The sequence below is a fragment of the Lycium barbarum genome, chromosome 9 (genome assembly GCF_019175385.1).
Source record: "Lycium barbarum isolate Lr01 chromosome 9, ASM1917538v2, whole genome shotgun sequence".
NCBI classification, from domain to species: Eukaryota; Viridiplantae; Streptophyta; class Magnoliopsida; order Solanales; family Solanaceae; genus Lycium; species Lycium barbarum.
Genome location: NC_083345.1, coordinates 38024889 through 38096977, shown reverse-complemented (window position 1 = coordinate 38096977; position 72089 = coordinate 38024889). Strand labels below are relative to the sequence as shown.

The 72089-nt window shown below is 39.4% G+C and overlaps 2 protein-coding genes across 3 annotated transcripts; one reads left to right on the top strand and one right to left on the bottom strand.

Moving 5' to 3' along the window:
- The first annotated feature begins 32512 nt into the window (after positions 1-32512).
- Positions 32513-44134, top strand: LOC132611342 (serine/threonine-protein kinase BSK2-like). Its single transcript, XM_060325775.1, has 10 exons — positions 32513-32808; positions 33795-34015; positions 34559-34694; positions 35968-36101; positions 37013-37118; positions 38852-38937; positions 39555-39743; positions 39827-39985; positions 40284-40397; positions 43411-44134. The coding sequence occupies exons 1-10, from the start codon at positions 32721-32723 to the stop codon at positions 43660-43662; spliced, it is 1485 nt and encodes a 494-aa protein (XP_060181758.1). The 5' UTR covers positions 32513-32720; the 3' UTR covers positions 43663-44134.
- Positions 44135-44725: 591 nt separating this feature from the next.
- On the bottom strand, positions 44726-49186 carry LOC132611341 (uncharacterized). Of its 2 annotated transcripts, XM_060325774.1 has the most exons (5): positions 48926-49184; positions 46020-46116; positions 45381-45435; positions 45175-45290; positions 44726-45047 (listed from the first exon to the last, which is right to left on the bottom strand). In XM_060325774.1, exons 1-5 carry the CDS (start codon positions 49061-49063, stop codon positions 45043-45045), a joined length of 411 nt encoding a protein of 136 aa, XP_060181757.1. In that variant the 5' UTR covers positions 49064-49184; the 3' UTR covers positions 44726-45042. The 2 variants fall into 2 exon arrangements, with proteins under 2 accessions (XP_060181757.1, XP_060181755.1); XM_060325772.1 differs by having other exon boundaries at positions 44726-45290; positions 48926-49186.
- Positions 49187-72089: the final 22903 nt, after the last annotated feature.

Below are 72089 nucleotides of genomic sequence, written 5' to 3'. Positions count from 1 at the left end.
GGATCGAGCCGTTCGTTCCGCAACAACATATGTAATGATGGTATGATATATGGATCGGGTTGCACATTCCGCAGCAATATAAAATACTTATGGATTGGCCTGCACGTTCCGCAGCACTATTATTTATATATGTATGAATTTTTTATTTTATTTTTAAAAGAAAGCTAAGCATGCATGATATCCGCCTTAAGAGGCAATCAGATGTACAGGTTGTTCTTATCTCATGTTATGTTCTGTATCTCTGGTTATGTTGTTATTTATGCCATACATACTCAGTACGTTATTCGTACTGACGTCCTTTCTTTTAGACGATGCGTTCATGCCCGCAAGTAGACAGGTAGATGGGCCAGACCCTTAGGAGCTTCATCAATGAAGTTTCAAAAGCGTCAAAAGCGCTCCAGTTGCTTCAGAGCTGTAGTTTATTGGTACTACTCTTGTGTATATGTATACTTCGGCATTGCGGAGTCCTACCCATCTTCATGGATTCCTGTATTCTATATAGAGGTTCGTAGATAAATGTATGTAGCTAGAAGTCCCATATCGTTATCAATTCATATTGTTGTATTATATTTTGGCAGCCATGTTGGCCTATGTTTATGGACATAGTTATTGATGATTATATAGCGATGTGTCATTATCTTGTGATATATGCCCTTACAGATTATGAAACCCATGAGCTGTCTTTGTGGTCCACCTAGAAATGATTATGAGATGTATGTTCAGAGGTGCTCGGTGGGTTAGCTCCGGCTGCCCGTCATAGCCCTCTAGTTGGGTCGTGACACTCCGCCACTCCTAGAATTTATTTTACACTTTGTTCCAAAGGCGATTTCGCGGAGCACACGGTGTTTCCTTCACTATAAAACCAAAACTTTCTCTTGGAATCGTTATGAGGCGGGTTGGTACACAGTCGTCCAACACCCCTAACAGTTCAGCCCCGGTTGTCCGCTCGGGTTCCCCATCATTCGTAAAAAATCACTCTAGAAAAACTAGGATAGAGCTAAGCCAAATCCCTACTGAACTAGAGCATTTATACCTAGATGGGCCTTGGGTATCTCAAACCTAGCTAAGACTCATTAAGAGTGACTACCCCATGTTCGGACGGTCTATGACTCAAAAAACACCGCATCTCATTTATGTGATATGTGGAAACATGTTTGTGCCTATGTGATGAACCATTGATCCTATTGGGGCGGGGGGAATCTTAACCGTGTTTTGTTTTGTAGATGGAGCGAAGAATCCATTTTGGCATCGTCACTGAGGCTCCCGAATTGCTGAGGGCCTGGTATGAATGGTTGGGGGATACTCACCAGAGAATAATCAACTGTACTTTGGGCCACTTGCCCTCCATTATGACAATGAAAGGTCACCCGGAGCTGATAGAAGTGTTGGCGAGGTTTTGGGATGATAAAGAAATATTGTTCCATTTCGGGGATATCGAAATGACTCCTACCCTAGAAGCGATTAAGGACGCTATAGATAGGAATGGAACCTGTCTGAGGAGGCGACACAAGTTGGACTATAATATTTTGTTTCCACACATGACCACTGTCGGCCAGATTATGGGATTTCTCTCTCTGGCCAAAGCGTCCTGGGCACAAGGGCCCACTGTAGCCTTCAGCGATCTATACCGCAAGTCGGAGATGTCACTGGATACACCCTATATTAAAGAAAATTCAGGAGCCGAGAAGAGTGGGAAGCTGCTTGACCTTTAGCCTTTGCCATAGCTTTGTTAGGCATTATGGTTTTTCCACGGGACGAGTCGTTGGCCATAGACACCAATGTGATATACCTGGCCCATACAATCTTCCACGGGAAAACCAAAGATCAAGAGACGAGGTATTTTTACCTAACACCCATCATATTGGCTGACACCTTCCGAGCTCTCGACAAATGCCAAAATCGCTTCCGGTACTTCCAAGGGTGCAATATATTGCTATAATGGTGGATTGTCAAACACCTTAACATGGCCAAAGAGGTTTAGGCTTGGAGCCAACAGAACTGGATAGACTGCCTCATGAATTACTGTCCAAATCTCGGGTATATTCCAAAAATTCTGGGGCTGAATTCTTCACTGACTTGACTGAAGATCGGATCTGTTGGATGTTCCATGATTTCAAATTTGAGACGTGGTAGTCCGAGGTAAGAACTGCCCATTTGTGCCGCTAGTCAGGGTTCAAAGAATTCGTCCTTACTATCCGTCTAAGGTTTTAAGACAATTCGACAGGAGGCAAGTGATACCTCCGGTACGAAACTCCGAGCAATTCATCATCGAACACACCGAACAGAGAATCAGGCACGCTGGGGTGATCCTCAGAGAATGGAATGGCCGTGTGAGCTGGGGCTGAGAAACTCTGGCTCCTGACAGGTTCGAGGTGGGGTGTGACCCCGGGTATCATGCATAGCTGTAGGGACACTTGGCTTTCACACCTGCGCCAGAGCCCGCACCTCCTCAGGAAGCCCAAGAAAAGGAACACATGAAAGAATGTTTGGAAGGTACAGATGAACATTTAGCTAGAATCCTGGAAGAAACAGACTCGGTGATTGTTAGAATGGAGCTTTATCAAGCACGCCTCCATATCCAGACTACCCTCCGAAGGGTCAAGAAAGCCAGAACGAACCAAGCCTCAACATCAGCCACAGGAGGACCTCCTTAATTGCTAATTTTCTTTTCTTTTTAAATTTGTAAGCCCTGTGTCGGACTTTTGTCATCACTTTTGTAATCCTTATGGGAAAAGATATTATTATTATAAATTATGATGGCTTTTTTGGGGCAATGGTTCATCTGCACAAATGGCACCTACATGTTTCAAACGACTAGGAAAGCCTTGACTCAAGAACGCGAGCAGTAAAAATGACTGTAAATTACGTGCTTAACTGCTACGTGCTTCATATGCTTACCTGCTATATGTATGAACATGTATTAAGCTTGGGTACCATTGATCCGATAATCTAAACTACATACCCGAAAGAAAAACCATGAGGTTTGAAACTTAATTGAACTTATCTTCAAAAGAGGTTGACTTGCGATGGCAAACCAAGGTGGACAAGAAGCACAGGCTCTGGGAGAGACGGCTGAAATGCTATGAGGCAAAGTGCTGCAGATAGAGAAACACCTCTAGGAAATAAGAAAAAATATTGAGGAAGTAGACGGACTACTGGACATGGTCGGAAACCCGCCGGAGATCATACTTCAAGAACATTATTATGAAAATGTCCCCGAAGAAGTGAGGGAGATGGTACTGAACTACATACCACTAGAAAGAAGACTTGTAACACCCAGGAAAAGAACCCCGGAGGGAACCAATGGAGAACGAGGGGCAGGTTCAGACCCATGGGTGTTCTCACCAGACCCACAGGAGGGAGCAGAGCCCTGGGAAGAGGACCCTGCACTCGTTGAGGAAGAACAGCCGGATGAGGAAGAAGAGGAGGAACCGGAAAAACAGGAGAAAGAGCCTCAGAACATAGAAGAGCCCGTCGACGTAGGAGTCGAAGGAGGGGAGAACCCGTTTGATATATTCCCTGAGTTCCAAGGAAATGACGCGGATAACGAGTCTGGTTATTATGCTGCCACTGAGTAAGGGACGGATTTCTATGTACCTTCGCCCATGCTGATGCCCGCCACCTCTACTGTGGCTTCAGAGAGCTTCGGAAGGACAAATCTCCCTGCGCTGGCTCCGTAGAGAATAGCCTTCAAAGCTCGATCTTTTCCGTTTAGAGTAGCTCTACTTCCTGTCACTTGTAAGGAGATATTCAAGAGGATGATGGCCGCCAGGATAGATTGCACCACTAGGGCTAGGTTGTCGGTCCCTGACTTGGTATACGCCTACAAAAGGTGCCCATTTTATCTCAACCAGGTAGGGCACACCTTGAATGAGTGCATAGCATTGAAAAGGAGGATTGTTAGTCTCATAGATGACAAAATCATCGGGACTTTATGGGGGCCGCATACTTTGCTGGTCCATGACCCCATCACCCCCGGAGAGGGAGTCACCCTCGAAACCTAAATATAGCGGTATGGTTTCACTGTCTTTTAGGATTCGTATGCTTGCCTCTTCTCAAATTTGGCTTCGTTGAACAAGATCAGTCCTGTGGAACTTGTTTTCGAGCCGGCACCATTAGGGCCCTACAGAAACAAGTTCTGCCTGTACCATACTGAGGCTAGAGGACATGATATCGAAGGATGCCATGCTTTCAAACTCGAGCTTGAAAATATGATCAGGACTGGATAGATTTTGGTCTACTCCCACCATGATTCTGAGTGAAGGAAGATTCGACAGAGAAAGCAAGTTTGTAAGGACAACGGCTTGCAAGAACTATACTTTTGGGTAGGTACTAGGTGTCCCGTCTTTTGCAAAAATATTACCCCCGCCCTCATAAAAATGTAAAGGAATCGCGCTGACCTGATGTCCCAATGGAGGGATAAGCGGGAAGCCCTAGTCGGGTCTGGTCTAGGGATGTCTGTAGCTAGGATTAGCCAAAGGATATTTAGGAAGAAATGTATATCCTTCTTTGTAATTGAACTACGTAGGGCCTGATTTCCCATGGTGGGATACGTATGCAGTCTATGTAAGACTCGGTTCCTTCCTGCTTCAAATCTTAAATTCCCCGCTCGCCTAAATAACAAGACCAAAGGTTCGTCGTTCTAAGTCAACCGCGAGGCCACCAAACCAAGACCTACCCGAACATAAAAGCCCACGATATCCAAGACTTTAGAACATCGGATCAAGAGTACTCAAGCTTCAATATGTGATCTTATGTGCTACTTGTGTGTTAAATATCCATATTTGATATTTTTCCTTTATAATTGATGTGCGGAAACTAACTCTCTTTACCGTTAAGTTATTCTTATCTTACAGAAAGGGGCCGATTAGTGTGATATTGAAAGCTGGCATATTTCAAAAGATCCAAAGTCGCGTTAGCATCCCTCTCTGACAAAGAAAGGGACAAAATGATTGGTACTCCCGAGGAAATAAGAAATGAGCTCGCTCTCCGCAACGGGGACACCCAGGACTCGCAAGAGGCCGCATCCCAAGAGGATGTGATAGCGACATTGTTAACTACCATCGCTACTCTCCAGGAGAAGGTAGCCAGGAGGGAGGCAACTTACACAGAAAAGAACACCTCTGAAGAAAAAAAAGGGCCCTCCTCCTTTTCCCTTGTTAAGTTCCACAGTGCCCGGTCATTTTCCTGTCTACCTGTCGGGAACCATTCCCCACCACTAAATATCGCCAACCCAAACAATGCTGGCCCCTCTTACTGTACTCCACCACCGGCTAAGAATGATCAAGTCCCAGGGACCACCCACTCAGTCCCCGCGTACCAAGCCCCTCAGCCGGTATTCTTCAATCATACAAGCCAAACACACGCACTAGGCGGGGCAAAACACCACTATCCCGTTCAACATTATCATCCCCCAGGTATCCTTCTTTACCTCCAGCATGCCAAATGAATCCTCCCCAGGACACAAGGAACTGGATCACTATGAGGAGATGGAAAGGATTTGGAGGGCTGAACAGGACAAGTGAGAAAAAAACATGGAGAAAAAGATGAAGGAGTTGTTAGAGAAGTCCAACGGGTCCACAAGGAAGGCAACAGGCCTAACATATGACGACCTGTGCATGCACCCGAATTTAGACCTGTCGAAAGGTTTAAAATCCCGAAGTTTGACATGTTCAACGGGACAGGGAACTCCAAAGCACACCTCTGCTCATACTGCGACCAGTTAGTCAGGGTAAAAAGGAAAGAACCCTTGATTATGCAATTGTTTAATTGTAGCCTAACAAGTGAGGCCGCAGAATGGTTCGCCATGCCGGACATGCGCTAGTGGCTCCGCTGGGAAGACATGGCAGAATCCTTCATGGAAAGGTTTCGGTTCAATATCGAGACCGTACCAGACCGCTAGTACCTTGAAAAGGTCAAACAAAAATCAACAGAAAATTATAGATAATTCACGAGTAGATAAAGAGCCGAAGCTTCCCGCGTGCAGCCACCCATGAATGAGGGAGAGCTCATTTCCATATTAATCAGGTCACAGGAGCAAGATTTCTATGATAGGATGATGTCAATGGCTCGAAGGCCGTTCTTTCAATTGGTAAAAATGGGAGAGGCCATAGAAGATGGCCTCAATTTGGGAAGATTGTCAGCATCTTCAACAAAGCGTCTGGACAGGCTGTCGCAGGGATATTTCGCAAAAAGAAAGAGGACGTGGCAAGCATATCCCACATTTCCAACCAAAACCCAAAAGGACCCCCGCCTTCACACCAAGCCCCACCCCTTCTCAATTACTCTACCCCTTCGTACAGCTCAGCACCTGTGTATTACACACAACCAGCGTTTACCACTACTGTGCCAGTATACACGGCTCTGCCGAGCATCCGTGTATCCGCCCCTGCTTACCAACCATCACCACAACAAACATACCAGCCGCCACCCAAGCAAAAATATCGCCCACCACAAAATAACCCCCCGCAAGCCTATCAAACCCAGAACTACCAAAATCAGCCACCACCCCCTACATAAAATGCGCCATGTCCAGCCTTCGAAAAGAGGCCTGTTGCTACATCTCGGAAATTTCGGATTGGTTGCCTTGTGAGTAGGCTGACGTGAGCTTAAGGTGAATATGAAATCCTTACGAGATTAAGGGAAGTATTAGATAGATTAAAGTACGCACCATAAGATTTCAAAGTTATATGAATATATGAGCCTAAGTTCGTTGAAGGAAGTAAAATGCAAGATGTGTTTAGAGGGGTTTTCGTGATATTTGATTTGATACGTATTTAGTAATGTATTGAGGGATACTATAGGGCCTATTGTATGGTTAATGAAGTGTTACATAAGTGCCAAGAAGGTTCCACGAGGATTGGAAGCCAAACGAATCACCGAGAGCAACTTTGAAAATTATGGGTTATACGACCACGTATACGGTTCGTATAACTTTATATGGTCCGTATAACATAACCCTGACAGAGAGGGGTATTTTCATGGTGGTATTATACGGTCCACTTATACAGACCGTATAAGTGGTCCGTATAACTCCATCGGGCAGCTTTTTATTTTTTTGTATAAATAGATGACCCTTGTTCTTTTATTTCATTTCCAAAAGTCTTGAGAGATCCAAACCCTTATCCAAGCATATTCCACTCTAACCCAAGAGAAAATAACATCAAATAGCAAGAATTGAAGTGTTCATGTGTTGAAAGGCTCACTAGGGTTAATAGACGTCAAGAACAACTTGAGTATTGAAGCTAGGGTTTTCACTCAAGGTGATATCTTGCTCCAAATCCCATTCTTATGAGATAAAAGTTTAGTTTTCATGCTTATTTCATGTTATAAAGAATGCTTGATTGTTGAAGAAAGTAGAAAATGAGATCTAAATGTACCTTTTATGATGTTTTTGAGTAGTAAGCTAACTTAAGTTATGATTCTTAGTATAATATGGATATAATCTTGTTATGGAAGGTAATAATGGTGATATGGAAGCGTTGTATGAAATTGTGAAATGGGTTGGTGTGAAGTTGTTAGTATAAGTTGAATATGAGAATGAATTTTGAAGACTTAATGGAATGTGAGTACTTGATTATGATATTATGGATGTTATTCTGGTTATTTGGGAGTTGTTTTGTAATATGGTCGAAGTTGCCGAAATAGGGGAAACGCTGCCCAATTTTCGTTAGATCATGAATTATTTTAGTTTGAAATTAAGAGTATCATTAAGGCTTAACCATGGTATGAATCCTTCTATATAAGTAAACATTAGAAATGGAAGTTCCCTATTAGAAAAAGGGTAAGAAAACATGATGACTGCCACAAGAGGTACAAATGGCTCTATTATCTCATGTCTCTTCTATCTTATGTTATTTCTTATGCTTCTATTATGATGTTGATTATGCTTTACATACTCAGTACATTATTCATACTAACGTCATTTTGTTTGTGGACGCTACGTCATGCCCGCAGGTGGACAGAGAGATAGACTTGATCCATAGATTACTTGTTCAGAGACTGCATAAAGGAGCTCTATTTGATCCGGAGCTACAGTTGTTGGTATTATTCTTTTGTGTAAATATACATGGGCATGGCGGGGTTCTGTCCCGTCTATATGATGTTACACACTCTCTTTAGAGGCTCGTAGACAGTTGTGTATAGTTAGATGTTTTTTAGCCTTGTCGGCTCATATTTGGTATATTATTTTGTTAGCCTCGTCGACTTGTATATGGATATGAGCATAGTTGTTGATGTGATATAAATGTGCCATTGCCTAATGAGATTAGTACTATTGATGCCTAATCAAACTTGTGCCTACCACTCGGGAAGGGTCCGGCACAGCACGGAGGATTGTATAAATCTAAAACATAAAATCCAGGATCTGATCGACAAAAGAGAAATCTTTTTGGAAACTGCCGCCCCTAATGTGAACACGAACCCATTGTTAAGTCATGGAAACGGCGGGGTCCACATGATAAAGAGGGATGAAGACTGGGAGGCTTGTGGAACGTTGTCTCCCAGAATCACCCAGCCTCTGGAACACATAGTGGATTCCCTCACACTCAAAGAACGTCCCAAATTCAAAGTCTTAATCCCCAGCCCAAGGGTTCCCGAGGCCATACCCATGTTCAAAATTTTGATCCCAGCACCTGTGATAGCCCAGGTAGCACAGCAGATTGTGCCTGACCTCAAAAAGCCGATCACTGTGCTGGCATCAATGACCCAAGGCATGAATCGCTCAGGAAGGTGCTATACTCTAGAAGAGCTAGCCCAGAATTCCACAAGGATGGAGAATGCTCAGAAAAGGGTGATAACCGAAGGAGAGGCTCAAAGATTTCTAGCGACGTATGCAGCCCAAAGACTATTCCATCGTTGCGAATTTGGAGAAAACGCCGGCACAAATCTCGGTGTTGTCGTTGTTGGCCAGCTCACCGTCTCATAGGCATGCCCTCATGAAGGTATTGGATGATGCACACGTGCCAGCGGGAACAAGTAGTAAAGATTTGGCCGGGCTGGTGGTCCATATCATTGGGGAGCATAAGATCTTCTTTTCTAAGGAAGAACTGCCCGTCGAAGGGACATCCTACAACAAAGCCCTATATATTACCTTGGAATGCTGTGACAAGTTCGTAGGAAGGGTATTGGTGGATAATGGTTCAAGACTCAACATCTGCCCTACAACCACCCTGACACAGCTTGGCTATAACATCGAAAAGATCCGCCAGAGTATGACGAATGTTAGGGGATTCGACGGATCCTGAAGTGACTCTTTGAGAGAAGTCGATCTACAGATCCGGGTTGGGCCCGCCTCCTTCACAGCAGAGTTTCAGGTCATGGCCATCACGGCCAATTACAACATGCTTTTGGGAAGACCCTAGATTCACTTTGCTGGCGCGGTGCCATTAAGCCTTCACTAGGCCATAAAATTCTAATGGCAAGGGCAAGAGATCGTAGTAGCAGCTGAGAAGGATACTCAGAAGTATCCTTACAATACCGTCCCCGTAATTGAAGAGAGTTCTCATTTCTCCAACTTTCATATAGTGGAATACGTGAGGGTCGCACATGTTGAAGAAGAGGTCGGCAGACCTATGCCGGCGGTCTACAAAATGATCACCTCTACCATGCTGAGGAATGGTTTTGAAACGGGAAAGGGCTTAGGAAGAACCCTCGGAAGGATAACGGAGCCTGTGCCAATCCCAAAAGAAAACTATCATTTTGGTCTAAGGTATGCCCCTAACGAAGACGAGCTCACAAGGGCAATCAGGAGAGATCCCAAAATAGGGAAGCTACCTCGTCCAATCCCGGGTTTGTACTAGTCGTTCCCCAGAAAGATACCGATACTGAATGAAGAGGAAGCTGATGAAAACCTCGAATCACTATTTTGAGAAAAGGGATGCTACGTGGTCACTGAAGAAAGTCAGGAGACGCCCAGCATACGCAGTTTGAGGCTAGAGGAAAACCTGAGCAATTGGATGTCCGCCCTTTTCTTGGCTCCTCGATAGAGAGATGGATTTTTCTTGAAATAAAATCTTTTTCCAAAAAAGGGCGACATTGGCCAAGGCCCAAATGGTCGCCCCTTTTCCTAAAAAGTTATTTTTGCGGTGTTTTAAAATGGGGCTGGTCCGACTTTGTTTCGGATCAGGACCACAGTTGTAATCAGTTGTCTTTTGAATTAATGAAAGCCTCGTAAATCACTATTTTTTTTACCGACTAACAATAACTGCTTTTCTTGCTAACTAAGTAATAACAACTGATAATAAGCCTAATTTACTTCGCCTCGCTTTTATAGTAATAATCATAGTAAAACAAAAAAAATGTCATGACATGTCACGAAACAAGCGAAGAGGGTGACCAACCGAAGTACGAAGAGTACGACGAGTCGACAATGATGCCAGAAGGGCTGGTAGAAGAGTTGGAAGAATTGGAAGAAAAGAAGAAGCCAAATATGGACGAAACTGAGGTGATCGACCTTGGTGACGGAGAAGACATCAAGGAAACACGAATCAGCGCTCATTTAGGAGCCCTGCAAAGGGAAAAGCTCATAGCTTTGCTAAAAGAATATGTGGACGTCTTCGCTTGGTCGTACGCAGATATGCCAGGGCTGAGCACTGAGATAGTGGCCTACATACTGCCCATCAAGGAGGGATTTTCCCCAGTCAAACAAAGAACACGAACGTTCAAACCAGATATGAGTATCAGGATAAAAGACGAGGTCGAAAAGAAGATCGAGTCAGGAATAGTGGAAGTAACATCCTACCCCACTTGGGTTGGCAACATAGTGCCAGTGCCTGAGAAGGATGAAAAAAATCGAATCTGTATGGACTATCGAGATTTCAACTGGGCCAGTCCGAAGGATAACTTCCCTCTCCCAAACATCCACATCCTGATAGATAACTGCGCTAAGCACGAGCTACGGTCGTTTACAGATTGTTACGCCGGGTACCACCAAACACTCATGAGCAAGGAAGACGCTGAAAAGACAACCTTCATCACCCCTTGGGGAGTCTATCATTATAGGGTCATTCCATTTGGCCTCAAAAACGCTGACACCACATACATGAGGGCTATGACTACCCTATTCCATGATATGATTCATCGACAGATCGAAGTCTATGTGGACGATGTCTTCATAAAGTCAAAGGTAAGATCGGCGCACGCCACACATTTGCAACCGGAAGTTAAACCTTGCTAAATGCGCATTTGGAGTGTCCACCGGAAAATTGTTGGGATTCATAGTCAGCCGTAGGAGCATTGAATTAGATCCTACCAAAATCAAAACGATTTAGGAACTGCCGCCGCCCAAAACCAAGAAGGAGGTCATGAGTTTCTTGGAGAGGTTACATTGGGCGGTTCATAGCCCAGTCCACCGTGATCATGGGGCCAATCTTTAAATAACTCAAGAAAGACGCTCCCACGAACTGGACGGAGGAATGCCAAGAGGCATTTGACAAAATTAAGAGATATCTCTCCAATCCCCCCGTTCTGGTGCCGCCTAGGCAAGGGAGTCCTCTCTTACTATATCTGTCAGTATCAGAGAACGCTTTCGGTTGTATGCTGGCCCAGCATGACGAGGGAGGGAAAAAAAAGCATGCCATTTACTATCTGAGCAAAAAGTTTACATCCTGCGAAGCGCGGTACACGCTCATGGAAAAGACCTGTTGCACCCTAAATTGGATCGCTCAGAAGCTGAGGCACTAATTATTGGTGTTTACCACCCACCTCATATCCCGAATAGATCCTTTGAGATATATTTTCAGGCAACCAATGCCCGTGGGGAAGTTTTCTAAATGGCAAATGCTGCTAAGTGAATTCGACATCATATACATAGCACAAAAGGCAATCAAAGGACAAGCTATGGCCTTCCTGCTGGCAGAAAAACCTGTCGACGACGAGCTTGAGCCTATACGGACTTTCTTCCCAGATGAAGAGGTACTGGTTATGGAAGAAGAGTTTGTGGAACCATCTAAGGGATAGAGGCTATTCTTTGACGGGGCAATCAATTATAAAGGATCAGGCATCGGAGCGGTGTTGATATCAGAAACAGGACAACATTATCCGATGGCCGCGAAGCTCAACTTTAGGTGTACTAATAACATAGCAGAGTGCGAGTCATATGTCCTCAGCCTTAGGATGGCGTTGGACATGAACATACCAGAGTTGTTGGAAATCTGGGACTCCGATTTACTCATAAATAAGGTAAAAGGGAGTTGGGTGACCAAAAATGACAAGATACTCCCGTACGTGAATCTGGTGCAAAGACTGTGTGGGAGATTTAAGAACATCAACTTCAGGCATACCTCCAGAGCCCAAAATGAGTTTGCGAACGCGTTAGCTACGATAGCCTCCATGATCCAGCCCTGAAAGCACTCACATCGACCCTTTGGAGATCACAATAAAGAAAGAACAGGCTCACTGCGCCCACATCGAGGCCTAGCCAGATGGCCAACTGTGGTACACCGACATCAAGGCATACTGGCAGAAGAGAGAATACCCCCCAGAGAGTTCAGCAAATCAGAAGAAGGCTGTCAGAAGACTAGCCAACGGTTTCTTCCTCAACAAAGAAGTATTATACAAAAGGACGCCCGACCTCGATTTACTCAGGTGTATGGACGCCGAAGAGGCCATAAAACTACTGAAATAGGTGCACGAGGGGACATGCGGTCCTCACATGAACGGATTCATCCTTGCGAAGAAAATCCTAAGGACAGGATACTACTAGATGACCATGGAGCAGGACTCGTGCACATTCGTACAGAGATGCCATTAATGCTAGATACACGGGGATTTAATCAAGGTTCCTCCTACCGAGTTACATGCAATGAGCTTACCATGGCCCGTCGTAGTGTGGGGGATGGACGTCATAGGAACCATCGAGCCCCCGGCCTCCAACGGACACCGTTTCATTTTAGTCGCCATTGACTACTTTACCAAATGGGTGGAAGCCACTTCCCACAAGTCAGTGACTAAGAAAGTCGTGGCTGACTTTGTCAAGAGCAATCTGATATGCCGCTTCGATGTACCGAAATCCGTCATCACGGATAATAGTGCCAATTTAAACAACCATTTGATGAAGGACATCTGCACACAATTCAAGATAACCCACAGGAACTCTACCGCCTACCGACCACAGATGAATGGAGCCGTAAAGGCTGCCAACAAAAACATCAAGAGAATCCTGAGAAAGATGATCAACAACTACCGGGATTGGCACGAATAACTGCCTTATGCCTTGTTGGGGTACCGAACGATGACTCTCACTTCCACCGGGGCAACCCCATAACTCCTTGTCTATGTCACAGAAGCGGTCATACTCGCGAAAGTGGAAATCCCTTCACTCCGGATCATCCAGGAGGCAGAACTGCAAAATGCCGAATGGGTCAAAAATCGTTATGAACAGTTGGCTATGAAAGAGGAGAAGAGGATGGTAGCAGTTTTTCACAGACAGCTATACCGACAAAGGATGTCTCGAGCTTTCAACAAACGGGTCAGAGCTCGACTCTTCCAGATCGTACAACTCGTGCTCAAGCGAGTCTTCCCCTACCAAGAAGAATATAAGGGGAAATTCGCGCCGAACTGGCAAGGGCCGTACATGGTCAGGAAAGTACTCTCGAGAGGAGTCGTAGTCCTAGCCGAGATAGACAGACAAGAGTGGCCCAAGGCTATCAACGCAGATGCGCTCAAGAGATACTACGTTTAGGATTCCATTTGCGTGTAATCGCATTGTTATTTCCTTGTAATCGTACCTTTTGCTTGTACTCGTACTAGACTAGGAGAAAAAAAATCATCTATGTAATGAACTGACTTCCTTACGGTGGGATACGTAGGCAGTAATATCGAACCCGATCGCTTTATTAGAAAACCAAAACTAAATTACTTTATCTCGAACTATGTTCAACCAGAATCTCTGCTGCGACAGGATACGTAGGCGCTTTCGAGCTCGGTCGTCATAAAAGAAAACCCCAGAAATCATTAAGAAAACCCCAAAGATAATGAAGGAAAATGGAAGCAACGAGATCAAGCTACAAGGACCGACACAAGGACTGGCCAGTGTCAACCCCACACTGGGGAAGAATTTTTGAGAGGATCTCAAAAATTCCTATCAGGAACAATCGACAAGGAAATAGCAAAATAAGACCCTACACTATGGCAAAAAATTTTAGGGAACCTCAAAAATTTTCGCACGATAAGAAATAGCAAGGGCCGCTCAAGGCGAGCCCAAGCTGAGACAGAATTTTCTAGAAAGGTCCTAAGATTCTTCCATCAAGTTCAGGAATCAACAGTCATACCTCCCTGGGGATCCGGAAGACCGCACTCAAAGTCACATGTCATGACAAAAGATTTTTCAAAATATATTATAATAATAATAATAATAATAATAATAATAATAATAATAATAATAACGAACTTGTATATGTAGAACAATACACTTTGCTAAATTTGCACTGTACATTGCAAGAAAATATATACACTCGATTAGTATAAGCGCGCTCCAAAACCGTGTCTGAGAATACCAAGGCCAAGAGGGTTCAGAAGGAAGTCCAGAAGAGCCATGAGACTGGAGGACAACAACGCTAATCGGCCGTTTAGGAAACTCACAATTTTTCTATGGATGCAGGTCTTAATAGGAAAACGACGAAGCTGTGGAGGCCAAATCCGGCAAGAATAACTCGTTGGACTATCATGGATGAAAGAAAATACATCCAACCAATAGATGGATCGCACGAGGAAAGAATGAGAAACATGTTCGACTAAGAGGATCAACAAATAAAGGAAAGGCGCACTGGATTTGAAGGGACCACGCTGGCCAAAGGGTCCCAAGAGGGATAAATGACAAAAGTACAGTGGACCGAAAGGGTCAACAAAAGAACAAACAACAAAGACATATTCGACCAAAAGGGTCAACGAAAGAAGTGAATGGCAAAGAAGTATTTGACCAAAAGTGTCAACAAAACAAATTGAACGAGAAAAGACATATCTGACCACAAGGGTCATACAAAGAATAAACGACAAAGACATATCAGGCCAAAAGGGGCCACAACGAATGAGCAAAAAACATATTTGACCAAAAGGTCATGACAAAAACGAAGGGGCATATCCGACCAAGAGAGCCACAGCCCACACTACAGATGAAAGAAAATCATCCAGCCGCAAGGGCCACATCTATATCTTTTAACTCCTTTCAATTCTCCCATTCTTTAAATTCCTTTCAATTCTTTACTTTTCTGTTCCCAAAAGGTCCATTGCATACTTATTTTCTGCTGCCGAGAGGGCCATGCCGAAAGAGCCATTGCATATTTATTTTCTACTACCGAGAGGGCCATGCCAAAAGGGTCATTGCATATTTATTTTCTGCTGCCAAAAGGGCTATTGCATATTTATTTTCTGCTGCCCGAGAGGGCCATGCCAAAAGGGTCATTGCATATTTATTTTCTGCTATCGAGAGGGCCATGCCAAAAGGGCCATTGCATATTTATTTTCTGCTGCCGAGAGGGCCATGCCAAAAGGGCCATTACATATTTATTTCTACTGCCGAGAGGGCCATTCCAAAAGGGTCATTGCATATTCGTTCCAAAAGGGCCATTGCATATTCATTTTTCTACTGCCGAGAGAGCCATGCCAACAGGGCCATTGCATGTTTATTTTCTGCTGTTGAGAGGGCCATTCATTCATTCATTTCATACTGCCGAGAGGGTCGTTCATTCATTCATTTCATACTGCCGAGAGGACCATTCATTCATTCATTTCATACTGCCGAGAGGGTCGTTCATTCATTCACTTCATACTGCCGAGAGGGCCATTCATTCATTCATTTCATATTACCGAGAGGGCCATCCATTCATTCATTCATACATCCATACTGCCGAAAAGGCGATTCATTTTACATACTGCCATTGCATATTTACTTTTGTTGCAGAGAGGACCATTCACACAAATATCATGAAGACATCTGCAATATTTTTGAGTTTCGAAAGCAGGTGCACAATCTCCGAAAAAAAGCCAACCTGCTAACCGGATACAGACAAATTACAGAGCAAACGTGGAACTTTTCTTACGCAGCCGGTCAGGAGAGGGTACCATGAGAGTCAAGCTCTCCGGCCAGGACTTGAAGGCTATTCGCTCTCAAACTCATCCAAATTTGTTTGCTTTTGATTTCTTTTACTAAAAACCGCGACTGGTCGGGTACACACCGAGAAATCTAAAAGTATTCCCGCATAAGGGTCGTACTCTTCTCCAGCGGGTCGAACTACATGTGGACTGATTCTCAAAGAACAGGGATATGTAGGCGGTCTCACGACCAGAGAGTCGGCCACACTCCAACGAAATGTTCGAGAAAAATCAGGCACAATACCGTTGATCTCTGGACTCCTCTGCTACACACTTGAAAGTCTTTAATAGGGTCGAACTACAAGTGGCCTGAATTCTCATATAACCCGAGATATGTAGGAAACCCAGAAGTCAGGGTCCGGCCGCACCTGTGTGATTTGCATGGAATTGAAGGGTAGAATAAGTCGGGTCAGTCAAAAATCCGGGTTTGTCAAATTTCGTTGCTCAGAGATGGTCCTGCCATCCCCGAACACCGAAGGGGCAGTTGTTGACACGTGATTTTGACCTCCTGTGATTTATTTTATTTACTCAGGGTCCTTGGATAATAAATAAGATGATTTTGCACACTCGCAAAAATTTCTGAATAATTTTAAACAATTATTTAGGTTAACATTTAACTTCCATAAATTAATAGGGGAACCTTCAAAGCTTTATTAATTATTCAGAACTTTATCAGCATTTCACAACTTTTTACAGTATTTTCTATAATTCACCAGCAGCAGAACAATTTCAAACAATTATTCATTTAATTTAGCAAAAATCAAGAAAATTAGATAAAACGTAATTTATTTATTTATATCCAAGGAATTTTAGTAATTAAAAGAACTTACCACTTTTACCCCTCAAGTTTTGAATTATTACTATATATGCATATTTGTGCCAATATTGGCAAAATTGTTTAAAATTATTATTTTTAGCCTAATTATTGTTATTTTGCATAAATGCCCACCTCATAATTAACCAACTCATGCTTCAATACAGCTGGGGTCAATTTTGAAAAATCTGAATTCCGGACGGCCTTAATTGAAATGTCCAAGCCATGGGCAGATTAACTAAGGACGTTAATGCAAATTAGTCTTAATTGGTTAAATTAAATAGCAAAATAAGGCAACACTGGAAAATAGTTAATTGCGAGGATATTTATGCAATTAATTACAAAGATTGGCCATAATTGCAATCTTTATTTAATTAAGGGTCAATTTAAAGCTATTTCTGCAAAATAGGTTTTAAAATTCTTTTTAAATTTTGTTATGTCTTCATTCGACCTCGTTTGAATTATTTCTTTTATGATTACGTTCCTTAAACAATGACCTATTTTACTAAAGTTCCTGTGTTACCCCGACGAGCCTATATTCACTATATATGTGCGTATATACACCCTTGATATACAAATAGAATTTTCAAATTTAAAAAAAAAAAAGGGCCAGGTCCAGCCCATTAAGGGCTGACCCGACCCAAATGAATTGTAATACTCCCTCAGCATAACACATAGACGAGGCAGGGGGTCATTTGTTATATCCTAAAGGGAGCTAGGGTAAAACCCTAGCCGCCCCTGCTCTCCCTCGCCCTTACGCTCCTTTTCCCCCTTTTATGATAGATCACATCGTCGTTTACTATTACCACCAACGCTGTGACGTCATCGGGTGGTGGGAAGAGGATGAAGCATTAAAAGCTTCGTCCTTTTCTCTTATATTTTGCTCAAAACTAGTCCAAACAGACCCTCGAGGTACAATCCACGTTATTTTCCTTTAATGTTTCCATTTTTACAGTTGTTACGTGGATTTATAGCCTTCGATTGTCTTGTTGTTGAAATTTGACCCTTGACCGTGTTAATGTTGGGGTAAAACTCCTTCTATCCCACATCGATGTGGAGAGGGTATATTGTCTTTGAGGGTTTCTATAAATAGAACCCCGTAAGAGGGGAAAAAAGGGGGATCGAAAAAAGAAAAAGAGGCAAAGCTTTGAGTTTTGAAATTTAGAACTAATTTCGAACTTTAAAACTGCCTAGTATAATTTTTGGGGTTTTAAGTTTAGATATGAAACCCTTCAGTTGTTAAAATTTTGTTTTTTACTTTGTTTGCTGGCATTGTGGTTCGAGTTTGAGGAGGATTTGGCTTTCAAATCCATTCTTGATCGTGGATGCATCCAAAAAAGGTAAATCTTTATCTTATTAGCAAGTTTTTTGTTAATTTTCTTATTTTTAGAAGTAGTTACTTAGTTAACCATTAATTTAGTAGTTTCTGTTAAATTGCTTGATTATTTTTCTATAGTATTCATCTAGTTAAATACTAATTTAGTAATTTCTATTAACAATCTGGATTCTTTTCTGTAGCAGTCATTTAGTTAAAATATTAATTTGGTGATCTCTACTAGCTTCTTGATTATTTTAGGGTAGTTGATTAATTAATCTAGTGATTCCCCTTTAAGTTACTGCTTGTTTTGTGATGGTTGTTTAATGGAATATCATCTTGAAAATTTCTAAAAATTGTTGGCTTAGTGATGAAAGATGAAGAAGATCAAGAAATCCAAGAAAACCAAGAACACACAAGATTGAAAATTCAGGAGAAAGAAAGTCCAAGAAGCTCAAGTTTGAACATCAATTTCTTTCAAGAATGGGAATTCTTATTTCTTGATTTATATTTTAGTAGGATTTAATTTCCTATCATTAGTAGGACTTTTATCATAGTTCTAGTAGGATTCAATTTTCTTTATTCTTTTCCTTGTAGAATAGGGATTTTACTTTCCTTGTTTTTAGCCATTTCCTTTATAGAGTAGAAAAGGGATTTGTAGTCATAAAAGAAGAGACCCTAGGCCTATATAAAGGGTTCTCATGACTTGTAAATATAGAATTCACGTTTTTAGCATAAACCTAAATTTTGCAATAGAGTTATTTTCTCTATTTCTTGTTCTTTATCCTTGTTTTTGGTTCCAAGCAAGGCGGTAATAGTTTTTATCTTGTTTTCAATAGCGTGTGGTGTTTCTTTATCACATAAGTTGATTTCAAGTGGTGACTTAGGAACATTCAAGAACACGTTTCTTGCAAACAATTTCATTCTATTTCATACCCTGAACCCTAATTTTATTTCCATCACATTACCCTCAATATTTACTTGTTTTAAATGATTCAAGAGCAATTTTTATAGTTCAAATCATCATCTTTTTCCTCGTCTTGAAATCACATAATTCCGAGAAGTATAGCCCGATTTACGTTTGTTTCTTGAATTCTGCCCATTAATCGCTTCAAGAACAAGATCCTGGTCGATTGGTTCTTTGTTAACTCGAAGTATCACATCAATTTGGTATCAGAGCACAGTTGAGGAGTAGGATGAATATGCAACCAAGAGGAGGACGTTTGGTTTAAGAAGATGAAAAATTATGGCAAAAGGAACCTCTTTTCCACACTAGATGTACCTCCCATGGCAAGGTATGTTCGGTACTTATTGATAAAGGAAGTCATGTTAATGTTGTTTCAGAAGAGATGGTTTCTAAACTTGGCTTGTCAATGAAACCTCATCCATATCCTTATAGCATCAAATTTGAGAATGATGATGGTGGTTTAGAGATAACTCGTCAATGCCTAGTTTCTTTTTTCTATTGGCAAAATATATAATGGTCTTGTTTGGTGTGATGTAACAAAGATGGATGCTTGCTACTTATTACTTGGAAGACCATGGGTGTATGATAGGTGTGTTAACTATGATGAATATCGTAATACCTACTCTTTTACAAAGGATGGACGAAAAATTAAATTGGTTCCCTTGAATCCAGAAGATATTGCTAAAAACTCCAAGTATGTTGATGATTCTTTTGTGACCAAATTACAAATCATTAGCCCCATCAATGTGGAACAGCAAACGGAGGAGAAGAATGAATTAGATCCACAAGTTGAGGATTTACCTCCAAAGTTTGATGAGGATCCATTGGAGTATCCAATTATTTGTGAGATTGACTTTCCATCTTTAATTGATTTCAAAAATAATCTAGATTTTGTTTCTTACTGCACACCAACCAATGCAGTGTATTGCATAGGACCAATAGTGTATAAAGATTTGAAAGAGAAAGAGAATGAGTTGCTGAAAAAGGAGTCTATGAATGAGAGTTTAATTTATGATCTAGTTCGAGCAAGAATTATTCCTCAAAAGGTTGAATCTTTGCAAGAAAGTGTGGATTTAATATCTCTCAATTTCATTGAGTTTAATGGCTATAAGCATGTCAAATATGAGAGCAGCAAAATAATCGAGGAGCTCTTAAGAAGACATGATTTGATCTCATACCTTGATCCAAAGGTACTTGAATTTGATTTATTTAATGGTTTTCATGGCAGTGACTTAGATTTTTCATGCAAACACCATATAGATAAGGGAATGTTCAAGATTCTGGAAGATCAAAAGGATATAAGTGTTGATTATGGCTTAAACATTGAAGATCAGTTTAAGATGATATGTTTCAGAAATCATGGAAAAATGTTACTACTAAGAAAGTGGGATTTAGTTCGGCCATATGTAAAGTTTTCTTTCAACATGATGAAGCTCTATGACAAGCTAGAAAAATGCAACTTAAAGCCTGGTGAGTATGGGTTCCAAATTTTTTTTGTTTGCTAATCTTTCACCATTTATGGAGCCTTTAGACTCGAGGACGAGACTTTCTCAACAAGGGGAATGATGAAAGATGAAGAAGATCAAGAAAACCAAGAAACACAAGATTGAAAATTCAAGAGAAAGAAAGTCCAAGAAGCTAAAGTTTGAAGATCAATTTCTTTCAAGAATGGGAATTCTTGTTTCTTGAATCCTTTTCTAAATAGTTTTCTTGTTTCTTGATTTATATTTTAGTAGGATTTAATTTCCTATCATTAGTAGGACTTTTATCCTAGTTCTAGTAGGATTCAATTTTCTTTATTCTTTTCCTTGTAGAATAGGAATTTTACTTTCTTTGTTTTTAGCTATTTCCTTTCTAGAGTAGAATAGGGATTTGTAGTCATAAAAGAAGAGACCCTAGGCCTATATAAAGGGTTCTCATGACTTGTAAATACAGAATTCACGTTTTTAGCATAAACCTAAATTTTGTAATAGAGTTATTTTCTCTATTTCTTGTTCTTTATCCTTGTTTTTGGTTCCAAGCAAGGTGGTGATAGTATTTATCTTGTTTTCAATAGCGTGTGGTGTTTCTTTATCACATAAGTTGATATCAAGTGGTGACTTAGGAACTTTGTTGGTTATTGATCATTCAAGAACACGTTTCTTGAAAACAGTTTCGTTCTATTTCATACCCAGAACCCTAATTTTCTTTCCATCGTTGTACCCTCAATATTTACTTGTTTTAAATGATTCAAGAGCCATTTTTATAGTTGAAATCATCATCTTTCTCCTCTTCTTGAAATCAAATAATTCCGAGAAGTATAGCCCAATTTACGTTCGTTTCTTGAATTCTACCCATCAATCGCTTCAAAAACAAGATCCTGATCGATTGGTTCTTTGTTAACTCGAAGAATCACATCACTTAGTTTGTTTGGGGAGGGTATTTACTGTTTACTCTGATTGTTAGGGTGTGTGGTTTAGTTGAATGTCATCTTGTGTGTTGACCTTGTCCATGTATCTTGTTGTTTTGTCCTCATGATCATAGTGAACATCCTAGTTTCAATCTAGTTGACTTGTTGGTCCTTAGATGGTTCTGTTGATGATGTTTTTTTTGGGGGGGTAAATGCCAACTGTGATTCTGTGATTTATCTAGATGATGAAGTATAGGATTGAAATAAAAGGTGAGGTAGATTACTTCCCCTAGTCTCTACTGATTCAACTGGCTATTGTGAATTATTTGGTCTAGAAGCCACATAGAGTTAAGTTTTTCTAGTGCTACTGATCTGGATGATTGTCATGAGAGTTGTTTATGGAAAACATGATAAGAATCAAGATGTCAACTTGCTGCTTATTAAAACAAATAAAGCTGGTTGTTTAGTCAAAAGATGATGAGTGTGTTTGAGGTTGATTCATTGGCCACATAGGTTAGAGAATCTTAGATCAAGAGTGATTGCAGGAAGGCTTAAGTCTAGATTGGTTTGTTGTTAGTTCACTCACCATAGTTTCCTAACCAAAATGACAGTCATGTGTTTAGTTTGCTAGTCTGGTTGTTCACATAGTTGTTACAAATGGCCTACTGGAGTCTGTCTAAAGTTAACATAAGTGTGTGTCATTCTACTGTCTCCTACTAATGTGCCTCTGTTGTTTTGAATGTTTGTTTTTATTGATCAAGAGCTAAGTAGATAAATGGGAGTTTGATATCATTCCTTCTTTTCTCCAAAAACATGCTTGTTGTGAAGATATTTTGGGTTGATATTAGATAATTAAGGAAGGGGAGAAGGTCAGTCTATATGATGATTGTTATATATGACTAGGTTCCTTGTATTTTTTTTTCTCTCTTAAAACAATAGAATGTGGCTTAATAACACTATGCTTTGGCTGCCCTGGTGTTATTATTGCAAAGAATGGTTTTTTTTTTTTAACTTCAAAGCCTGGCATTCACTTTATTCAAAATATTAAAGGTATTTCAAACATTTTTCTTCCCAAGCCTGAGTGAAACTTGTTCTCTTTTCCTACCTTATACTTATGTGTTTAACTACCATAAAAGTGCCTTGGTGAGTCTCCTATGGTCATAGTTGATTTCTTCCATGTCTAGGTGATGTTATGGCCCTTTTGTCTCTCCTGTTGTCTTTGTTTTCCCTTTTGCTTGATTATGTCTGTCCTTGGCATTATAGTATGGATTTTCACAAGTTATGCACCTAGAGTCTCAGAGTTCAGATCTGGGAGGGGCATCAGGTGGGAGTTTGGGCTACTTGACTTTGGAATGCTGTCTATCCTTCTTTTCTTATACCAAGGTCCTTGCTCTTTGTGATCCTACTTGTCTCCCCATCCCTGGCATCCTCTAGATTCTTGCTTATTCATTTTAACTAAGTAACAAGTCTGATTGATTTTTTTTTACAAACTGTAAGCTGCTTCTTAAGGTGTAAATATTACTCAAAGTATAAATAATAAAGTGGCCAGCCTATGTCCTGTGACTTAATGTAGTTTCCATCTCTGATCATCCTTGGAACCTTGATTTAGTAGTTCTCCAGCACATCTCTAGATCATATTAGGACTAGATGGCACACACCTGTTATTCTTGTTTTGTCTGAGATATTGTCTGAACCCCGTCTGTCCATGATTATGTGTGGTTCTCTTTGCTTGTACTTTATCTAGTTTCCCTCCTATGACATAGAACTAAGGCTAAGTTGTTTGAGAAATTACTCAGTCTTGTTTTCTTACTTGACCTACACCTGTGTGACCTTGCCACTAATCTTGTCTTTGTTTGCACTTAGGGAGTAAAACTTGTTCTATTTTTTCTACTAGGATATTGGCCTAGTTGTTGTGTTTGTGTGCAATCAATGAACTTTAGACCCTCCCTCCAGGCCCTACATCTGTTCCTATTTGCCAATTTCACTTATGTGCTTACATTTGTCTTCCCTTTATCCCTATGGTCATGAATTGCTTCCCTGTGACTGCCCCATTGTTTCCATACCTTGTGGGACTCTATGTAAGCTTCCAGTTAGCTCTCATTTGTGACCTGTGTGTTAAACTCCATCTCTGGCTTGCCTAGTTTGTTTGAACACCTCTGTGGCAAATAGGAGTGACCACCTATTCCCAAGTTAGCTGCTTTTTTTTAGATGGTCTGTGCCATCTGATGTATATTGATTATTGTCATATGATATCTATTGATCATTGACCTACTTTTGGTCCTTTAGTTTCTTAAATTCTGGTTCCCATTACTCACAACTTTGGTGTTGTTTTTGTATCAAAAAATGCTAACCCATACTGTCTATTTGAAGAGGTGCCAGTGTACCATCATTTGAGTTTGCTTTGTACGCACTTAGCCTTAAGCAGTGTTTTGTAATTAGTCCTGTTGAGGCTGAGAGTTTAGTATACATTGAGGGTCATCATGTTGCTGTGACATTTGATTTATCTTGTGACTCTTAATCTTGGTTTGACTAGTATTCTTTAAATGGCCAGTGTTTGTTGGGGCTTTGGTTTACATCATCATTTTACATTTCTATGCTCTCATTTGTCCTATACTGGGTTGGTTGTTTTTTTAGATGGGTTATGGTAATTCGGGGTTGTCCAAGTCTTGCCGGTGTTAGCCATGCCTGGGGTTCTCAGAAACCCCTTGGAACTTGTGCGACATCGGAAATTCGAGACTAGGACCCAGTCCCCATGTGATACTAAGTCTTTAAAAAGAACCATTATAACAGTTTAAGATAAATGGGGATAAGTATAGGATTTTCGCATGACTTGTCTTATATATATATGTACGTATGTGTGCTTTAGTTGTTTTAGTGATAACGACGGTTAAATATAAACTAACCATATTCTTTTTTCTTTGCTCCTCCACCTGCATGACTATTCGGATCAAGATCAGCCCCCTATTGGGCCTTCTTCTATTCAAATTAGGATCGAGTCCGCAAAGGAAATAATAGCCAGGCGCGCAAAAGGCCCAGCCATGGGTGAAAATGGCCAACTAGGGGCTTTGTACGCCCTTAGTCTATCTTTCCTCGTCATTATATATATGTGTGTTCAATTCAAACGTGTTTGTAAAAGTTGTATTAAGCTCACACTATAGTGCAACCTTATGGTTTGAACTAGCCGTCTTAGGATAACGGTTCTTATGCCGTTTAGATGACTCTAGGTCCCCAAGCGAATTTTCAAAATCACGATCAACTCCGATGTTTTAAATAAGGTATAAAACTAGATTTTCAAAGCTGTTTTCGCATAAATAAGCATTAATCCGTCTCTTTCAAAATCAAAAGGTGGGAAATCTGGTTCTTAACAAAATTCAATTGGTCATTTAAAGAAATCTGATAGCTCTTTCCCTTCACATTCTTTGAAAAAATTGTGAACCCAATTCCTTTTTAAGTTCGTTTTAAAAAAGGAGAATCTTTACAAAGGCCTCAAGAAACAAATTTTTTTTAGGCCCAATGTCCACAAATGTTTTAACTTGAACATTTGGTTTATTTTATGTCACTTGTATAAATTTTAGAAAAAATGCTAAGAAACTAAGCAATCCTAAAAAATGCAGTCTTTTTAAACAAGTAAATTAGACTTTGAACACAGTTGGACTGGTATATTCTTGCAAAGGAAACTGATTAAAGTAAGACTCGGCTCACTATAGATTTGGGCCAAATAAAAGGCCAAAAGGTGCTTACACAGCCCAAAAGATGGAAAAAACGTCCCTTTTAAATACAAACCGTCGTAATATAAAGAATTTCGGATAAAATTAAACATACCAATAGGTGCTAACCCCAGCCAAGTGTATGAGTATGGACTTAATCAAGACTTTTTCTTACACATTTTTCTTATAAACACATAAACTCCTTATACATAAAAGGAGGCTATTTATACACGGATGTTACAACTCCGGAACTACAATACCCTATACATAAAGGGAATATATCCAAATTTTTCTCAAAGAAACATATGATATGCGATTTATTGATGATAGTTCTTTCGTGGGAAAATAAACACAAAATAAGCAGTTTAAGCAAATACTCATACACTGGAATTCGAAGGTCAACCGTATAGTACGGATCCTTAATACTAGGGTGCCTAACACCTTTCCCAAGGGATCATCAAAACCCTTACCTAGAACTCTGGATTACAAAGGTTTTTTCACGGCATTTGAATAAACCCTTCAAAATCGATTTTCCTAATTCCTAGAAATTAGGTGGCGACTCTTTTTCAAAACATGTCTGAAAGAGCGTCAACGAGTTCGTAGTAGCCTTTTTACGCCTTAAACCCGCGTGAAAAATTGAACCGTCACAATCCTCACCCCCTATCAAATGTGCCTTTTCGTATATATATGTTCTGTTTCTCATCACAATGTGTAGTTCCCGTATTTCCAGTTCATCAGTAAATATGAAACATGATCAGTCACCAATATCAATATCAAGATCACAAGGCATCATGCCGCAAGTCATAACAAGACTCAAATAACCCCGCTCATTAATCACACAAATATGAAATTCGCTAAATCACGACATGAATACTCTAATGAAGACACATATAATTACCACACAAGTCAACCCGCCTAATAGTACAACAGGCTCTATATTGATCAACTCCATACGTATGCGAATCCCCACCTTCTAACTTAATCGCTCTAAGAACATAAACACCACCATATCCCCTCAAGTATAACAATTATTCACCTTGGTTCAACTACTCACTCAATGGCGACAAGCTTACGTAATTCAACAATGAATACCAATATATCTAAGGTCCAACCGAACTCCGTGTCCGAAGACTTAATCATGCTTTCTCCCGTCAATTCTATAATATATATATGACTCAGTAATTAAAGTCTATCTCAAGTCAACCATAACCAATCTTGAGGTCGAGCAGGTGCCATAAACCCTCATGGAGTCTTCATCCTTTGCTTCCAAATCCGGAGACCATGACGGGGATGTCTAGGAGTAGCACGAATTTCAATAACGAGAGTCAAAATAAATCATGCGCATAAATCTAGATTTTATAGTTGATTACCCTTGCCTTCATACTTCTCATTCAAGAACTCCATGCTTGTTATCATCCGGAGGTTAAACTTATAGGTGAGGAATTTACTGTAGAAAAAATAGCGAAAGGAAGGGTTACCTTACTCAAGTCTCTGTGTATTCTGGCCAAGAATTCTCCCAAGTGACGGCTTAGAAGAAGGTTTGGTGGAAAAGTGGGATTTAATCCCGTAATAAGGTTTTTAACTGGGTCTGGTCCGCATCGACCGTTGCAGCGATCTACTTGTCTGCTATAGCGGACTTGCTGCGGCGGTTCCTGGACCGCTGCGGCGAAGCGGTTCCTGGACTGCTGTGGCGAAGCGGTCCTATCTAGGCCCATAACGTTTTAACTCCTACTAATTTGATCACGACTAAACATACACGCAAAACCTCCCCTTAGACTAATTTTATAATAAGACACTTGGTTTTCATACACGGGCTGCGGAAGGTCTAATAACAACCAGGCAGTTCGTTACACTTCTCCTCGGAATAAATGCCACCCTTACCTAGAATCACATAGGTTTCACAGACTAAAACAAAGTAACATAGCAACACAAATAGGTTTCCTAATATAACCTTTAAAATTAGATGGTGACTCTAAACCTTTTTAAAACCAGGTAGAAGAATCAGATGTTGCAAGCATATTTTGACTAGTTTAAAGTAGGGCGCGACAATCTGTAGCAACAAAACTTGAGGATGAACCAATATTTTGCTCTCTTTGATAGCTCGTGGAAATTCCGACATGATCCACCAACCAATCCAAGAGGATCCCGTGACATTATGCTTTTGTTCATAGCTGATATTATTCATATCAGGACGATATCTCCTGAAAAAATAGACGTACTATTATGCGAATAACAAAAATATGATTCGACAAATAGAGAACAATAATAAAAATTTATTAGTCAGAAGAAGTTGATGTTGAGTTTAAAGTCCACAAATGCATTAAGTGAGGGACTTTAAAGGTAAAGTATGAATTGAGAAATGTAGGGAAACAAAAGTGGAGGGAAATGAAAGTTTGAAAAACAACCTTTCAAGTGAGCACTTCTCCCACATTGGTGGTTGAAAGTGTTATGTGTGTGCTTATATTAAGCAACACATTCTCTAGCTCATAAAGGGCTGAGAAGAGGACCACCCCTCGTGTCGTCGTCGTCGCTCGGCTTGGCTTTGGATTTGGATTTGGATTTGGATTTGGATTTGGTCAAATGATCTGATTGATTAATAATCTTTTTGGACCGAATTTATTTTATTTCCATTTTCGTACTTAATAATTCCAATCTGGATATTAATTAATTCACGCGAAATTTAACTTAATTAATTAAATTCGCGAAATTATTTTTCCTTTCCAACGCAATTAATTCCCAACGGACATAACGATGACCAACGGTCATCTCCTTCACCGAACAGGCACTTCCACACCTGTTCAGATCATAAAATAATAGGCTATAAATTTTCAGAGGCTTCGCCTCATTTTTTACACACTGAAAACGAAAAACTGCAAAATTGTTTGCTTTCTGAAAAAACACATATTTTCCCCTCATACTGCATTCTTTTCAAACACCAAAAATCAGTAAGTGTCGTGTGATTGCTACCATTCGTTGAGTTTGCTGAAATGTAATTTCCATTGCCGGTATTGCAGAATAGAATTTCGTTCTATCCTGGGAAGAATTAATCCAAACCTTTGGCAACTGTGAGGGGATTGAATTCTTTAAGGAAACACAATTTTCCCGTGGGCTCGAAATAAACATATTGCTCTTTAGTTTATGTAAGCAGATTACTATTTGCATAACAGGAATCACAAACTTAAAGAATTTAATAATTATACTTCTATTTCATCTAATATTCTGTTCTGGTTGGAGACTAAAATCCTCGGATTTTCTACTCCAGTAATCTACTCGATTTGAAGATATAAAAACTTCGTCGAGATTATTACTTTGTGTGTTCGATTAGAAGAATATAAAAACTTCATTGACATTATTACTTTGTGCGTTCTATTTATTGATTCTGGTTCTATTTTGTTGTTAAACAGAAAATGGCTGATATCACTGTCGAGAACGCTACTGGTTCTGGTGCAAAGACTGTCGCTTCTTCTAGTCGCACCACAACTGTCCCTGCGATAGCTGCGGCAGAGAAGCCCAGAAAGTTTTCTGGCGTAGACTTTAAACGTTGGCAACAGAAAATGTTCTTCTACTTAACAACCCTCAGTCTGCAAAAATTTATTACTAAACCCAAAGTGTGGGGGTGTTTAGCCAAGGTGCAAGTTCCTAAACCCAAAAGGGTAAAAATTGGACCAAAAACCATTGATTGTGTTTTTATAGGATACGCTACTAATAGTAAAGCGTATCATTTTCTGGTTCATAAATCAGAAAATCCCGACATTCATGTTAATACGGTAATGGAATCTGATAATGCTGAATTTTTTGAGAATATTTATCCGTATAAAATAGAATGTGAGTCGTCTGGTAAAAGACCTAAACGACCTCGGGAAGAAACAAAGGAAAATATGCCTAACGAAGAGAATCCAAGACATAGCAAACGTCAAAGAACATTGACTTCCTTTGATCCAGACCTTTTGACATTCTTAGTAGAGAATGAGCCTCAAACTTTCAAGGAAGCAATGTCTTCCTCCGAAGCACAATATTGGAAAGAGGCAATCAATAGTGAAATAGAATCCATATTAAACAATCATACTTGGGAATTGGTTGATCTTCCTCCGGGAAACAAACCTTGAGGCTCCAAATGGATTTTGAAGAAGAAAATGAAAGATGATGGCACTATTGATTAATATAAGGCAAGACTCGTTGTCAAAGGATTTAGACAACGAGAAGGTCTTGATTATTTTGATACATACTCACCGGTAACAAGGATAACATCCATTCGAGTGTTGATAGCACTGGCTGCGGTGTACGGACTCCATATCTATCAAATGGACGTGAAAAATAGCCTTCTTGAATGGCGAGTTAGAGGAAGAAATCTATATGGATCAACCCAAAGGGTTCATAACTCCCGGAAAAGAGAAGAAGGTGTATCGACTTGTTAAGTCACTTTATGGACTTAAGAAAGCACCCAAACAATGGCATACAAAATTTGACCAAACAATGTTGGCAAATGGATTTAAAATCAATGAATGTGATAAATGTGTTTACGTTAAGAACGTTCCAAATCACTTGGTCATTGTTTGCCTGTATGTTGATGATATGTTGATAATGAGCAAAGACATTGCCGACATAAATGCTACTAAGCGTATGCTTACTAGCAAGTTTGATATGAAAGACTTAGGAGTTACTGATTTAATTCATGAAACCAGGCGGTGTTCAAGGCTGAAACGAACACAACAATGAGAACCAAGAATGGTTAAGGGTTAAGTGTGTGACATATGTTTTCTAGATATACATTAAAGATCGACGGTTCAAAGATATCAAATCTACCGATTGATCGAGTATATCCGATGTATGTTCACTACGGAAAGTTCAAAGGGAAACCTACTTACCCAGATGCGGTTAATCCTTACCTGTAATCACACAAGTTTTTTTTTTAGGCATGTTGCATATATAGCCATTCCCCATTCATGTGAGGGATTGTTGAGTTTAAAGTCCACAAATGCATTAAGTGAGGGACTTTAAAGATGAAGTATGAATTGGGAAATAGAGGGAAACAAAATTGGAGGGAAATGAAAGTTTGAAAAACAACCTTTCAAGTGAGCACTTCTTCCACATTGGTGGTTGAAAGTGTTATGTGTGTACTTATATTAAGAAACACATTCTCTAGCTCATAAAGGGTTGAGAAGAGGACCACCCCTCGCGCCGCTCGGCTCGGCTTCGAATTTGGATTTGGTCAAATGATCTGATTGATTGATAATCTTTTTGGACCAAATTTATTTTATTTCCATTTTCGTGACTTAATAATTCCAATCTGGATATTAATTAATTCACGCGAAATTTAACTTAATTAATTAAATTCGCGGAATTATTTTTCCTTTCCAACGGACATAACGATGACCAACGGTCATCTCCTTCACCGAACAAACACTTCCACACCTGTTCAGTTTCGTTCTATCCTGGGAAGAATTAATCCAAACCTTTGGCAACTGTGAGGGGATTAAATTCTTTAAGGAAATACAGTTTTTCTGTGGGCTCGAAATAAACATATTATTCTTTAGTTTATGTAAATAGATTACTATTTGAATAACAGGAATCACAGTTGACTGATTTGTAGCGGCACCATAATTTGCCTTGTAGCCCTGTAGAGATTAGTTCAAGTCTGGCCTCAAAGTTTCAAGTTGGTATTTGGTGTTAGCTCCACTAAGCGGAACTTCAGGAAGAGTAATAGGTGTCGTGCTAACATACATTTCAAGCATGTTTAGCATGACATAGCCTCTAAGATCGTTTGGGGACCTTAGAAAATCAGTAAAAGTTTCATCGTCATTAATATTAAAACTCAACAAAATTCGCTGAACCTTGTGGTGAAACTGAATATGAAATCTCCTTGTTATAGAAAGTTTAACCTCTCGTCTAGTAACCCCCACTCTTTTACATACCACAGCGAGTAATGGTTTGTACTCTAATAAAATTAGCAGCTTAACATTAACTTTTGGAGTATAACTATAATGTATAGAGTTATTGGCGTAAACAATTTCACCACCCTAGCATAGCACAACCCTAACAGTATCAACATTCACCATTCTTTAAAGAGGTAGAAAAATATCGAGAGACGAATATGAAGACTAAAGGTAATGTTGTCTCAAATCTACTGGATGAATTTTTACCTCATGCAAAATCTAATTTAAATAGCAATTGCATGAAATTTTAGACAAAATACCTGACGGAAAAGTACTACTCCCTCTGTCCCAAAAAGATTGTTCTCCTTTCCTTTTTAGTCATTTTCAAAAAATCAACACTATGCACTTGTCAAATACAAATTAATTAAAAATTAACAGTAGAATCGTTTCAGAAATGAAAAGGGTGCAGGATACAAAAATGGACTCGTATAGCACATGAAATTCATGTGTAATAGGTAGTAAAATCCTCTTTTTCTTTTACACGGTATAAAAATACTTTTGAAATTAGAACACTTTCATTTACACACTGTTTGGATGGTCGTTACCCATGGTTTCATAATGTACAATATTGTATTGTATAGTATTGTATCGTATTGAATTGTATTGTATTAATGAATATAATGTTTGAATAGACTATATCAGTTTTTGCGGTTTAATAATATTTTTATTGTTTGGTTTGATTGTATAGTACTGTATAATAATATGTAAGTCTACTTAAATACCCTTAACCCTTAATTACAAACTAACACTAAGATAAAAGATAAAATAGAAACTTTAAGAAATAAGTAGGTGGTAGATGGGGGTGGTGGTGGGAGAGGGTGGGTGGGTTTGGGTTGTGATGGAAGGGGTGGGTGGGGTGAGGATATAACGGGAAAATGAAATAATAGTCTGTTTGACGAAGCTTCTAAAATGAACTTATTTTGAACCTCATATCATATCAAAGGAAAACAATACAATAATGAAGCACGAGAAACAACCATCCAAACAGGGGGTTAGGTTCAGAACTCAATCAAATACTTTATAAATCTGGAGAAGGGATTAAAAAAAATTAAAAATTTCCTCCACAAAGTAAGATCAATTAATTTCCATTGTTTTGGACCAATTGATTGATATTGTGAGAAAGAGAAATTGTGCAAACGCTTCTGAGGTTAGCATTGACAAATCACAAGGCTTGCAGCATGAAAAACAAACACTGAACGCTGAACACTGAATACTGAATACTGAGTAGTGTTTACTACAACAAAAGCATTTAACCGCAGTAAGCCCCACCCCATGTCTGTCTCTCCCTTCACGTGCTCATGATAGAATTATCATGTGACTCTGACCCCACTTTTCCCGGCCCTCCTTTTTCCTCTTCCCTTTCCTTGTTCTCACTTCATCATTAGCTTAGCTCTAACTACTTTCCTCTCACTCCTCATCAAATCAATCTAATAATATTTGCCTTATTCCTTCCTTTTCTTGGCAGCCATAGTGAGCAAGTATAGTTGTCTATGCAAGCAGATGTAAATGGGCTGTTTACAGTCCAAAACTGCTAATATTAAGTCCACCATCCAAGAATCTCCTTCTAAGGACGACCACACCCCAACAGATCTTGGTATCATTCTTGTACTATCTCTATTCATACTCAATCTATTGCATTTTATCCCAACATTCGACATGTTTTTTGTGTTGATTTTTTCCTAAGTGTACTCATTTTCTGTTAACTTACGGGATTCTGAGTTCATGTGGAATACTCCCTCCGTCTCATTTTACTTGGCCATGTTGACTTGGCACACCTCTTAACAAAGCTTTTATTAAGAGCATATTTTACTAAACTAACCTTATTAATGGTACTTTGAAACTCTATATTTGACTAGTAGTAGTACTTTAGGTAGTTATTTAAAACTAAGGGTAGTATAGGGAAAAAGTAATAAAATTCTCTTGATTTGCTAAAATGGACAAGTAAAAAGAAAAATCTATTTTGCCTATAGGGCCAAGTAAAATGAAATGGAGGGAGTAGTAGTTACGTTGTTATTTAATACTAAGGGTAGTATGTGAAAAAAGTAATAAAAGCACTCTTGATTTGTTAAAATGGACAAGTAAAATGAAAAATCTATTGTTAGTATAAATGAAATGGTGGAAGTATTTATATTCCGACTCTTCTTGTAGTAGAAGAGCATGTATTACATACACTAATATTCTTTAATGTACTCATAATCCGTTTGACCAAGCTTCTGCGAAACCAAAATTGCTTATTTTTTTTTCAAAAAAAAGTGCTTATTTTAGAAAGTTGATGTGTTTGGTCAAACTTTTAGGGAAAACATATGTGCTTTTGAGCAGTAGTAGAAGCAGTTTTAGAATAGCTTTTTTCAGGAGCACCTTTGAAACATTGGCCAAGCCCAAAGTACAGCTCTAATATTGGCAAAAATGCTTTTCAAATTGCTTAAGTCAAAAACAAACTGCTATTCTTTAAATTCACTTTCGAAAAACACTTTTGAATGAGAAGATTTTGGAAGCATAGCCAAACAGGTTATCAATGTAGTTAGTAGCTTTATCTCTTAGCGCTGTGTGGTTCAATTCCATATTCTTTTGTTGATGAAGCTAATGGGGATCAAGTGGACCAAGATAAAGTGCCAGCATTCAAGGAATTTGGTCTTGCAGAACTCCGAGCTGCAACAAATGGGTTTAGCAGTGAATTGATAGTTTCTGAAAGTGGTGAGAAAGCACCCAATGTAGTCTACAGAGGGAAACTTCGCAGCAACCGGCTAGTTGCCATAAAGCGCTTCTCAAAGCAGTCATGGCCTGATCCACATCAGTTTGTGGTAAACCTTATTTTATATAGTTGACAATAAGAAAGTTTAGGTCCTTATTTAAGACTATTGTAATTTTTAGTCTGAGAGTGATTAAATTAAGACATCTGCTGTAATTTTTTATCTTATATTTATTGAGACTAAACTTGTGGATTACTGAGTTACCATCTTGAATAAGCTTCTTTTTTCCCCATCTGTTATGTTTTCATTTTTGAGATTGAAACATATTATCATCTGTTGCTTAGTTATAGGTTTTGAATATTCCAATATTCCTTATGCTGGATCTTTTGAAATCTACTTCCACTCTCTTACTTTTTTATTGAATTCGATGTTAATCTACTTGTGTAGATTTTTGCAAATATGTGTAACATGTTTCTTCTTGTCTGCGACTGAACCATAGTATTAGTAGTTTTTGTGTAACGTGTGACTTATTGTTAGACCTCAAAGTTGCAATTGCAGCTTTGCTGTTCCATCAGTTCCTAGATAAAATCATGTATTAAAATTTAATCCTATTGATCTTCATAGAATAATTTAATTCCTATTGGTACATTGCAGGCAGAGGCTGCTGGAGTGGGCAAGGTTCGACATAAGAGATTGGTCAATCTAATTGGTTGTTGTGCTGAGGGAGATGAAAGACTTTTGGTGGCAGAGTACATGCCTAATGATACGCTGTCAAAGCATCTCTTTCACTGTATGGTTTTGCCTTTTACATTCTTTAAACATATATATGTTTGAACTCCGAGGGATCACATTTTCGACGTAGTTATAGTCTTCCAATTACACTGTCTTTTCCTCTTTAACCCTTCAAAATGTTCCTTAGTTAACATAATTGTGTTGTGCCACTCCTCAAATCTGAAGAGATCGTGCCATTCATAGTTGACCTTCCTTTGTCATTTCACCGACATTGAACAATGTATTATGTTTTTAAATAATTTGCTGTTGATGATGACAGCTGAATGCATGATAATTATGTCTACTCAAGCTTGCTGCATCAGCTGTTTGAGGAAGCAAAACATTTTCCTTTCAAAAGCTTAATTGAATGAACAAGCACACAATTTTGTCTCGTACTAAGACACTAGAGCAGAGGATAGAGATTTGAAGCATCTATTTTGGCTCTGGAGATCAATCATTCGAAGTTGATTAGAGGCCAGAAGAATTCCTAGTCTAATTCATAATTCCTAGTCTAATTCATTCTTATACTAGGCAACAAATCCTTAGCTGTTTCGTTTGGCTCAGCGATTTGATGATCCATGTTTAACCAAAGCTTGTTTATCTCCTGACGAGTATATTGATCAAGTAAGATACAAGTTGAAAATTGTTAGGTTATTGTTATATGTGAACAGGATGATATGTATCTTATTAAGAATGGGAATCCGTCTACTCAGGAGACTAGTCATTAGGAAATTACTTGATAAGTGCAAGGTAGCATTAATTTGTCGCCTTGCCTTTTCACAAAAGAAAATCGTCACCGTCTGTATGCTTGTAAATACCTGATGCCTCATACTGTAACCCACAATCTGCTGGTGGCACTTGAAATCTTCTCTGTGGTGTGGCTTCTTTGTTGAGGTCACACCATCGTTCCAAGTTGGCGGGTGGTACTGGTTTATTCACAACACTCATAGACAGCGACCAAACCTAACACAGAATGACAGTTGCTGAAAAGATACACTGTGTTGATATTTTCTTCCGACTTTGTTGGTAATCCACAGCTTATAATTCTCATAAATGCTCTGACTCTGTGCAAGAAATAAGAGAAGGATAAGAGTTCAAGAGAATGTGTAAAGACTAATTCTTATTCTTGAATCCTTTTATATGCATTTACTCACCCAGTAACAATTTACACAGCTATATATATGGGGCACTAGTATTATATTCATCAAGAACAACCGTTATGGGAACTACGAAACAAGTAGCTTTTCCGGTTTCTCTATGATCATTGTATGAGTTTGGCTGTTGTGCTGCAGGGGAAAAACAGCCCTTGCCTTGGGAGATGCGAGTCAGAGTTGCATACCATATTGCACAGGCTCTAGATCATTGCAATGCCGAGAACAAAAAAATATATCATGATTTGAATGCTTACAGAGTTCTTTTCGATGAGGTATTCAAACTTCAAATATAGGAGTTCTTCAATCATTTTCTGCTTCTTTTAATTAGATTGGACCGGACATCGTTATTTTCTTGTGCGTGTAATTGAAGTGGATGTAAATTGTGAGCCCCCCCCCCCCCCCCCCCCCCCAAAAAAAAAAAAAATAAACTCACTATTCATTAGAGTGATATAACAATATCCACTTACGAAAAACATCCTCGTTCTCATTTCATATGGTAGTGTTCGTTTTGACAAGGATTCCAAATTTATTCTGATTATGTATGATATATTTGGTAGTGAAAGAATAAAATACAGTGATGGTTGAAAAGTTAGTTGATAGGGAAAATATCACTTCAAAGTTAACAATTTAAATAGTTGGATGAATTTGAATTCTTCATAGTTGCAAAAGTTCTGTAAAATTATAAATGGAATGTTATATGAATCGGAACTCTAGCAACTATGACTTGGCATTGGTTACTCTTGAAGCTTGAAGTGACATAATTTCTTTAAAAATCAAGTTATGACCATGATTAGGCGTAGATGCTGGGACTTAAATTGATGGAACTGGAGAATATCTTTCGAAATTGATCAATTACTTGCAAAGTTATCTTTTGGTTGTTTGAGAACATGCTGAAAAGCTATGCTAGTGTGGCTTAGTTGGTCATAATTAATAAATGATAATTGATACATAAGGAACTTGGGTATGTTATTAAACATATTCTCATGACTTGTAACTTTGCCAATTGCTTTGTTTGCAAGACCAATTTTTCTAATATGTAACTAATTTCCTATCTCACTCTCCTACACACCCACACATATCTAAACATCTCATCTCCTGACTCTTGCAGTTCTGCAAGTTTCACTATATCTTGTGGTTTTGAGCGGCTTGTTCTTGAATTTGCTTAATTTAACTCATATTGCAGGACGGTGACCCTCGACTATCTAGTTTTGGCCTTATGAAAAACAGTAGAGATGGAAAGAGTTATAGCACTAATCTGGCCTATACGCCTCCTGAGTTTTTGCGGACAGGTGCACTCCTTTTCCTTGCAGATCACCTTGCATTATTTACCTGCGTGAAGTAGGAGCTGTTTGTAGGTTAAAAATAGGATTCCAGCATTTCCTTGCAGTTGTGCTGTAATGATAATGCAATCATCTAATCCATACTCTAAACTGCCAATTATTACAAAATCAGAAGATTCAAGGCGAGTACTTCTTTTACTGGATTTGCTTTCCTTATGCCGCATTAGTTACCACATCTACCTAACTTGAGAAGCACTTCTAGATTAAGATTTATTAGTAACGTGGACATTTTATGGAGCTCCTCTGCTGCCTTAACACATCAAAGTTGCATGCATATTTTGTTTGAGGGAGTTCAGTTTATGGACTATGTTAAGAAAGTGACAGGTTGCATTAAGAAAGTGACAATTGAAGTGTTGTGTCTGGAGGTTTAGGACCTCGACCATAGGAATCTTGGTGGTGGATGAGTGGGTACAAAGAGTTAATGATTCTATGTTTTAGTCATGTTAGTATGTTTACTTTATGTCCTGTGTTTTCTAGAAGTGTTTTCGCGTTGTAATTAATTTATATGTTAGAGAATTATATCTGACCCCTACTTGCTTAGGATTGAAGCACAGTTGTTATTGTTGTTATTGGGGATATCATCCTCATGCTTCATTTTGACATTTCTCCTTTTCTGTTAGAGAAAGCAATTTCCTCTATGTGCATAAAGCAAGTTGCTCTTAACTATTTAATTGATGTACGTCAAAGATGTCTCCTAGTAGGCAGAATGGTGATTATCCCCTCAACTAACAACTAGAAAAAAAGTGAAATTAAAAAGGGAGAAGCCTTTATGACTTTCTATATTGATTTGCAAGTTGTTGATTCTCTGGGTGCTTCATTCCAAACCTGAGGCTTCGTGATTGGCACATATATAGAGGGTAAGCTAATCTAGTTCTCACTTTGACATACATTCCTTAATAGATAAAGGACATAGACTAGGATTAAAATCTTTTGAATACCTACAGTCAATCAAATATCTGAAGGATTCATCATATTAAACTATTTTTTAAATATTTTGATCAACTAGTGGAGCTTTGCGGGCATGGGACTGGCTATGCTTCATGAAAATGACATAAATGTTTTCCGGTTACCTACCAAAAAAAAGATCCTTTTATAATTACGTAGGGTTAACCACGTTTGGCTGCTGCCTTCGCAGCACTACTGCGTCTGCAGTTCTGAAGTTGTTTCTGCCTCAAATTCCTTCACAGATTAAGGACAGAGACTAATATCAAGATCTTTTTCACTTATCTTATGAATACCTATCAAGTATTTGAAGGGTTCATCGTGTTAAACTATTTTTGAATATTGTTATCATCTAGCGGAGCTTTTCATGCTTGGAACTGGCTATGCTTTTACGAAAATCACATAAGACAGAGTTCTCGAATACCTACCAATAAAAATAAAAGAAAGATCCTTTCAAAAACAAGTAAGAAAATAGTAGACTTTTAAAATGGTTACATGCATAGATCCTTGTTCTTTTCTGCTTTTAAGGAATATACCTACCACTGCCTTGTGCTATTTAAGCTCACATAATAACTTGCTCTCTTCTTGTGCACAATCAGCTGCTATATTTTGTATTTTAATTTTTTATCTTTAACTATGGACCTTGAATTAAGCTGTTTTATTTACCATAGTTGCAGTGTGAAATCCTGTAGTTTCAGAAAATTGGAACCATTCTCAGGACCAAATCTTGTTTTTTGTAGGCAGGGTCATTGCGGAGAGTGTAATATACAGCTATGGGACTGTTCTACTGGACCTTTTGAGTGGAAAACATATTCCTCCAAGCCATGTACTCTACTTTGTCATACACATCTCTTTTATGATTGCTGCACCAGTTGGTTAAATTTGTTTTCAGTTAGTGGTAGTTGTATTCAGAATCTCTCAATGTCTGTCAAAAATGGGTTTAATGCCTTTCCAATTTATCCATATGGGGATCTTTGATGAAACAGTTAAGTGTAAGCCACTCTACTGAATTTTAAGCATCAAAATTTCAGGACTCTACTGTCTAGAGCATACCACGTGAAAAATATTAAAAGCCATAGTTTACAACTGCATGTTGAATTTTAAGGACTGAAATATCAAGTATATGCAGTGTGGAGCTTACCCACAAATGTGGAATATATGAATTTTCCTTTATATTCAACATGTACCTGTAACAACAATGAGTGATATCATTATTATTATTATTTTTTTTGAAAAAAATGAGTGATATCATTATAAGTAAGCTGTTCATTATCCTCAATGACTTAGAAGGTTCACTGAAGTATCATGTTGAACAGATTCACCAATTCAATAGGCAAACATCCTAAGTATATATATTATAAGTATGTTAGTTTTGCTTCGTTAGGGATTGTGCTTTTAAATCTCTAACTGTTGACCAATCATGTAATTGTTCTTTTTCTCCAGGCATTAGATTTGATAAGGGGAAAAAATATGTTGTTACTAATGGATTCCTCCTTGGAAGGACAATATGCCGATGATGATGCTACTGCATTGGTTGAGCTTGCGTCAAAGTGCCTCCAGTATGAGGCTAAGGATCGGCCTGATTTCAAGTTCATTCTTAATGCTGCCGTACCCCTGCAGAAGCAAGGGGAGGTACCTTAAATTTTTTTATTATGATGCAACCTTTCCTATCTATGATGGATTGACCAGAGTACTTATTCAATTTTATATCCTAGGTCGCATCATATGTTTTGATGGGGCTAACAAAAGCTCCAGTGGTGCTTCCGACCATGCTTTCTCCTCTTGGAAAGGCTTGTGCAAGAATGGACCTTACTGCTGTTCATGATATCTTGCTTAAAACAGGTTATAAAGATGAAGAGGGTGCAGAAAATGAGGTCAGTTAATTTCTTTAGCATATTACGACATATTGACGTAAGGGTAATCAGAAATCAACTAACTACATGGCAAGAAATGATATTAATGGAAATAATCCAAAATAAAGAGGGTCTGCTTATCCTTTATTACATTGGATATGCCTTTTTTTATACATGAATGTTTTACTTTCCTCAGTTTAGTCTCTTGTTTATTCTGTAGTTCTTCTCAAGTTTAGCCATTAATTGGAAGTACACATTTTATTCACTCTCTGAAGCGGGAGATCTTTCTGGTTCATTGATTATGTGATCTTTCATGAAGCTCTCTTTCCAAGAGTGGACACAGCAAGTTCAAGATATGTTAAACACCAAGAAATTTGGGGATATTGCTTTCAGGGACAAGGACTTTAAGAGTGCAGTTGATTGTTATTCAAAGGTATCCTTCTCTCCTTTATTCTGACTAGCTTAAAGAAAATTTATGTTTCTTTTTTGCTTCCTAGATCTGTTTGGTATTTGGTGAAGTGCAAACTGCATTCTGATTTACCTTTCTGTATTTTGTATTTTTTTTTTTAATTCCACGTACTGTGATACAAATATTGGCGTGGGTTCAGTCCGTCAAAAGTATCACTATCATATACAAATGAAAGGCTGGAAAAAGGAAACACGACCAAATTTTTGTTCTCATTTAATGATAACTGGTGTTCAAGTTGTTAGATCTGGATGAACTAGTTGTGATGCAAAGGAATACTTCACATGGAGAATAGTTAACGAGAATTGTCCCATATCCTTTTCCAGCTTGTTACTTCCTGCTTAGCCAACATGTGCATATTTCAATAGTGGTAATTTCTGGTATCAATTTTAATAATTATTTGAAAGCTTAAAAAAGAAAGGAACCTTATTTGTGGAATGCTCTTCTATTTTCCTTGTATCTCACTGAAACCAGAATTACTTGCATGTCGACTATTTTAGAGGAACCTTATCAGTGTGTAAAGGGCAGCCCGGTGCACTAAGCTCCCGCTATGCGCGGGGTCCGGGGAAGGGCCGGACCACAAGGGTCTATTGTACGCAACCTTATCAGTGTGTACTTCTAGTTATTTATGTGAACAAGTTTTTATGTGTATTTTTCTCCTGGTGCAAAAATGTGCATGCTTAAATATTTCTGAAGAGATAGATAGGAACTGATTAGAGGTTTCTTACCTTTAAAGGTCGAATTTTAGCACTGCGTATAAAGTAAGTTCCTGTTAAACAGTAATAGGCAGTTCCTTTTCATGGTAGCCAGAGGCTCAAGAATTTCAATCAATGACATCAATTTCTTGAAGCAGTTATCCTTGACACTTTAGGCTATGCACCATTCAACTTTTGATTACATGTTCTTCATGAGAACTGGACTAAACTTGTATCACCTCTACATCTCAATATTTTGATTGATTAACTGCTACTGTTTAAACATGGTTGTATCTTTACTTTATGATGAAAGAAATGTTTTTACCATGTTTACTGAACCTTCTCCTTGGACTCCTTAATCACTTAGAATAAATAAGATTAAAATGATCATGTTCGATGGAAGGTGTAAGTTGCACACAGAGGGAAAAATGAGAAAAAATTGCATGAGATGGTTTGGTCATGTCCTACGAAGGCCTCCAGATGCATCACTTTGTATGTGTGAGACCATGTTAATTGAAGGTGTTAAAAGCTCATGAGGCAGACCTAAAATCTCATGGAACGGAGATGTCCTGAAAGACCTACAATCTCGTGGAATCCATGCAGACATAGAGAAAAACTGAGCATAATGAATGAAAAGAAATATATACGTGATACCGTGTTGGTATGCTTACTTTAGTTCATATATTCTCGCAGGGTCTTATAATCTTGTTAGAGATTCGTCCGCAAGTAGAAAATTTAGCGAACCTTTAGTATTGAAAACATAAATTACTTAATATGGGATTGAGATGGTCTTAATGGACCGACATGCATTTATAAAGTTGACACCAATTAGTTTGGGATTCAGGTGTAGTAGTTCTTAGTAGACTAATAGACAATGCCAAGAAAAAAAAAAGCTGGACTTGGTGGCTTAGTTGAAGATGTGGAAGAGATGGAAAAACATATGTACGGTGACACGTTTTTTGGCATAGCTAAGACCTAATTTATAGGGACACAGAACAATTAAGGAGAGGAGGAATGGAGGGAAAACAATACTGGATTACTGGATATTTTGAAACAAGCTAGTCAAAGCCCATGAGCGGGAAACCAGAACATAACCAGCTAATATCTCACACCAAACTGCAATAATTCAACAAAACCTATGTGATTTAAGGCTTAGGTTGGCTGGTAGAATTCTTGCAAATGTCACTCTCTTTAATTACTTAAGTTATATAATCATGCCTTCTCTACTTGGTATCGGAAGAAAGACTCAATGTAGTTGCAGTAGCTTTATGCTCATTCTTTCTTCCTTCTTTTTTATAGATTCAGCTGCATCTCTATTTCCTTGTATTTTCTTGTGCTGCACCTTGTTTCCTTTTGAGTTCCTTGGGTGTTGGTTCAGCTTTAAATGCAGATTGACAAAGCTTCTTGTATCTTTCCTTCCTAGACATACAATTGAATCCTCAGTATTTATAGTACACTGTTTTTCTCCTTTGGTTGCATCTTTGTGCAACCCTTTTCAACATGTTTTTTCATGTTTGAAACACTTTTTTCATCCTTCGGATATTTTCTGTTTGGCAGTTAAGAGATCAACAGTTAGGTATCTGCTTTTAATCCTTCAATATTTTGTCATCATTAAAAGGAAATCTTGGAGCTAGAAATTAAAAGGACGAGGTAGACCTAAGACTACATGAAAGGACGATGCCTAAAAAAAAAAACTTTCAATCTCTTTCTCAAAAGAAACTTACAATCTCTCAGAATTCATGCAGAACTAACAAATAATAGAACACGATAAATCTAAGAAAAGGTGGTATGAACTAGTTGGGATCAAGGCTTAATTGTGTTGATATATTATGTCTGATGTTTGCCAGAAATCTTTCTATTTTTTCTAGATATTTGTGTCATAAAAAAGATGTACCCAAATTCTAGTCTAGTACCAGAAAACCCCTAATTTGTCTCGTAAAAGATGTCAAAGTATTAGAAAGAAATGGGTTCATATGGATGGGAATGGATATCATCAAGGACTCAAAATAGTCGACTTCAACTAACTTGGGATTGAAGCATAGACGTACAGTATTTATTAGCATTGAGACATGTTTATGTTATGTATATTTTGCTCTTTTCTCTCCTCTTCACGTCACATAACATGATTCTTCTTATGGTTGATTAATGACTCCAGGATCACTTTTCATGTGTATCAAATTCTCCCTCTGGTTTTTAATATTTTGAGCCCTAACTTTGCCTGGATCAAAGCCTAACTTGTTTGAATTTTTTTGAGCCCTAACTTCTTTGACTCTTTTTCCCCACAGTTAGTATTTATGATGCCTGCTCCTTCTGGGACTGTTTTTGTGCGGCGAGCCCTCTCGTATTTGATGGATGGCCAGCCAGAGCTTGCATTGAGGGATGCTATGCAAGCTCAGGTCTGCTTGCCCGAGTGGCCTATTTCATTCTATATGCAGGCTCTTGCCCTCTCCAAACTTGGAATGGAAACTGATGCGCAAGATATGCTAAACGATGGAGCGTCCGTCGAAGCAAGGAAGCAGAACAGTTGGCGCAACTGACTGTCTCACAAGTATAAAAATCCTGAATCTCTGATTCTACTCCCAAATTGGAGCTAACTGCTGGAAGGAGTTGATGAGGAAGGATAATTGCGAACCAAAACTGATGTCGAGATGGGGTTACATTTATTTCAACCTACCCTCTGCTGTAGCCAACATAGTACCATACAGAAATGTAAAAAAAAAAAAAAAAAAACATCCGCCTAGTGAAAACCCTTGTAGTTTAGTTTCCGACGAACGCCAATTCTTAGTTTTTGGAACTAATTCTAGCAATTGTTAGTTTTTGGAACTAATTCTAGAGAGCTCGCCATTAAATATTCTGTTCAGCGGTTCAATTCCTACCGAGGGGTGTACATTTAAGGGTGTGATTGTATCATGCATGTTGACCATGATTATGAAGATAGAGGTTCTGTTTTGTTAATGTATTTGAGCGGTAGAATGAATAAATTCAACAAGATGCTACATTATTTGGAAACAGTTATTCGTGAAGCTTTTATCTTCAAGCAAAACTGCTTTACAGGAGAAGGCCGACTCATGATTCATGTATGGCAAAAGTTCAGAATTATGACTGCTATTTGAATAGAGTTCCAAAACTAATGAAATTTAGTCATTTCTTAATGCGGAAATAATATTTGGATAAAAGTACCTACGACTTATAAAAGTAGCAGAGACTGCTTTATCTTTGTTGCTAACTCCAGGAGTCCTGGTGTTTGAAGCTGAAAAATAAGCTAAAAAAGGAACATTATTGTGGAGTTCATTTTTGAAAACTTAAGACTTTGGAAGCAAGTGGCAAATGGGTGTAACCAGAGGAGTTGAACCTTCATCAAAATGACACTTTTGTTCTCCAAGTTGGAGCAATGTAAGACACGATTCTAAGGAACACCTCCACTGCAAAGAATCTTGTATCCCAACGAAATAGCTTTTAACAGAAAATACAAGGGAAGAATCTTTTTAATACCTTGGGAGGCCATTGGGATGTTTAGAGAGCTCATTTTTGTCTTTATTAAAAGTGATGATAACAAGCATTCTTGTACTGTAGTAACCAGAAAAAAGAAAAGAGGTAGTATATTGTAACTTGATTTTCCACATATAGGGAATATTTCCAGCCACAGTTCCAAAAGTCGACAGATACACCTGAGACAATGTTTACAAGAATATAGCAAAGCTCTCACCCTAATAGTGGAGCTCTAGCAGCAGGTTAACTACACAAATATCATTTCACTATGTTCATCTCTTTTTAATAATTGCATTTTGTAGCACTCTAGTTATTCCAATTAAATAAGCTCCAGTCCCTGCACTAGGTATAGCTTCAACCTTGATCATCCTGGAAACATCATTCCGCAGTTTGAAGCTCTTCCAGGAAACATCAATCCGCAGTTTGGTTCAAACTGCAGCAAAAAGGTCCAAACAAGCCAGATCATCACCTATCTAGATTGAATTCCAATAACTAAGTTCTTAGAAGCAGATTGGCGGACTACTTGTCCCTATTTCAATGTCAGCTTGACTAATATCTACCTTCAGGGTCATCAGTTTCCCATCTCATGAAAGAGAATCCCATTATATACCGGTATTCACCCGTTCCAAGGCAACGAGAACAGTAGCCAAGCCCACTTCCACCACAAGTCTTGCACCTACAAAATATGCATTAGATTGTGGGATCCCCAGCAGCTCCAGTAATACTATTTACAATGTGGAAGAAATTGAATAGCTTGATACCTCACCATTTTGGCCATTCTCCTCTTGGAAGCATTTCTAGGTCCACAAAGTTAGTCCTCCCTGTATCACGGGAATATGCAGCCAAAGTAATAGGAATTAGACCTAACACGAATAGGAGGTTGACTTAAGAAAATTAACTAGATCATGGAGCACATAGAAGTATGCATTAGAAGGGAAAATAGTTGACTTCCAAGAAAAGAGAGCGCCACATGGAGACATCTGCGGTTAGGCCATGATAAACTTTCTACTAAGGAGTTATAGCATATGGCTATATCCTCCTAATTCAGCTTCCAGTATTTACCAAATTCATAAATAATTAGGGAATCAAAAGAAGTACTTTAAGCCTTATGGCATCATTATCCTTATCTTATTTTAAATTTTTCCTTTTCCTCAGAGTACTCCAAACTAAATCAAGTCAGATCAAGCCCAACCAAGACTTCGAGCACCCAATGATGAGCAGACCATAGCTCAAAGGCAACACTAACGCATTTACGTTTTTGAGTGTCTCAAGAAATTTTTACACCAGCTTTGACTGTGAGATCCAAATAGCATCAGATGTGCAAACATAGTTCTTAGTTTGTAAGTATCTGTCTCTGTGTGTGTGTGTGTGTGAGAGAGAGAGAGAGAGAGAGAGAGAGATGAACCTCTGCCATGGCAATGGTAGCACTCAACTCTGCCACTTCCTTTACAGACAACACAAGGAGGATCTGGCTGCCTTCTTCTTGCTTTGCGAACATTAGACTGCAACAAAGTTCATAAATCGTAACCATGAAAAGATTTTGATCTAAGTATCTTACACTCAAATAACGTACAGGCAAGTTCTAGATGCATGTGAAATAAGTATAGATGCCTGCTTCATACAAGAGGATCAGTAGTTGATTGTCCTAATCCATGATACATTTGACTGTCCAACCTTAAGCACAATTATGGAAGCCTTAAACATTGCTTACTTTTGAGTAAATGCTTATTGAGCTATCTTTGTCGTTGATCAATTAGCCAAAACAGCGGACAAAAGTCTCTTTCACGACTAACTAAATCATTAACTCAATGATACTTATATTACAAAATAAATCTTAAAATGCTCGATCAATCTTCTGATACTGGGATGGGATTTAAACCAGCTTAAAACTAGACAATATGTAATCCTTAATCCGGCATCCTGGATTACCATCCCAAATTTTGCAATTTTTACTGTAACACTTCAGAAAAGGGATGCGGTCTCTAATTCTCCATTTCAACATAAGTTCTTTAAATCTATCTATTTTTTTCTTGGACTATCATCCCAAATTAATTCCTTTCAGTAACTCATTGCATGATAGAAAAGGTGGTGTCGTACAATATATGAAGTTATGTTGGATTATCCAGATTGAGTAAAACCACCTAGAAGTTGGACCAATCTTCAGTTCCACCATCCAGTGGAAACGATTATTAAAGGTCAGAGCAACTACTAAGGAAATATCTGACCAGAAATATCCCATACTTGAACTGTAGGAGCTGAATGTCTAACTATTCCAACCAGCTAGTCTAGACCAGGTTCCGAGACATTTTCACATAGTAACTTCTATTAGGATTTTTTATGTTGAAATACAGCTTCAAAATAAGTATTAAAACACTAAGAAGTGTCACCCAATCAATTTTCTGATGCAAAAGTAAATATACAAACCGGTTTCACATTATCAACATGGGATCTTTTGAAGACCAATCAGTGGTTCAATACACTCTGTTCTTCTCCCTCGTCTTCCCGACATTCACCCCCAAACCATAAATGGCTCAATCATCAATATCATAACCAAATTTTGCTCCAAACTTCAAACATTAGCGATCAGGTGTCTTAGCACCGAGGGGTGTTGGCCAAGGTCAATGAAGTTGGTGCAAATCTCGGAGACCTGGGATCAAATCCCTAGACACAAGAAAAACTAGGTGATTTCTTCTCGTGTGCCTAATCTTGGTGAGTATATTTACCCCGTACTTATTTTAGTGGGAAGTAGCAGCTACCTAGTGGAAAAGTCAAGGTGTGCGCAAGCTGGCCCAGACACCACCATATAAAAATTGCATTGAGGTTTCTTCTTTCCTTAAATATGATAGTTAGAACTTTGAAATAAGTTTGGGAATGATGCCTACGATTACTGTTACGGAACATAAAATATTCTTTTCTTTCTCACTGGCAACACCTTGAACACAAACACCTTAGCAAAGTAAAAAAGAAAAGCTTCCCTGATAAACATTAATGCAATTTCTTTTCTTTGACTTTAATAAGCAAGTGACTATCTCTTGTTTCCCCAGGGTTATCATTCCAAAATCAAATTTTCCAATACTTTCTATGACACTTCAGCAAAGAGATGCAGTCTCTGATTCTGTATCTCCATATAAATTCTCTATCAAATGCATAGATAGCTTTACACTATGCTTTCTGGTTTAATTTGAATCCCTTTGTATTCTTCTATTGAGCTATTCTAAGGATCTTACTTTCAATCAATTGAGTTCATTTCAGTAATTTGTTGCATGAGACAATGATGACAGTAAAAATTGTTTAGTACAGATGCACAAAGTCAAGTTGGATATGAGATAAACCGTATCTTTTATAAGCAGGTTCTGATAAAACTTGGACTAAGTGAAAAATGAATCTTAAAACTCAGAGCAGTAAGCAAAATCTGTTTAAGAGTAGTCCAGACTGAAACATGTACAAGTTGAACACTAGCTATTCCAACCAGCTTCTCTGAAACAAGTTTCGACACATTTTCATGCATTAAGTTCTGTTAGATTCTAATCTTCAATACAAGAACAACAACTATGTCTCAATCCCAAAACTAGTCGGGGTCAGCAATATAATGCTCAATATTCATTCTGCTTCATTTGGAATCCTTAGGGGTCGTTTGGTAGAGCGTATGAGAATAGAACTGAATAGGGTGTATTAGTAATGCTGGGATTATTTCTTATCCACTGTTTGGTTTGGTGTATTAAGGGCAGTTCTGTCTTTAATCATGCTTATCCATGTATTAGTAACTCTGCTAATACCATGGTTTGCTATGTATATGAAAAGTACTCCCTCTGCCCCAATTTATGCGGCAACACTTTCCTTTTTAGTCTGTCCCAAAAAGAATGTTACCATTCTATATTTAGAAACAATTTAACTTTATGAGATGATTCACAGTCACACAAGTATCTAAGGCTTGTTTTGGACCACAAATTTTAAAAGTCTTAATTTCTTTCTTAAACTCCGTGCATAGTCAAATGGTGTCACATAAATTGGGACAGAGGGAGTACTTAATAGGGTGTATACATAGGTTGAACAACACTACCAAACAAGGGATTAATAATACCAAAGCTAATACATGCATGATTTTCTCTAATTCATCCTACAAAACGACCCCTAAGATTCTAATGCTGAATGCAGCTTCAAAATAAACTTTATGTTAATTTCTGAAAGAAAAGCAAGTATGTAAACCAGTATTGTTGAAAACCAGTTAGTAGGTTGAAAGATAGAATTGATCAGCACAAGAAAACAAATTTAAAGATAGAAATAAACAAAAAAGAAAAAAATTTAACTTGCCTCAGTTCTGACGACCCAAGATGGCTTTGGAACAGAAAGGAGAGGAGTCAGCTTTAGGTTTGAAGGCTGGCCATTATTTAAATTTGGGGCTTCCCCACGAATGGTGTTGAGGAAATAAGTCAATGTTATCACTCCCATATTCTTTGGTATTAGTTCAATGTGTTCTGGTGGTATAAAATTGCAGAAAATCGGATTTAGAAATCGGATTTAGGTGGGTCTTTGAACTTTTGTTCCTTGACAAAATCTTTAAAAACTCATCTTAGTTTTTAAAAAAGGGGAAATTACGCTTTATGTCTATTTTTAAAAATACTTAGGCCACTTAACTCATACTTTGTGTATAAACACTCAATTTAGTCCATATTTGTGTATAAATATCTTTTATACACTATTATACATTATGCACAATGCTATCCCCAAGTATAGTGTTTCCCCAGCTATAATGTTGTATAATATTGTATATTGGGCTATGTGACGTAAATATTTTCAAAAGTTGTATTTTTTTTTTAAAAAAAAATCCCTTTTAAAATTCGCTAGGCAAAATTGATGTTGTCCATTAGACATAGATTTGGTCCCAGTGCTACTAAAAGATCTAGCTATTCATACAAATTAAAAAAAAACAATATAAAATAAAATAGATTTCATTAAGGGTGTTAATGAGTTTTTAAAAATTGATTGAACCAACCGAATTGAGCCGTACCGAACCTATTTTTAGATTTCTTTTAATAAAATATTTTTTTTTATATATATAAATCTATAACCATACCGAATAATCAGGGAAGATTTTAAATTTTATAAAATATCAAAATAGATGCGTATTGATGTAAAATATAGGGAAAATTTATCTTATATTAAGTTTTAAAAGAAAAATATTATTTTTTTGTGTTGGGCCTGGGGTGATAGAAACATCGATAAGCTAACAGGTAATTAATGCCTAACGTCCCAACTCCCTAACATATTCTACTACTTTGATTGAAACTAAATTAGTTTCAGCACCTTGAGTAGCAAGCCACACAAATGTCTCCTTTCAAAATTTTGTATGGATATGACCCTCCTATTTCACAATCCAAAAGTAGCCCCTGCAGGGGCTGATTGGTTACAAGAAAGACATGTGGTAGCCAAAGTTTTGAAGAAAAATCTGAAAATGGCTCTGTAGAGAATGAAATATTATGCAAATAAGAAAAGAACTGAAAGGGGACTTGAAGTTGGTGATTGGGTTTATATAAAGTTGTAGCCTTACAGGTAGGTTTTTGTTGCTTTAAAAAGCAATTTGTAGCTCACTTCTAAGTATTATGGGCTCTATAATGTGATCAAGAAGCTTAGTCATGTTGCTTATGAGTTGCATTACCTCAACCAACTAGGATTCACCCAGTTTTCCACATTTCTCGGCTGAAAAGAAGAAGAAGAAGAAGAAGAAGAAGGAGAAAGGAGCTCATTGTAACATCCCGTAAATCCGAGTTAGGTGTGAATGTGTAAAAATCTAGTGTTAACATGATATTATATCTATATGAATCCATTCTTGATGAATTCAGGTGGAAGATGGTTGTTTTGAAGTCAAACCAACAATTGAAGTTCTTAAGGGCTCTTAACTTTACCTAAGTTTTGGTAGGTCTATCTTCTGGGCGATTTTCATGAAAATGTGTTGCGAATTTGGAAAAAGTTCCTTTTCGAAAGTGGTAGATCTTTGAAATAGCTTTCCAAGTTAGGTCGCCCAGCCCGAGCAAAGCTATGTACAAAGAGTTATGTTCGTTTTACTAAAGGGCACAAAAGCTGGAGATTTCGCCCAAAGCACGCCCCGAAAGTACGGGACATCCTTTTGGACGTACTTCTTCCGTTCTTCACTGGTCTTGGCAGCCTAAGTATGGGCTACAAGTACGGGACGTACTTGTAGGCCGTACTTTCTCCGTTTCTGGCAGAAAATTTGGGTTTAAAATGGGTATGGTCTTATTTTGTTCCCATTTTTTTCATCCTTCCAAACCCTAAGCACCAAAATCATCTCTCCAAGTCTTCAAATCAAAGGTAAGAACACGCTTAACATTACTAATCTATTCTAACATCAAACCCATGATTCTTAACATGATTCTTGTGACCAAAACTTAGGGTTTGTAACATAATTCTTCCTAAAGTGATTCAAGCTAGGGTTGTGTGTTCTTCATTAGGGAAGTGAATTGTTAAACTTTGTTTAACGTATTAAGGTATGTCTCTTAAAAAAAAATCATTTTTGACGATAAAGATGATTTGTATGTCTCTCTTTTGAAAACTTATTTTGAATGAAAATCACTTTTGAACCTATTGTTGAAATTATAAATTTTATTCAAGATTCTTTAATGAATGAAAGGGAAAGTAATCTTTTCATGTTTCTTTAACTCTAATTCATGTCCAAATAGTGGTTAATGTGTGTGAGGGGACAAACCCACATTAAACCTAGATTGTAACAAACCCTATATATGTATAAGATATTATGAATGTTTTCCTCTATGAGAGATGCTTAATAATGATGGTTAAGAGTTGGTAATGACATTTTCATTGATGAATTGGGACATGAAATCTTTTGTAAAGAGGTTATACGTTTTTAAAACATTGATTGAAATGACTTAATCTTTACGATATGACATAATGAACTTTAATGCTAATTGATGGTGTGACATACTTTGAGACAAATTGTGAATCGGCTTCTATGCTATGAACTTTGTTGTTGTGTTTGGCCTAGCTACTCGGGAGGAAGGGTAGCCACTATGGATCCTAGTGTGGTAATTGCCTAGCCATTCGGGAGGAAGAGTGGCCACTACCGGGTTCGCTACCCGGAGTGCGGTTAATGCCTAACTATTCGGGAGGAAGGATAGCCACCGAGAATTCCATATTCCGGTGTGGTGCGCTGTGACAAGGGAACCTCTACGTTCACCCTTTCGATGTGCTTGATTCTTGGGCCTGTATTGGCATGTGTGATATTCTTATTTTCTCATGGAATTGTTGTTGTTAATTATGATCAATTGAAAGGCATATTTGAAGCTGTACTTTGACAGGAGGCCTTATAATCGGTTTTAATAATTCTTATTGAGATACACAAACTGAATAACTGTTCTTACATTGGTTTCACATGATTTTCAGGACTGATTTCTTTATGTATTATTTTACTTTATTTTTGTATTACTTATTGTCCCCGAGGCACTCATTGAGTACGAAGTGCTCAGGCATACCATTGTTGCTTTTTATGGTATGTTAGGTAACAGAGAAGAGCAGGTTCTTGATACTCCAGGCGTTTAGGAAGGACTTGCTGTTGTGGCTAATTTGGTGAGCCCACACATTCGTTCGTGGGACACCCTATTGATTTATTTATTCATTACATTAGTTTTCCGGGCTGCGTCCCGATGAGTTAGACTATTATTCCTTTATCTTAGAAGTCCCCTAGTATACATTGTGGGTAGTTGTTGAGTTATTGATTAACTCTTGGGCACGTTGATATGTTTGACAAGTATAGATAACTAAAGACTTCCGCTGATTTAATTCTTATATGCATGATTTGTTTACCTTTATTTTATAAACTGTTGGAGGCGAATGTTGAACCTGGCGGGTTCAAGTGTTATTATTGTATCATTTAGGTTCTTCCGATGTTGTTCATGACGTCGGATGCCGGTCACGTCTAGGGTGGGTTTTGGGGCGTGACAAGCTTGGTATCAGAGCCTAGGTTTAAATACGTCCTAGGATTATTGTCGGTGTCTATGGAGGTGTGTCTAGTGGAGTTTTCCTCGTGCAGCCTTATCACCTGCATGACCGAGAAACTCCCAAGACATTTATAGGTGTTTCCTATTCTTCTTGATTCTAGATTGTGCTGTAGAGCTTAAAGTCCTTTTAGGATCGTTCTAATTTGCTAGTTAATTCGTGCCTTGCAGAAATGGCTCTGACGTGATCCAAAAATGGTAACCAAGGACGTCCTACGGGAGTTAATCGAAACCTTGGGGGCGCGAATGCTGGTAATGGGAATGATGTTGGAAATCAAGCACCGCCTGCTCCTGCTGTTCCTGTTGTGGGTGTACCTGAGATTGGTACTATGCAAACCGCTATTCAAATGTTGACTGCATTGGTTGCTGCTCAGCAGCAGTGTGGAGGTGTGGGACCTCACAGTGGAGGCAGACTTAAGCAATTCCTCGACTTGAAGTCACTAGAGTTCTTTGGGTCACGAAAGATGGATGGCCCCCAACACTTTTTAGATGAGACCTTCAAGGCATTGAGGGCAATGGATGCCCGAGATTTCGACGCTGTAAGGCTTGCTTCTTATCAGTTGAAGGATGTTGCTCACGTATGGTTTGAGATGTGGGAATCTGAGAGGAGTGACACTGATTTAGCTCCAACATGGGCTGAATTTGAAGAGGCATTCATGGAAAGGTTCTTGTCTGATGAGGAAAGAATTGCTATGGCTACGAAGTTTGAAAAGCTAGAGCAGGGTAATAAGTCAGTTCGTGAGTATAGTTTGGAGTACCCCCGTCTGTCAAGGTATGCTTTATACATGATTCCGATTGAAAAGTATAAGTTGACTCGTTTTGTGAAAGGCTTGGTACCACGTATCAAGTCTGCATGTGCTCCTGTGGCTATGTCTCCTACTTGCACTTTCTCATCGCTGGTTGGGTTTGCTGAACAACAAGAGAGTTGGAAAAATGAGGAGAGGCTGGATCGAGATCAGAACAAGAGGGCCCGATTGGCAGATGGTTTTAGTGATAATAATTTTAAAGGAGGTTAGAGTAAAGGGTATTCAACACCTGCTCAGTCTGGCGCATATTCGAATGCTAGTGTACCTTTTGGTAGGCAAGGTCAGAAGAATAACAACCAAAGCAGGTTCTCCCAAGGTAGTAGTCGGTCCGCTGTATGGGAGGATCATATCTGTCATCACTTTGGTATTAGGGGGCATCTTAAGAGGGACTGCAGAAAGTGGCTACGTGAGCTGGCTGCTATGAATAACCAAAAGAATGATTCGCCTGCTTCTGCATCTGCTAAAAATTCGCCTGCTGGTAATGCTATCAATAATTATCAGAATGCTCATAATAATGGCAAAGGAAAGGAAGTTGCTAATACTTCTGGTGGAGGGACAACTCGACTTTATGGGCTGACTCGTAAGTAGGCAGCTGAGGCTTCTGATGCTGTGGTTACAGGTATCCTTACCATCTGTTCTCATGATGCTTACTCATTGATTGATCTGGGTTCAAATTTATCCTATGTGACTCCTTATTTTGCTCTTGATATGGGTATGAAACCCGAACCTTTGTTGGAACCTTTTGTTGTTGATACACCTTCTGGTATTCCTGTTATTGCTTCTAGAGTTTATAGAACTTGTGTTGTTGTGATTAAGGGACGTGAGACCGTGGCTAATTTGTATGAACTTGAAATGGTGGATTTTGATGTAATTATGGGAATGGACTGGTTGTCTGCATGTTATGCTAATGTGGATTGTCGCCATAATTTAGTTAGTTTCGCCCTTCCCGATGAGCCTGTTATTATGTGGGAGGGTGAAATTGCTAAACCAAAGGGTAGATTTATTTCCTATCTTAAGGCTTACAAGATGATTACGAAAGGGTGTATTTACCATTTGGTTGCTGTTAATGATACAAAAGCCGTAGTACCTGAATTTGCATCTGTTCCCATAGTTAGTGATTATCCCAAAGTGTTTCCTGAAGATCTTCCTGGTATTCCTCCTGATAGGGTTATTGATTTTGGGATTGATGTTATTCCGGACACCCAACCTATTTCTATTCCACCTTATCGTATGGCTCCAGCGGAGCTAAGGGAGTTAAAGGATCAGTTGAAAGACTTGTTGGATAAAGGTTTCATCCGACCAAGTTCCTCACCTTGGGGTGCTCCAGGCTTGTTTGTTAGAAAGAAAGATGGTTCGCTTAGGATGTGCGTTGATTACCATCAACTTAATAAAGTGACCATTAAGAATAAATATCCTTTGCCTAGGATAGATGATCTATTTGACCAACTTCAGGGTGCTAAGTTCTTTTCAAAGATTGACATGAGGTCTGGGTATCACCAATTAAAGATAAAGGAAAAGGATATCTCGAAAACAACTTTCCATACGCGTTATGGGCACTTTGAGTTTCTAGTCATGTCCTTTGGGTTGACTAATGCGCCTGCTGCATTCATGGATTTAATGAACCGTGTGTTTAAGCCATATCTAGACCGCTTCATTATTGTGTTTATTGATGACACTTTGGTGTACTTTAAGAATCGTGAGGATCATGCTAATCATTTGAGGATAACTTTGACAACTCTTGAGGAGAACGAACTGTATGCAAAATTCTCTAAGTGTGAATTCTGGCTTGATTCTGTGGCTTTCTTGGGTCATATGGTGACTGGTGAAGGCATTAAAGTAGACCCTAAAAAAATTGCAGCGGTGAAGGATTGGCCTAGACCCACTAGTGCGACTGAAATTCGTAGTTTCTTGGGTTTGGCAAATTATTACCGAAAGCTTGTGGAAGGTTTTTCGTCAATATCCTCTCCACTGACTAAATTGACACAGAAGACTGCTAAGTTTCAATGGTCCGAAGCTTGTGAAAAGAGTTTCCAAGAGGAGGTGGTTGGAGTGGTTAAAAGACTACGACTTGAATATTCTATATCATCCTGGTAAGGCTTATGTGGTTGCTGATGCTTTGAGTAGGAAATCTATGGGCACGTTGGCTTATTTGCATGCTCATGACATGCCCATGGGAAAGGCGATTCGAAGGCTTGCCAGTCTTGGGGTTAGGCTTGATGAAACTGAAGATGGAGAGTTAGTGGGAATCAATCCATCACGGTCTGACATTGTAGAAAGGATTAAATCTAAGTAATATGATGATGAACTTTTGGCAAAGCTAAGAGATGGAGTGGAAAGGGGTGAGTACACTTCCTTTACTGTGGGTACTGGTGATAGCGTTCTGCAGTTGCAAGGACGATTCTGTTTTCCTGATGTTGATGGTCTTCGACAAGAATTAATGATGGAATCTCATAGTTCCAAGTATTCGGTTCATGCGGGATCCACCAAAATGTATAAGGATTTGAAACAACACTACTGGTGGAAGAGCATGAAGGTTGATATTTCTAACTTTGTGGCTAGGTGCTTGAACTGTCAACAGGTGAAGGTCGAACATCAAAGGCCTGGAGGCCTAGCTCAGAATATTGAGATTCCGTAGTGGAAGTGGGAGGAGATCAACATGGATTTCGTTGTGAGTTTACCCCTGTTATACCTTGGGAATTCCCCCGTGAACGTACAGTGAATAGACTAATGAAAAATACGAGTATATGATGTTTTAATAAGAAGGGAACGTCGTTTGACGACCCTAAGTAAGATTTCAAAAGCAATTGCAATGAAAGGTAGGTTATGCTCCACAATGACTAATTATAGGTTTTGGAAATGTGAAAAGTTGCAGGTTTGCATTCTGGCCAGTTGGTCGTAAAATGAAATACGGACCGTAAAGTGGTATACGGTCCGTAAACTGCCATGTCATATTTCAGCTTCCAAAAACTTCAACTTTCTGTCAAATGTTGGAATGGTTAAAGACGACTTGGAATACGGACCGTAAACTGAAATACGGCCCGTAAACTGAGTCGTAAACCACCATGTCCTCAGCCTGGCTTTCTGTTTCTGTCATCCTTAAATACGACCACGAAATACAGTCCGTAAATTGGAATACGGACCGTAAACTGTGTTTACGACTACTGTGCTCTTTCGATGACTGTTCATTTAAGATCAGATTTTGGGTTATTAATAAGAGACCAAGTTCATTATTTCATTTCCATATGACACCCTCTTCTCTCTAAAACCTCTCTCTACAAAAATTCCACAATAATTCAAGGATATTTGGTGATCAACAACATAAACTAAGTAAATCGAGTATAAGAAAACCCATTAAGGATCATACAAGTCAAGAAATCTCATTGGGGATAAACTAGGGTTTTGCTCAAGTGGAGTATTATCAACCAAGGCTTGTTCCTACGACATCTAAGGTAAGATTTATGATGTTTCTATGTTGTTTAAGGTATTTAAGAGTTGAAATAATTGGATTGTAGAGAGGTATGGCAAAATGGGTCAATGAATGTGGAATAGTGCCATTTTGAGAAATAGTTTGAATTGAGTTATGGGTCTTGATGTATTGTAATGTAAATGTGTTATAAATGATGTTGAGAACATGAGATGAACAATGTACGTGAATGGACATAGTCGTGCGTTATGGCCATGGATATGGATGAGTGAAAAGTGAGTCTAGAATATGGATAATGTGGATGAATAATGACTATTGTTGTAGTATTGTGAATGTATTGTTGACGTTTGAGAGTTGAAATACACTATAGAGGAATGTCGTATAAATAGAGGAGGCGTTGCCCGATTTTCTCTAGTTTAGTCATGTATGCTAGCTATCGATTCTAATGATAGTATGACTTTAATGAAGGTAGAAACGTGAGCTTCGGAGGAGAACGTGCAAATGGTAAATAGTTGAACGGAAAGGTATGTAAGGCTAACCCTTCTTTCATAAGGCATGGTTCTTTGGCCAAACATCTAAATCTTCTATAAGTCTATGATGTCTCATTAATGATTCGATCTTCCGAGCTATTAAGCTCACGATTCTTGATATGCTACGATTGTACTAAGTTCCTCGTATGACGAGTAAGCCTATAAAGATAAGTGTGATGAATGATGATAATAGTGATAATGATATTGATGACGACTATAATGGTAATGGCGATGACGATGATGATAGTGATGAAAGTAGTAAAGATGCTTATGAGTTGTATGTATGTGTGCCCATGTATGGCTACTATGAACTCCGAGCCTATATGGCCGGGTAGTATGTGTATAGATGTATATGTATGTATGCTCACGTAACGCGCGCACACCACTGCAGTTGGGTACGAATAACACTGAGCCTTGGTAGGGCCAGGTATGTGTAACACTGAGCCTTGGTAGGGCCAGGTATGTGTAACATTGAGCCTTGGTTGGCCAAGTATGTATGACCACCGAGCCTAGCTATTGTCGGTACGTGAAACACCGAACCTTCGGGGTCGGGTATGTTATGTAAATGCTATGTATATGATATGATTATGTATGTGATATGATTATGTATACAATATGAATGTGAATAAGGGTATGTATACGAATACGAGTACTAATATGGAACGGATATGAATATGGATACGGATATTGAGGTATGAGCACAAACACACATTACAATGGAAAGTTTCTATGAAAGGCAAGTAAGTGCCCATGGCGATAATATTACCATCTCCCATCTTGTGCTATTTCTTATGATGTTCATTATGCTTCGACATTGATATTGATCATGCTTTACATACTCAGTACATTCTTCGTACTGACGTCCTTTTGTTTGTGGACGTTGCGTCATGCCCGCAAGTGCACAGGGAGACAGGCTCGATCCATAGAGGTATTCTCAGAGACCACCTAGCAGAGCTCTATTTCATTCGGAGCCATAGCTTTTGGGTACTTATTTTTTTTGTGTACATAATTATGGGCATAGCGGGGTCCTGTCCCGCTTATGTGATGTGTTATACTCTCCTTAGAGGCTCGTAGTCACGTGTATATAGTTAGATATGTCTGGCCTTGTTGGCCCATATTTTGTATATCATTTTGTTAGCCTTGTCGGCTCATGTACATTGATGTGGCGTAGGTGCCAATTATGATATAAAGGCATTGTTGTCCAATGGGACTAGAATGGTGAATGAATAGAAGTATGTTAAATTATGTGGATCACCTAGATATAAGTATAAGTATAGGCCAAGGGGCGCCCGGGTGGGATAGCACCGGGCGCTCGTTGCAGCCCTTTAGACGGGTCGTGACAAAAGTGGTATCAGAGCAGTTCAGTCCTAGGGTGTGTCTACGAGCCGTGTCTAGTAGAGTCTTGGTTATGGGTGTGTTGCGCGCCACACTTATAAACAAGAGGCTGCGGGCATTTTAGGAATGATTGACCTTCTTTCTTCATAAGAATCGTGCGGTAGAGCTATGATATGAGAAATTCTTGCTCTTTAATCGTGTATTGTCTATTTCTGAAATGCCTGTAAAGAGAAAGGCTACGGCAGCCCAAAAGGGCAAGACGGTGGCAGGAAAGCGGGCTGAAAGAGCACCGCCACCGGTAGTAGAGGAAAATGAGTCTCAGAGTGCGGCTCAATCTCAGTCCTCCCGTTCAATACCTATATTAGAGGAGCGTGAGGGAGCCTCATCCCCAGCTCCAGTACCTCCGGCTCCTCCACCGGATGCTTCAGGCCAAGATGTGAAAGAGGCCATACACTTACTTACTCGATTGGTTGCTGCCCAGACTCAGCAGCAAAGTATAGGGCAGGGTGATAGGGCTGTTAGTGCAAGGGCCCGTTACTTCATTACTTTGAACCCTCTGGAATTCTTTGGGTCAAAGCCGGAGGAGGATCCTCAGGATTTTATCGATGGTATATTGAGGACGCTACGATTGATACATGCTTCGGACACCGAGTCGGTGGAGTTAGCGTCGTATAGATTGAGAGATGTCTCGATCCAATGGTATACGGTTTGGATGGCTTCACGGGGAGCCAATGCACCTCCCCCGGTATGGCAGGAGTTCGTTGATGCTTTCCTCTGACACTATATGCCTCCAGAGGTTCGGCGAGCTAGGGCCGATAAATTCTTGAATTTGAGGCAAGGTAGCATGAGTGCTTTAGAGTACAGTCTCCGCTTCAATTCCTTGGCTAGGTATGCTTCGGCCGTGGTAGCGGATATGGGTGACAGAGTGCACCGCTTTGTAAAGGGCCTAGGAACGCATTTGATGGATAGGTGCTTGACTGCGTCCCTTCAGGACAATATGGATAGTGCACGCATTCAGGCCCATGCTCAGAACTTAGAAGAAAGCTTGCAACAGCAAAGAAGTGAACGCGAGCAAGATAGGGGCCATAGCAAGAGGGACAGAGTTTCGGGTCCGATGAGTGAGTTTAGAGGTGGGCACAGGCAGCAGTTTCCCAGGCATTCAGGCTATTCTATGACCAGTGCACCTCCACGATTTTCAGGCCAGAGGTTTGATAGATCTACTCGTTCCGGGCCGAGTCAGAGTTTTTCAGGGTCACAGTTCAGAGGCGATTCGGGTCAGGCAACGCCACCCATACCACGATGTTCCCAGTGTGGGAAGTTGCATTGGGGTCAATGCCGATTGGGTTCGGAGGGTTGTTATTCATGTGGTCGACTAGGCCATATTATGGGTGAATGCCCTTCGATTCATGGTAGAGGTAGGACCCAGCCTTCAGGGTCAGTAGTCGGATCTTCATCTTCCATGCGCCCTATGGGGCCAGGTTCACATGGGCCAGTCGGCCATGGTAGAGGCAGAGGGAAAGTTCCCAGTTCTAGCGGTCCTCAGCACCGTGTTTATGCTTTGGCTGGACGCTAAGATCTCGAGTCTTCTCCTGACGAGGTCACAGGTATATTATCGGTATTCTCTCATGATGTATTGTTACACCTCGAAAACAAAAATCTTCCGTTGGTGCGCAAGTGAATGAACTAGTGATGAGTACGAGCGTACGATGTTTCCGCGAGTAAGAAATAACACTTGACGACCCTAAGTAAGATTCCGAAGGCAATTGCAATAAGAGATAGGGTATGCTCCATAATGAATAATTATAGGTTCTGAAAATGAGAAAAGTTGCAGATTTGCACTTTGACCAGTGGTCGTAAAATGAAATATGGACCGTAAAGTGGTATACGGTCCGTAAACTGCCATGTCGTATTGTGGCTTCCAAAACTTCAAACTTTCTGCCAAATGATCAAATGGTTAAATACGACCTGGAATACGGACCGTAAAGTGGTTTACGACCCGTAAACCATGATCGTAAATCACCATGTCCCAGTCTGAGTTTCTGGTTCTGTTATGATTAAATATGACCATAAAGGACGGTCCGTAAATTGGAATACGGACCGTAAACCAAGTTTACGACCACTGTGCACTTCAGATCAGATTTTTAAGTCATTAAATAAAGGGACCAAGGCTTATTTCATTTCACTTCTACATCACACCCCTTCTCTCTAGAACATCTCTCTACATATATTCCACAAGAATTCAAGGATATTTGGTGATCAACAACATAAATCAAGGGAATCAAGTGCAAGGAAACCATCAAGATCATCCAAGGTCAAGAAATCCAAATGGAGATAAACTAGGGTTTTTCTCAAAGTGGAGTATTATCGACTAAAACTTGTTCCTACAACATTTAAGGTAAGATTCATGAAATTTCTATGTTGTTCAAGGTAGTTAAGAGTTGAAATACTTGGATTGTAGAAGAGTATAGAAAGATGAGTCATGAATATGGAATAGTGTCTTTTTGAGAAATAGTATGAATTGAACTATGGGTCTTGATGTATTGTGATGTAGATATGATATAAATGATGTTGAGAACATGAGATGAACAATGTATGTAAATGGACGTCATGTGTGTTATGGCCATGGTTATGGATGAATTGAATGTAAGTCTAGAAATATGGATAATGTGAATGAGTAATGGCTATTATTATGGCATCGTGAATTTATTATTGACGTTTGGGAGTTGAGATACGTTATGGAGGAGATGCTATCCGATTTTCTCTAGTTTTAGTCATAGATGCTAGCTATCGATTCTAATGATAGTATGACTTTAATGAAGGTAGAAAAGCGATCGTTGAAGGGGAGCGTACAAGCGATAAATAGTCGAACGGAAAGGTATGTAAGGCTAACCCTTCTTTCATAAGGCATGGTTCTTTGGCCAAACATCTAAATCCTCTATACGAGTATGTTGTCTTTCAAATGATTTGATCTTCCGAGCTTGTAAGCTCATGATTCTTGATACGCTACGATTGTACTAAGTCCCTCACATGACGAGTAGGCCTATTAAGGTAGGTGAAATGAATGATGATGATAGTGATAACGGTATTGATGATGGCTATAATGATAATAACGATGACGATTATGATAATGGGGTTAAAAGTAAAGATGCTTATGAGCTATTGTGTATACGTATGACTAGTAGGGAACACCGAGCTTATATGGCCGGGTAGTATACGTATAGATGTATATGTATGTATATTTACGTAACGCGCGCACACCACTGCAGTTGGGTATGGACAACACTAAGCCTTGGTAGGGCCAGGTACGTGTAACACTGAGCCTTGGTTGGCCAGGTATGTATGATCACCGAGCCTATATATGATCGGGTACGTGAAACACTGATCCTACGTGGTCGGGTATGTTATATAAGGATATGTATGAAACACCGATCCTACGTGGTCGGGTATGCTATGTGTATGACATGATTATGTATATGATATGATTACAAATATGATATGACCATGTATATGAATGTGAATAAGGGCATGTATACGAATACGAGCACAAATATGGTACGGGTATTATGGTGGAGTACGGATAGTGATGTATGTACACAAATACGTATTAGCAAGGGAAAGTTCCTATGAAAGGAAACTAAGTGCATATGACGATGATATTGCCATTTCCCATCCTATGATATTTCTTATGTTGCTATCTATGCTTCTATATTGATATTGACTATGCTTTACATACTCAGTACATTCTTCGTACTGATGTCCTTTTATTTGTGGACGCTGCGTCATGCCCGTAGGTGCACAGGGAGACAGGCTTGATCCATAGCTACATTCTCAGAGACTACACAGCAAAGCTCCATTTCCTTCAGAGCCATAGCTTTTGGGTACTTATTATTTTGTGTACATAATTATGGGCATAGCGGGGTCCTGTCCCGCTTATGTGATATGTTATACTCTTCTTAGAGGCTCGTAGACATGTGTATGTGGCTAGATGTGCTCGGCCTTGTCGACCTATATTTTGTATACCATTTTGTTGGCCTCGTCGGCCCATGTACATTTATGTGGCATAGATGCCTATGATGATATAAAGGGGCTGTTGTCCGAAAGGTCTAGTATGATCGATGGATAGAAATGTATGTTTTACTATGCGGCTCACCTAGGTGTTATGTGAAAATATGTCACGGGGTGCCCGGGTGGGATAGCACTGGGTGCTCGTCGTGACCCCCCAATTGGGTCATGACATGTATATGCTTTGATTGATCCGGGCTCCACATTGTCATATGTTACTCCATATATTGCGGGTCGATTTAGGGTCGAACCAGAGTCGATCAAACCTTTTGAGGTGTCTACACCTGTTGGTGAATCGGTAATAGCTAGCCGAGTATATAGAAATTGCATAGTTTTGATTTGTGACCGCCGTACCATAGTTGAGTTGCATGAGCTAAAGATGGTAGACTTTGATGTCATTATGGGCATGGATTGGTTGGCCTCTTGCTATGCCAATGTTGATTGTAGAATGAAGATGGTTCGTTTCCAATTTCCGAGAGAACCAGTCTTAGAATGGAAAGGGAATACGGCGTCACCAAAGGATAGGTTTATTTCCTATATAAAGGCAAGGAAAATGATCATGAATGGGTGTATCTATCATCTAGTTCGGGTTCAAGATGTAGAAGCTGAATCGCCGACTCTTCAAACAGTTCCTGTAGTAAACGAATTTCCGGATGTGTTCCCGAAAGAGCTTCCAGGCCTTCCTCCCGAGCGGGAGATTGATTTTGCAATTGATGTTTTGCCGGGAACTAAGCCCATATCTATTGCTCCTTATAGAATGGATCCCGTAGAATTGAAAGAGTTGAAGGAGCAATTGAAGGACTTGCTTGAGAAAGGCTTTATTAGGCCTAGTTCATCCCCGTGGGGAGCACCCGTATTGTTTGTCCGAAAGAAAGATGGCTCCTTGAGAATGTGCATTGATTACCAGCAATTGAATAAGGTGACAATTAAGAACAAGTATCCTCTTCTGAGGATTGATGACTTATTTGATCAATTACAAGGTGCCAAATGGTTTTCAAAGATTGATTTGAGGTCCGGGTATCATCAAGTGAGAGTTAGGGAGAAAGATATCCCTAAGACAGCCTTTAGAACAAGATATGGTCATTTTGAGTTCCAGGTGATGTCATTTGGACTAACTAATGCGCCAGCGGCATTTATGGATCTGATGAATAATGTGTTCAGGCCTTTTCTGGATTTATTTGTGATCGTATTTATCGACGACATCTTGGTATATTCTAGATCCGAGGCAGAACATGCGAATAATTTGCGTACTGTCCTCGGAGTCCTTCGAACTCGAGAGTTGTTCGCAAAGTTTTCCAAATGCGAGTTTTGGTTGAACTCAGTGGCATTTCTGGGGCATATTGTGGCAGCCGATGGTATTCGAGTGGATAGTCAAAATATTGAGGCCGTGAAGACTTGGCCAAGGCCCACAACTCCCACGAAGGTTCGTAGCTTTTTGGGCTTAGCAGGTTATTACAGGGGATTTGTTGAAGGTTTTTCTTCTATCTCGGCACCACTCACACAGTTGACCCAGAAATCGGCAAAGTTTCAATGGACAGATGCTTGTGAGCGTAGCTTCCAAGAGTTGAAAAGTAGATTGACTTCCGCCCCAGTCTTGACACTTCCAGAGGGATTGGAAGGATATGTTGTTTATTGCGATGCTTCAGGTGTTGGGCTAGGCTGTGTATTGATGCAACATGGTAAGGTGATTGCGTATACTTTAAGGCAATTACGGAAACATGAGCGGAATTATCCAACCCATGATTTAGAATAGGCCGCAGTGGTTCATGCGTTAAAGATATGGAGACATTATTTATATGGTGTCCATGTGGATATTTATACAGATCATAAGAGTCTACAGTATATCTTCAAGCAGAAAGAGCTGAATTTACGGCAACGACGCTGGTTGGAATTGCTAAAAGATTATGATGTTGATATCTTGTATCACCCCGGAAAGGCAAATGTTGTAGCTGATGCTCTTAGCCGCAGATCTATGGGAAGTTTGTGCGATGTACGACCGGAGAGGAGATAAATGACTCGTGAGCTCCAGCAGTTAGCTAGCCTAGGAGTTCGAGTAGTGGACTCAGGTAGCAGGGGGACTACTATCCAGAATTCAGCAGCCTCATCGCTAGTGGCAGAAGTGAAAGAGCGACAATATGAAGATCCCATGCTAATACATTTCAGAGATACACTCCCTCAGAAAAAGGAGTCATCATTTGATATCACAGGAGACGGAGTTCTCCGATGCCGAGGCAGAATATGCGTTCCTGATGTGGCAGGATTACGCCACCAGGTATTGAGGGAAGCTCATTGTTCCCGTTACTCTGTTCACCCCGGTGCGACGAAAATGTATCATGATCTTAAGTCTGTATATTGGTGGAATGGAATGAAGAAAGATATAGCGGAATTCGTAGCTCAATGTTCTAATTGTCAGCAAGTGAAAATCGAGCACCAAAGGCCGGGTGGATTATTGCAAGCTATAGAAATCCCAACCTGGAAGTGGGAAGTGATTAACATGGACTTCATTATAGGCTTACCCCGTTCTGGACGCAAGTATGACTCTATATGGGTGATTGTAGATAGGCTCACAAAGTCAGCTCATTTCTTACCGGTCAGAACGACCTATGTGGCAGAAGATTATGCAAGGCTTTATGTTAAAGAGATAGTGAGACTCCATGGTGTTCCAACGTCTATTATCTCTGATAGAGGGACTCAGTTTACAATAAATTTTTGGAAGTCTTTCCAAGAAGGTCTAGGGACCCAAGTGAGCCTTAGCACGGCATTTCACCCGCAGACCGATGGACAAGATGAGCGCACCATTCAGACTCTTGAAGATATGTTGCGGGCATGTATGATAGATTTTGGAGGAAATTGGGATAACCATTTGCCAATCATCGAATTTGCTTACAATAAAAGTTATCATTTTAGCATCCAAATGGCACCGTATGAAGCTTTATATGGGCGAAAGTGTAGATCCCTAATTGAGTGGTTTGAAACAGGATAGGCCAGACTGATAGTGCCAGACTTGGTCCAGCAAGCCATAGAGAAAGTCAAGATCATACAAGATCGGTTATTAGCAGCCCAAAGTTGTCAAAAGTACTATGCGAATAATCGCTGAAGAGACTTAGAGTTCCAAGTGAAAGATTGGGTATTCTTGAAAGTGTCACCGACGAAAGGTGTAATGAGATTTGGCAAAAAGGGGAAGCTTAGTCCCCAGTACATTGGACCTTATGAGATTGTGCGCAAAGTGGGCAAAGTGGCCTACAAATTAGATCTACCTCCAGATTTGGAGTTAGTTCACCCAGTTTTCCATGTCTCGATGCTTCGAAAATGTGTTGGAGATCCTACTAGGATCGTGCCAATAAGTGATGTGCAAGTGACAGAAAAGTTGACTTATGAAGAAGTGCCCATTGCCATACTAGATAGGCAAGTACGGAGGCTTAGAAACAAAGAAGTGGCCTCAGTTAAGGTTTTATAGAGAAGCAGTAAACGAGAAGAAATGACATGGGAAGCGGAAGAAAGTATGCGATCCAGATGCCCTCATTTATTTCAGCCCTTGGGAAAGATTCAAGATGAAACATCAGCGGTATGAGGTATGTATGATTTCCTTTTCATGCTTTGGTCGTGTGTGGCCATAGATATGGTGATATTGTGACGTAGCCCTGTGAGGCGATGATATTTTGGGTTGTTGTGACAGGTTGGTAGTGTCATATTATAGGGTAAACTCTGGAAAAATTTCTATACAAACCCCGAAGACTTTAACATTCGAGGACGAATGTTCTTAAGGGAGGGAGAATGTTACACCTCGGGAATTCCCCCCGTGAATGTACAGTGAATAGACTAACGAAGAATACGAGTATATGATGTTTTAATAAGAAGGGAACGGCGTTTGACGACCCTAAGTAAGATTTCAAAGGAAATTGCAATGAAATGTAGGTTATGCTCCACAATGACTAATTATAGGTTTTGGAAATATGAAAAGTTGTAGGTTTGCATTCTGGCCAGTTGGTCGTAAAATGAAATACGGACCGTAAAGTGGTATACGGTCCGTAAACTGCCATGTCGTATTTCATCTTCCAAAAACTTCAACTTTCTGTCAAATGCTGGAATGGTTAAAGACGACTTGGAATACAGACCGTAAACTGAAATACGGCCCGTAAACTGAGTCGTAAACCACCATGTCCTCAGCCTGGCTTTCTGTTTCTATCATCCTTAAATACGACCACGAAATACAGTCTGTAAACTGAAATACGGACCGTAAACTGTGTTTACGACCACTGTGCTCTTTCGACGACTGTTCATTTAAGATCAGATTTTGGGTTATTAACAAGAGACCAAGTTCATTATTTCATTTCCATATGACACCCCCTTCTCTCTAAAACCTCTCTCTACAAAAATTCCACAAGAATTCAAGGATATTTGGTGATCAACAACATAAACTAAGTAAATCGAGTATAAGAAAACCCATTAAGGATCATACAAGTCAAGCAATCTCATTGGGGATAAACTAGGGTTTTGCTCAAGTGGAGTATTATCAACCAAGGCTTGTTCCTACGACATCTAAGGTAAGATTTATGATGTTTCTATGTTGTTTAAGGTATTTAAGAGTTGAAATACTTGGATTGTAGAGAGGTATGGCAAAATGGGTCATGAATAGTGCCATTTTGAGAAATAGTTTGAATTGAGTTATGAGTCTTGATGTATTGTAATGTAAATGTGTTATAAATGATGTTGAGAACATGAGATGAGCAATGTACGTGAATGGACATAGTCGTGCATTATGGCCATGGATATGGATGAGTGAAAAGTGAGTCTAGAATATGAATAATGTGGATGAATAATAACTATTGTTGTAGTATTGTGAATGTATTGTTGACGTTTGAGAGTTGAAATACTCTATAGAGGAATGTCGTATAAATAGAGGAGGCGTTGCCCGATTTTCTCTAGTTTAGTCATGTATGCTAGCTATCGATTCTAATGATAGTATGACTTTAATGAAGGTAGAAACGTGAGCTTCGGAGGAGAACGTGCAAGTGGTAAATATTTGAACGGAAAGGTATGTAAGGCTAACCCTTCTTTCATAAGGCATGGTTCTTTGTCCAAACATCTAAATCTTCCATAAGTCTATGATGTCTCATTAATGATTCAATCTTCCGAGCTATTAAGCTCACGATTCTTGATATGCTACGATTGTAATAAGTTCCTTGTATGACGAGTAAGCCTATAAAGATAAGTGTGATGAATGATGATAATAGTGATAATGATATTGATGACGACTATAATGGTAATGGCGATGACGATAACGATGATGACGATAATAGTGATGAAAGTAGTAAAGATGCTTATGAGCTGTATGTATGTGTGCCCATGTATGGCTACTATGAACCCTGAGCCTATATGGCCGGGTAGTATGTGTATAGATGTATATGTATGTATGCTTACGTAACGCGCACACACCACTGCAGTTGGGTACGGATAACACTGAGCCTTGGTAGGGCCAGGTATGTGTAACACTGAGCCTTGGTATGGCCAGGTATGTGTAACATTGAGCCTTGGTTGGCCAGGTATGTATGACCACCGAGCCTAGCTATGGTCGGGTACGTGAAACACCGAACCTTCGGGGTCGGGTATGTTATGTAAATGCTATGTATATGATATGATTATGTATGTGATATGATTATGTATACAATATGAATGTGAATAAGGGTATGTATACGAATATGAGTACTAATATGGAGCAGATACGAATATGGATACGAATATTGAGGTATGGGCACAAACACACATTAGAATGGAAAGTTTCTGTGAAAGGCAAGTAAGTGCCCATGGCGATAATATTACCATCTCCCATCTTGTGCTATTTCTTATGATGTTCATTATGCTTCTACATTGATATTGATCATGCTTTACATACTCAGTACATTCTTCGTACTGACGTCTTTTTATTTGTGGACGCTGCGTCATGCCCGCAGGTCCACAAGGAGACAGGCTCGATCCATAGTGGTATTCTCAGAGACCACCTAGCAGAGCTCCATTTCATTCAGAGCCATAGCTTTTGGGTACTTATTCTTTTGTGTACATAATTATGGGCATAGCGGGGTCCTGTCCCGCTTATGTGATGTGTTATACTCTCTTTAGAGGCTCGTAGTCACGTGTATGTGGTTAGATATGTCTGGCCTTGTTGGCCCATATGTTGTATATCATTTTGTTAGCCTTGTCGGCTCATGTACATTGATGTGGCATAGGTGCCAATTATGATATAAAGGCATTGTTGTCCAATGGGACTAGCATGATGAATGAATAGAAGTATGTTAAATTATGTGGCTCACCTAGATGTAAGTATAAGTGTAGGCCAAGGGGCGCCCGGGTGGGCTAGCACCGGGCGCTTGTCGCGGCCCTCTAGACGGGTCGTGACAACCCCGCACAAAGGCCAAGTTTGACTCGATTTGGGTTATCGTGGATAGACTCACAAAGTGTGCCCATTTTCTCTTTGTGAAGACGTCATATACCGTGGCGGAGTACGCCGAGTTATATCTAAAAGAGATAGTTAGATTGCATGGCATTCCGACATCGATTATATCTGACAGAGGTACACAATTTACTGCTTATTTTTGGACATCCTTTCAGGAAGGGTTCGGAACTAGAGTCAAATTGAGCACTGCCTTTCATCCTCAAACTGACGGGCAGGCGGAGAGAACTATTCAGACTTTGGAAGATATGCTACGAGCCTGTGCAATCGATTTGGAGGAAGTTGGGATGAACACCTACTTTTGGTGGAATTCGCTTACAACAATAGCTATCAAGCGAGTATCCATATGGCTCCTTATGAGGCTCTTTATGGGAGGTGTTGTCGGTCTCCAATTGGTTGGTTTGAACCAATGAAAGTAGAGTTGTTGGGCCCTGATTCAGTTCATGAGGTGATTGAGAAGGTAAATCTTATTTTGCAGCAATTGAAGATCGCATAGAGTAGGCAAAAGTCTTATACGAACATGAGGCGTAGGGAATTGGAATTTCCCGTTGGTGACAAAGTTTTCTTGGAAGTGTCACCTATGAAAGGGGTAATGCATTTTGGCAGAAAGGGCAAGCTTGGTCCTCGCTATATTGGTCCTTACGAGATTACAAAAAGGGTTGGGAAGGTAGCATATGAGTTGAGATTACCGACTGAAATATCCATGGTTCATCCAGTGTTTCACATTTTGAAGTTGAGATTGTACAAACCTAATCCTTCCCATGTGTTGAATCATGAACAGATTAAAATTAATGAGGCATTGTCTTATGAAGAAGAACCAGTTTAGATTTTAGATCGTCAAGTCAAAAGGTTGAGAACAAAGGATGTAGCATCGGTTAAGGTGTTATGGCGAAACCATAACACTGAGGAAGATACTTGGGATGCGGAGGAGGACATGAAGAAAAGATATCCTCACTTGTTCCCTACTACAGGTATGTGTTGAACCTTTCAGATGTATTTTCCTGTGAAAGTTTAGAGTGAAGTATAAGTCTCACAATTGTGTTTAGGCTTGAATGATGCATTCGTTATATGTTTAGTCATATGTTATCTCTGAGGATTTTTCACCTTACTAGAATAACTCTTGAAATTATGAAATTTGAGGTTTAGTAAAAATCCTAAGCCATGACATGATATTATATCTATATGAATCCATTCTTGATGAATTTGGGTGGAAGATGATTGTTTTCAAGTCAAACCAACAATTGAAGTTCTTAAGGGCTCTTAACTTCACCTAAGTTTTGGTAGGTCTATCTTCTGGGCGATTTTTATGAATATTTGTTGTGAATTTGAAAAACCTTCCTTGATGAAAGTTGTAGATCTTTGAAATAGATTTCCAAAGGTAGGTCGCCCAGCCCGAGCAAAGCTATGTACAAAGAGTTATGTCCGTTTTACTGAAGGACACAAAAGCTGGAGATTTCGCCCAAAGTACGCCCAGAAAGTACAGGACGTCCTTTTGGACGTACTTCTTCCGTTCTTCACTTGTCTTGGCTGCCTAATTACGGGATACAAGTATGGGACGTACTTCAAAGTACGGGACTGTCACGACCCGACTCGGGGCCGCGACGAGCACCCGATGCTAGCCCACCCGAGCACCCTCTTAGCTTACTCTTATACTTACATCTAGGTGAGCCACATAATTATACATACATTTCCATTCATTCGTCAACTAGTCCCAATTGGACAACAGTACATTTATATCACCATAGGCATCTATGCCACATCAAAGTACATGGGCCAACGTGGCCGACAAAATGATATACAAAACATAGGCCGACAAGGCCGGACATGTCTAACCATATACACATGACTACGAGCCTTTAGGAAGAGTATAACATATCACATGAGCGGGACAGGACCCCGCTATGCCCATAATTATATACACAAAAGAATAAGTACCCAAAAGATATGGCTCCGGAGGAAATGGAGCTCTCTATGAAATCTCCGAATAGGCAGCTATGGATCAAGTCCGTCTCCCTGAGCACCTGCGGGCATGACGCAGCGTCCACAACAAAAGGACGTCAGTACGAAGAATGTACCGAGTATGTAAAGCATGATCAACATCGATATACAAGCATAATGAACAACACATGAAATAGCATAGGAGGGGAGACAATAATATCGTCGTCATAGTACTTACCTTCCTTTCGTAGGACTTTCCATTTTTCACACGTATTAGTATACCTACGTCATCATCCGTATTCCATAATAATACTCGTACCATACTTGTGCTCATATTCGTATACATGTCCTTATTCGTATTCTTATACATAGTCTTATCACATTCATATTCATATTATATACATAGTCATTTCATATACATAGCCTTTACATAGCATACCCGACCTCATAGGATCGGTGTTTCATACATACTTGGCCAACCAAGGCTCAAGGTTACTCATACCTGGCCCTACCAAGGCTTCAGGGTTATCCGTACCATCCGCAGATGTGTGCGCGCGTTTCGTAATCGTATACATACTTTATACATATTCATATACATATATCCTACCCGGCGTTATAAGCTCGGGGTGTCATTATAGCCCTTCATAGGCACATGTGAATATAATAGCCCGTAGGCACCTTTAGCATTATTATTATTATCATCGTCATCACTATCATCATCGTTTTCGCTACATCTCTATCTTATGCTTACTCGTCAAATGGGGTGCGTAGTACATTCGTAGCACGTATCGAGGATCGTGAGCTTATGAGCTCAGAGTGTCAATCACTTGAATACAACATACTCATATAGAGGATTTAAGAGTTTGGCCAAGGAACCATGCCTTATGAAAGAAGAGTTAGCCTTA

Coding starts and splice junctions, on each gene's coding strand:
- LOC132611342 (XM_060325775.1), top strand. CDS start 32,721: ATGGGCTGTTTACAGTCCAAAACTGCTAATATTAAGTCCACCATCCAA. Junction 36,102..37,012: donor ACAGAGTTCTTTTCGATGAG/GTATTCAAACTT, acceptor CTCATATTGCAG/GACGGTGACCCTCGACTATC. Junction 37,119..38,851: donor TCCTGAGTTTTTGCGGACAG/GTGCACTCCTTT, acceptor TGTTTTTTGTAG/GCAGGGTCATTGCGGAGAGT.
- LOC132611341 (XM_060325772.1), bottom strand. CDS start 49,063: ATGGGAGTGATAACATTGACTTATTTCCTCAACACCATTCGTGGGGAA. Junction 46,117..48,925: donor CTTGGGTCGTCAGAACTGAG/GCAAGTTAAATT, acceptor ACTTTGTTGCAG/TCTAATGTTCGCAAAGCAAG. Junction 45,291..45,380: donor AGAGGAGAATGGCCAAAATG/GTGAGGTATCAA, acceptor CATATTTTGTAG/GTGCAAGACTTGTGGTGGAA.